Source organism: Sorex araneus, chromosome 2 (assembly GCF_027595985.1).
Source record: "Sorex araneus isolate mSorAra2 chromosome 2, mSorAra2.pri, whole genome shotgun sequence".
NCBI classification, from domain to species: domain Eukaryota; kingdom Metazoa; phylum Chordata; class Mammalia; order Eulipotyphla; family Soricidae; genus Sorex; species Sorex araneus.
Genome location: NC_073303.1, coordinates 232,451,330 through 232,503,569, shown reverse-complemented (window position 1 = coordinate 232,503,569; position 52,240 = coordinate 232,451,330). Strand labels below are relative to the sequence as shown.

The 52,240-nt window shown below is 62.5% G+C and overlaps 3 protein-coding genes across 9 annotated transcripts; 1 reads left to right on the top strand and 2 right to left on the bottom strand.

Moving 5' to 3' along the window:
• The first annotated feature begins 811 nt into the window (after positions 1-811).
• COMP (cartilage oligomeric matrix protein) lies at positions 812-7,819 on the top strand. 3 transcript variants are annotated; one of them, XM_004616836.2, is made up of 19 exons: positions 812-938; positions 1,115-1,200; positions 1,536-1,587; positions 1,755-1,924; positions 2,488-2,625; positions 2,714-2,788; positions 2,874-3,032; positions 3,125-3,229; positions 3,451-3,558; positions 3,749-3,908; positions 4,247-4,365; positions 4,517-4,569; positions 4,658-4,839; positions 5,274-5,452; positions 5,564-5,612; positions 5,848-6,044; positions 6,818-6,990; positions 7,258-7,397; positions 7,675-7,819. In XM_004616836.2, exons 1-19 carry the CDS (start codon positions 860-862, stop codon positions 7,722-7,724), a joined length of 2,274 nt encoding a protein of 757 aa, XP_004616893.2. In that variant the 5' UTR covers positions 812-859; the 3' UTR covers positions 7,725-7,819. The 3 variants fall into 3 exon arrangements, with proteins under 3 accessions (XP_004616893.2, XP_054982923.1, XP_054982924.1); XM_055126948.1 differs by lacking the exons at positions 812-938; positions 1,115-1,200 and adding an exon at positions 1,319-1,415; XM_055126949.1 differs by lacking the exons at positions 812-938; positions 1,115-1,200; positions 1,536-1,587 and having other exon boundaries at positions 1,784-1,924; positions 2,535-2,625.
• A 313-nt stretch (positions 7,820-8,132) lies between these two features.
• CRTC1 (CREB regulated transcription coactivator 1) lies at positions 8,133-27,758 on the bottom strand. Of its 5 annotated transcripts, XM_055129032.1 has the most exons (16): positions 27,575-27,757; positions 18,935-19,051; positions 18,467-18,514; positions 17,461-17,598; positions 16,988-17,049; positions 16,313-16,407; positions 15,616-15,701; positions 15,179-15,219; positions 14,856-15,073; positions 14,045-14,178; positions 13,377-13,529; positions 13,218-13,268; positions 12,403-12,507; positions 11,755-11,841; positions 11,500-11,680; positions 8,133-11,283 (listed from the first exon to the last, which is right to left on the bottom strand). In XM_055129032.1, exons 1-16 carry the CDS (start codon positions 27,698-27,700, stop codon positions 11,072-11,074), a joined length of 1,854 nt encoding a protein of 617 aa, XP_054985007.1. In that variant the 5' UTR covers positions 27,701-27,757; the 3' UTR covers positions 8,133-11,071. The 5 variants fall into 5 exon arrangements, with proteins under 5 accessions (XP_054985007.1, XP_054985008.1, XP_054985005.1 ...); XM_055129033.1 differs by lacking the exon at positions 13,377-13,529 and having other exon boundaries at positions 27,575-27,758; XM_055129030.1 differs by having other exon boundaries at positions 13,218-13,529.
• Positions 27,759-28,798: 1,040 nt separating this feature from the next.
• Positions 28,799-46,651, bottom strand: KLHL26 (kelch like family member 26). The gene is made up of 3 exons (XM_004616838.2): positions 46,534-46,651; positions 36,749-36,928; positions 28,799-35,898 (listed from the first exon to the last, which is right to left on the bottom strand). The coding sequence occupies exons 1-3, from the start codon at positions 46,617-46,619 to the stop codon at positions 34,275-34,277; spliced, it is 1,890 nt and encodes a 629-aa protein (XP_004616895.1). The 5' UTR covers positions 46,620-46,651; the 3' UTR covers positions 28,799-34,274.
• Positions 46,652-52,240: the final 5,589 nt, after the last annotated feature.

The following is a 52,240-nucleotide window of genomic DNA, read 5'->3' as shown; positions in this document are numbered from 1 at the left end:
GGAGGCAGCCATTGCTAGGCTGGGAAGATGGTGCTCTCTCCTGATCAGCTCATTTGTACTTTCATGATGGGTTGTTCCCACAGTAGCTGGAGCAGAGCCTGACAGTGCCTGCACCCCTCCCCCATCCTCCAAGGCATGTGGGGGTGCCTCTAACTTGTTCACTCTTGTCCCTTTTGGGGCAGCCAAGGAAAGCGAGTCAGCTGCCCGCTGTCCCCCCACCAGGCAGAAACAGGCAGAGAGAAAGCGCGCCCGCTTGCTGGCCCCTGGCTGATTCCTGGAGGCTCTCAGGAGACTGACACCCAGGGCCACACTAAGCCAGGAGAAGCCAGTGAAGGGGAGGGGAGCGGAGCGGCTGCCCCTAGGCCTGAGGGGGCAGCAGGAACTTGGCTCCAATTCCAGATCACCCGAGGGTCCGAGCGACCACACCACAGCTGGCATCCGAGGGCCTCTGAGCGGGCTTTGCATGCAGAAGGCTGGGATGGGCACCCAGGCCCACAAGGGTCCTGGAGCATTGCTGGCAGTGCTGGGAGCAAGAGGCTGGATGTGTCCCCCCACTCAGCACCACCAGGTGTGGCCCAAGGTGCAAAATAAAATATAATAAAATCCCCCCCCGGGGGTCTAGCCCCGCCCCCTGCCTAGGACTCTGTGACTCAGTTTCCCCTCTGTGTCCCTGGTGGCTGCAGGGTGGGGCCTCTACCTCCAGACCAGCTTAGTCTGTTTACCTTGTGGCAGGGCTGGGCAGGGCTGGGGTGGGCCGTCCCGGGGCCGGCGCGCCGCCCGCCGCGGGGATAAATAGGCCCCGCGGGCCTGGTGGGCGGCACACAGCGCCCGCCTGTGCAGCCACCCGCCCACCGCCGCCATGGGTCTCGCCGCCGCCTGCGTTCTCCTGCTCGCGCTGGCTGCTCGGGGCTCATTCGCCCAGGGCCAGATGCCGCTGGGTAAGGGGCGGCCATGCCGCGACCCCCAAAGGCAGGAGGCTCCGCAAGGGGGATGCGATCGCGCCCGGAAGGATGGCCCAGCCAGGACAGGGCGCAGACGATAGGACAGGGTGGGCGCCACAGAGGTTGTGGGGTCTCCCCAGCCAACTCCCCGCTAGCGCCCTCTGTCGACACAGGTTCCGACCTGGCCCCGCAGATGCTCCGACAACTGCAGGAGACCAACGCGGCGCTGCAGGACGTGCGGGAGCTGCTGCGGCAGCAGGTGCGTGCGTGGGACCTGGGGAGCACGGGAGTCCTGGAAGCGCGGGGCTCCGGGGAGTGCGCGGGAGGGAGGAGAGGCCCAGAGGCATAGGGAGTGAGGGAAAGGGTCTGCTCAGGGGTCTAGGAGGAGGCACAAGGGAAGCGGGGCGGGGGAAGGGTCCGTCCCAGAACCGGCTTGTGGGAAAGGAAAGAAAAGGAGAGTCCTGGAGAGAGAAGGTAGAAAGTTCCGCAGGAGGCGGTCGGAGTGGGAGGCAAGGGGGCCCTGAGGGGGTGATGGAGAGGGAAGAGAGCGATGGAATCGGCTGACCAGCTCCCCGGAACCCCCAATCCCCGTAGGTCAAGGAAATCACGTTCCTGAAAAACACGGTGATGGAGTGCGACGCGTGCGGTGAGCGCGGGCAATGCGGAGCGCGGCGGGGGGCGGACGGAGCGGAGGCTCCGGGCGCGGAGCCCGCGGGAGGCGCGAGGACACGCGGGGAGAAGCGGGCGGGTGGGGGAGAAGCGGGCCCCGCCCAGGCCGGGGCGTGGCTCTGACCGGCTCGGCCCGGCCCCCAGGGATGCAGCCCGCGCTGACGTCGGGGGTGAGCGTGCGCCCGCTGCCCGGCTGCGCGCCCGGCCACTGCTTCCCTGGCGTGGTCTGCACGCAGACGGCCAGCGGCGCGCGCTGCGGCCCCTGCCCCGAGGGCTTCACCGGCAACGGCTCCCACTGCGCTGATGTCAACGAGGTGCGCCCGCCTGTTCGCCCCCCAACGCCCACCCCCTCACTCCCCACCCTTCCTGCCACCTCCTCCTCCACTGGGGGGGGCTCTCCAGAAGCACCCCCTTACCGCCCCGGGAGCATGGCCACAGGGCCTTCCCAGGGTCCAGCACCACGTTCCCCGACCACTCCCCTTACCTCTCCCGGTGCCTCTCCCACCGACTCCCTCCATAACCTCTGACGCTATCACCCCCCACTCTGCCACGGCGCGGAGTGATCCCCCACAACGACCCCCTTCACCGCTAGCCGGGCCCCTCCTCAGTCACACTGCTATCCCCGCGGAGTGCCCGCCCCATGTACTTCCGCGGCTCCGCCGTCGCCCGGCACGCAAGCCCCGCCGTCCCCTGCCCCGGTCGGCTGGAGACGGCCGCCCTCTCACCCATGCTGCCCCGCCCACGAGCGGACAGTGCGCTGGAACCCGGGAATAGCCTCTCTCTCCTCCTGGACGCCGCCGAGTCAGGGTCCAGGCAGCGTCAGGTCTGACCCCTCCCCATAGCCAGCTCCACACCCTTTTGGCCCTTCCGCCCCCAGTGCAACGCTCACCCGTGCTTTCCCCGCGTGCGCTGCATCAATACCAGCCCGGGCTTCCGTTGCGAGCCTTGCCCACCGGGGTACAGCGGTGCCACCCACGAGGGCGTGGGACTGGCCTTCGCTAAGGCCAACAAACAGGTGAGGTCAGGAGGGGGGACACTCAGCAGCGGGCTGGTGGAGAGGGCTAGTGGGCTGCCTGCGATGACCTCCGTGCCTTCCCACCCAGGTCTGCACAGACATTAACGAGTGTGAGACGGGGCAGCACAACTGCGTCCCCAACTCCGTGTGCCTCAACACCCGAGTAAGGCTGCGTGGGAGGCAGGCGCGGGGTCTTAGGGAGCCCACGGGGCGCTGCCGGAACTGACCACCCCTCGCCCCGGGCGCAGGGCTCCTTCCAGTGCGGCCAGTGCCAGCCTGGCTTTGTGGGTGACCAGGAGTCGGGTTGCCATCGGCGTGGGCAGCGCTTCTGTCCCGACGGCATGCCCAGCCAGTGCCATGAGAAGGCCGACTGCATCCTGGAGCGTGACGGCTCCCGATCATGCGTGGTGAGTGTGGGAGGGAGAGGCCTGGCCAGATTGGGGACACGGGGTGCAGCCAAGCGGGAGCACCACTCATCCTCACCCTACCTCCTGGGCAGTGCGCTGTCGGCTGGGCAGGCAACGGGCTTCTCTGCGGCCGAGACACTGATCTGGACGGTTTCCCGGATGAGAAGCTACGCTGCTCTGAGCGGCAGTGCCGCAAGGTGGGTGGAGCTTGGGCCTGGAGGGCGGGGCTCAGTCCAGGTGGGCGGGGATAGAGCCTGGTGGGCGGAACTCAGGCTCCTAGGGCCTGGCTGGTAGGTTTCCAATGCCGGATGGGCGGGGTCATAGGCATAGTGGGTGGGGCCTGATCAGAGGTGGGCGGGACTCCCTGAGTGGGCGTGGTCACCGGCCCCAGCCCTTTGTGCCCACGTGTCGCCCCTAGGACAATTGCATGACGGTGCCCAACTCAGGTCAGGAGGACGTAGATCGAGATGGCATCGGAGACGCCTGCGACCCTGATGCCGACGGAGATGGGATCATCAACGAGGAGGTGAGAGCCAGGGCGCTTCTGCACGGGGTCGTGGTCTCCCAGTGCGTGGAGTGTGCGGAGGCGTGGCCTCAGAGAACCCTGTTTTCTGGATCTCAAAGGGGTAAGGGGTACTTTGGAAAGGGGTTCGTCTGTGGAGTGACCTTTGCTCTTCCTGGCCTGACCCTCTCCCTTCCTTTACCCTGTCTTCCAGGACAATTGCCCATTGGTGAGGAACCCAGACCAACGCAATTCTGATGGTGACAAATGGGGTGATGCATGTGACAACTGTCGGGCTCAGAAGAACGATGACCAGAAGGACACTGACAGCGACGGCCGAGGGGATGCCTGTGATGATGACATCGATGGCGATCGTGAGCGTGGGAGAGGGGCCAGGCTGTGCTCAGTCTGGGGTGAGGGTGGGGTAAGGAAAGTGCTGGGGGCCCCTTGGACACAAGGTGGGGCAAGGCAGTGGGTAGGAAAAACAGGGCTGGAGGCTGCACTGGGAGAATTGGATTTCGGGCTGGAGATGTCCTCGCTGCTTCTTGGTGTGGAGGCCCAGGGAGTGTGTGTCCCTGTGTGTCCCAGGGAAGGGAAGGGCAGGGGAGACCGTGCAGGATCCAGCCCCCTTGGTGTCCACTTATCCATCCATGAAGTCTCCAGACTGCTGACGTCAACCTGGACTCTTGTCCTGTGCTCTGGCATCCTGCAGGGATTCGAAACTTGGCAGACAACTGTCCCACGGTGCCCAACTCAGACCAGAAGGACAGCGACGGTGATGGTGTAGGGGATGCGTGTGACAACTGTCCCCAGAAGAGCAACTCAGACCAGGTCAGGGCAGGCAGAGCTATGCTGGGCGAGGGCCCTGGGGAAGTCCCAACACAGGGGAGGAAATGGCAGGCACCCCTGAGCTGGAATGGGAGGTCTCTGGGGCTCTTGGTCCTTCCTCTGCCTGAGGCTGGACCCTGCGTCTTTTCCACAGAGGGATGTGGACCACGACTTCGTGGGCGATGCATGTGACAGCGATCAGGACCAGTAAGGCCATGCTGGACGGATGAGGAGCCCTGGCTGAGCACCCCCGGCCAGACTCGTAAGTGACCTTGTGTTCTGTTCCCCCCACTAGAGATGGAGATGGGCACCAGGACTCAAGGGACAACTGCCCCACGGTGCCGAACAGCGCTCAGCAGGACTCGGACCACGATGGCCAGGGCGATGCCTGTGATGATGATGATGACAATGATGGGATCCCAGACATCAGCGACAATTGCCGCTTGGTGCCCAACCCCAACCAGGAGGACTCAAATAGTGAGAGGGGGCAGGGACTGTGCTGGCCCAGGTGGTGAGGTGTGGGAATAGCCAGTGGGGGATGGGCATGGATGGTTTGGGTGAAGCTTGGCCAATAAGGAAGTGGACTGATGGGTTCAGTGAGGGTTATGGTGTGCTTTTGGCTGACCTGGGGTGGAACTGGGCAGAGTGTGGGTGTGGTCTCTGTGTGGGCATGGTCCTAGTATGGGCATAATCTGGGTATGGCGGGGTCTGAGTCTGATACAGGGGACTTAACCAGTGATGGGGTTGGCTTGGTGCGGGGGGTTGCAGGGGAGGCTGGACTATGGGTCTAGGGTCTGAGTAGATGAGGTGTGGGCATAATGTGGGCGTGGCTGGCTTGGGATGTAGGGTGGGCTGTAGCCCACCTGGCCCTGATCTCATCACCCCTGGGTCTTTGGCATTATCCGTCTCAGGAGATGGTGTGGGAGACGCGTGTCACGGTGACTTCGATGCCGATAAGGTGGTTGACAAGATTGACGTGTGTCCTGAGAACGCAGAGGTCACCCTCACTGACTTCAGGGCCTTCCAGACAGTCGTGCTAGACCCTGAAGGCGATGCACAGATAGATCCCAACTGGGTGGTGTTGAACCAGGTCAGGGCGTGGCCCAGGGTGGAGGTGGAGGGAGCCTGGGTGAGCTGGCAGAGGGGAGCCAGGTTACCCATCTCCCCAGCTCTGAGGCCAAACTCCCTTTGATTCCTTCAGGGCATGGAGATTGTGCAGACAATGAATAGTGATCCAGGCCTGGCTGTGGGTGAGAGGCACACACATGAGAGGCCATGGAGGGGCGGGGCCACTGGAGGGGTGGGGCCAGCGGGCTTGGGGGTGCGCAGCTGCTGTCCAGGTTGGGTCTGGGTTCACTGACCTGATGGAGCCCCAAATTACTGGGGGTGGGGGTCTGGGCACATTGCTTGTGTCTGGATGGGGTGGCTCTATGCCCTTGGGGTTTGGACTGATGTGGGCTGTGGCTCACATCTTTCCCTTTGCAGGCTACACGGCCTTCAATGGCGTGGACTTTGAAGGCACGTTTCACGTGAACACAGCCACGGACGACGACTACGCAGGCTTTATCTTTGGCTACCAGGACAGCTCCAGCTTCTACGTGGTCATGTGGAAGCAGATGGAGCAGACCTACTGGCAGGCCAGCCCGTTTCGTGCTGTGGCCGAACCAGGCATCCAGCTCAAGGTGTCTCAGCTAAGCCCCCTCCTGGCCCCGTGTGCTCCTGAGGCCCAAACCTTTCCACCTTCCCAAAGCTCTTATAGTCCTGCCAGCATCACCCAGCAGCAGTCCCCTCGCAGCAGTCCCCTCCCTGCACCCCACCCTGGAGTGCTTTTTTTTTTTTTTGCCTTTTGGGTCACACCCAGCAATGCTCAGGGGTCACTCCTGGCTCTGCACTCAGGAATTACTCCTGGTGGTGCTCGGGGGACCATATGGGATGCTGGGAATCAAACCCAGGTCAGCCGCGTGCAAGGCAAACAAGGCAAACCCTACCCGCTGTGCTATCGCTCCAGCCTCCCCGGAGTGCTTTGTTTGGAAGCTTACAACTGGCCATGCTCAGGCATCATTCCTGGCATTGATGGAGAATCATGTAGTGCCCTGGATCGAACCTGAGGACCACGCGTGCAAAGCCTGAAGTACCTTGTGGACCCCTAGCTCTCCCCTCTACATCCCCATGCCTTTAAAATCACCCCCAGATTATCTCATTTTTCTTTCCCCAAACCTCAGAGCCCTAAACTGGCCCTGAGCTCTGCAACCTTCTGCAGCCCCCCGGGGTATGGGGTTGAAACCCTCGTGTCTCTAGATCTGTCCAGGGAACCTCAGGCTTTGATGAGCCTGCAGACCTCTACACTGCCCGCCCCTCCCCCACTCCACCCCCGCCTGTTCTGTTGCACAGGGCTCCCGGGGTCCCAGTGACCCATATGGTCTCTGACCGTTCCCCTTGTCCCTGGCTGAGGCAGGCTGTGAAGTCATCCACAGGCCCCGGGGAGCACCTCCGGAATGCGTTGTGGCATACGGGGGACACGGGGTCCCAGGTTCGGCTGCTGTGGAAGGATCCTCGCAATGTGGGCTGGAAGGATAAGACTTCCTACCGCTGGTTCCTGCAGCACCGGCCCCAAGTGGGCTACATCAGGTGGGCCTGTCTCTTTCCAGGGCATTGAGGGCATGGGGCAGTGCCTGCCTGGTCTCCTTACCTTAGAACGGGGCGGTGGGTGGGATGTGCTTTAGTATTAACCTCAGTCTGACCCTGGGGGCGTTGGGGATCCTATGTGGATGGGGAAATTTCCCCACTTGACGTTGGGCTCGGTCACTCTGCTTAGCACCTGCTGAGTGTGGGCCGGGCCGGGAGGGAAGGGGCCTTGTTCCAGGGCAGGTCTCAGGGAGAGCCCCTTCCTTGCAGGGTAAGGTTCTATGAGGGCCCAGAGCTGGTGGCAGACAGCAACGTGGTCCTGGACACGACCATGAGGGGCGGCCGCCTGGGGGTCTTCTGCTTCTCCCAAGAGAATATCATCTGGGCTAACCTGCGCTACCGCTGCAATGGTGAGGAAGGGGGCTCCTCCTGGCCCTTCTGCTCACCAGCCAGCCCTGCCCCCTTCCTGGGGGCTCCGCCCCTCGCCACTGCCCCTCCCACATACCCACTGGTCCCGCCCCTTCCATGTATCCACTGGCTCTGCCCCATCTTTGCCCCGCCCACTCCCCCTTGCTCCGCCCCCACCATGGCCCTGTCCACCCCCCACCACTGGCCCCTCCCATTCACCCTCCCCATTCCCTTCAACCCTGTCCCATTCCTGCTTGTCACCACCACCTCTCTCTGCAGACACCATCCCGGAGGATTATGAAAACCAGCAGCAGCGGCTGCGGGCCTAGGACCAGGACGGATGCCTCCTGAAGGCCGGGCACCCAGCCCAAGGAGTGGCCGGCTCAGGGGGCAGAAGGGGGCAAAATAAAGTTTTTCCAGCGGGGCTTTCACTGACTCCTTGCCTGCGGAGGCTGGGCCAATCTCTGTACTCCCTGTGGCCGATGGGCGGGCCTGCACGGCCCCCTCCTCACTGGCGCGGCCTCCAGCCTGAAGGAGATTCAGCTCTGCTGTTCCCTAAGGCTAGGGTTCCGGGCCTGGTCCTCACCGGCATCTCCAAGAGGGCTGAGAGGCACTCACCGGTCTGAGTGCACGTGTGCACTCCGGGAGGCCGCCACAGGGGTGCTCCTCTGGCATCCCCCTCACTGACCAGGTGCCACTCTGGGTCGGTGGCGGGTGGGAATAAAGGAGGAGGCGGAGACAAAAACATCGGGTTTTTATTACATTTCAATACAAAGGGTGCAAAGGTACAAAGAAAAAAGCGTCCAGGTCAGAGAGGACGGGCAGGGCCCGGCCAAAGGGGCCCTGAGCTGCCCACCCCGCCCGCCGCGGTGACCCGCACGCAAGGCCGCGGGCCATCCACAGCGCGTGTACATGCTGGGGCGGGGCGGGCTGGGCCGAGGCGCATTTGCATATGTCAGTGGCCCTTCTCGCTGCTGAGGCTTCTAACCCCGCAGCGTCGCGTGTTGGCGGAGGGAGGGGCACGGCCAGGACTCCCAGGGGAAAGAGGTCAGAAGTGACAGGCGGCGTTGGGCACCGATTGCCCCCAAATTCCAGGACCAGAATCCTGAGAACAAGGGGCAACTCCCAAGCCACGCCTTTCCCTGGCGTCTGGGGCTGGGCTGGGCTGCAGGTACCACCTCAGCCTCCAGGGGGCTCTCTCCCGCCTTCCTGGGGGAGTGCAGCTTGTGGCCCTGCTGTGGCCCAGGCTAGGAGCCCTGCAGATGGGGACAGCCAAAGCCAATAGTCAGCTCAGGCATGTGCCAGGAAACTCGTCACACAAGACACCCCAGGAAGATGGAGACAGAAACAGACCAGCTGCCCCCTCTCCCTAGGCCAGCCCCCACCAGCTCTGCTGGTCACCACCCTGGCCCAGGTCTCCACTGGCATTCCACGAGACCCAGCACAGATGGTGGTGGGGGCTGGGGGTCCCTGGCAAGGCCTCCAATACAGGTCCAGCCCGTCTCGGGGTGGGGGCATGGTGCTTCCTTTGGAAACGCCAAGTGCAGCTGGGAGCCGGGCTTGGAGGAAGGTTTGGCTTTGCAGCAGTCCACGGTGGGGGCTTCCGAGTCCCCACAGGCCCTGGACAAGGGGGCTACAACCAGCCTCCCTCAAGTCCATTTCCATCTTCCTGAGTGCAGGACAGGCCACTCTGTCCCAGACACAGCCCGGGTGGACATACGAACAGATGGACAGTGGCCCTGGCTGTGCTGCACCCCGGGGCGCCTTGGGCTGCCTCCAAGAATCAGGCATGACGAGGCAGCCCAGACCCGGAGACCCTCCAGCAAGTGCTGGCAGGGAGGAGCAGAGGGAAGTTTGAGGGGAGGCAGCAGGCAGGGGTGCTGTGGAGGGGTCATCTCAGGTAGCCCTGAGGGCCACGTCGAGGGGTGGGGCGGCATCACCCCCAGGAAAGGCCCCTCCTGGCACGCATGCATACCCAGAGGGGGTCCGGCCAGTTTCTGCATGCTGCCGGCTGGGGGACCCCAAATTCTGCAAAGGGGTCAACATGCCCCCTGAGCTTTCTGCAGGGAAACTGGGGTGTCTTGGGCAGGGTGTTCCGGAGAGCACATGGGAGAGAAGTTGGCCTGAGTGTCCCTCGGGGCCACTGCCCGGGTGAGATGGGATCCCCCTCTGCCCCTTCCCACGCCAGCCTGATCTTAGGGCACAGGCTGTGGCCCTGACTCCACCCTCGGGATGAAGAGCACAGAGGTAAACTGAGGCAAACAATGCCTCTGGGTGGTCCCTGCTCCCTGGCCAAGGTGTGGCAGGCTGTGGGACCCGGTGGGGATGGGATGGGCAGCACTGACTGAAGGGGGCACGGGGCCCCCAAGCGATCCAGCGAGGGAGGGAGTGGGATGCAGGTGGTGGCGCATCTATGTACATGGTGGGAGGCTCCAGCCCCCCTCACGGCACGGCTCACCCTGAAATCACAGTATTTCACAAGTCCTCCGGGTGCTCTGGTCAAAGAAAGTCTTGGAAATTCAAAAGTGTTTAGTGGAAAACATTGAAAAGTTGCACAGGCTGGCCCGGGAACGGGCTGCGGTGGCCTCTGGCTGTGTCCTGCCTGCCCCCCGCCTGGCAGCCTCCCCCCTGCGCAGCGGGGCTGGGGCGGGGGTCTGCAGCCAGGGCTCACTTAGCGCAGGAAGGTTGCTCGTCTTTTTATTAAGGCCATTTTTAAAAAAAGGTCTACATACAAGTCTAATGTAATCAAACTCTTCTATGTACATGTAGTTCTTTAAAAAACAAAATGGGGCTCCCCCAGCCCCCTGCTGGCCAGCTCAGCACCCCCACCCAGACGGTGGGGGGGTGGCTCAGCCAAGGAGGGGTGTCCTCATGCCGGGGGGCCAACAGCCTGGCCAAGTGCTGGGGTCCTCCCCAGGGGAGGTGTGGCAGGGACCCCCCCAGAAACAGCAATGGGGCTTCCTGTCCCGACACAGCAGGGGTCGGGGACAAGGAGAACTCCCTCACAGCCCCCACCCTGGTCTCCTCGGTCCGTGTGCCTGGGGAAGGGGCCTGGCGGGGCGGGGTCTTGGGAGACCCCCGCAAACAGTTGCAGTTTCATCCTGGCTGGCCTGACCTGGCCCCCACCCGTAGACCCGCGGGGTCCAGAAATTTCCAGTTTGCTTCAGAATGTGCGCGGGGGTGGGGGGGTTTGGGTCACAACATGCTGACAGGCAGGAGGACGGTTGGGGCGCAGCGCCCCTCCCCCTTTCGACCCCCCCACAGTGTAGTCACGAACCCGAGACAAACGGAACACCACGATGAGATGGCCCTGGCACACTTCCCCCATTCCTGAAATCATTCCTGGGCGCACAGAACAGAAACAAGGTGGGGGCAGCAAGTCGTCACCCCCACCCCCTCCCCCGCCAGGAACCTCCAACACACCCAGATGCTCCCCTGCACGGGCCTGGGCCCCACATGGCGTGGATGGGGCGCTGGGCGGGGACGGCAGTGACGGCTGGCAACAGTCGGTGGTTGTCCCCCCAGGCCTGCGGCCGTCGGGGCCTGGCGCGGGGAGGGTCCCGGGGAGGGTCCGCGGGGACGGCAAGGCAAGCGCGGGGGCACAGGCACAGCCTGTGCAGTGCGGTGTGGGGCGGAGCCGCCCGGCGGTGCGGGAGCGCAGGGCACGGGGCTGTGCTCACAGCCGGTCCATCCGGAAGGTGTCCTCGGTGGCCGGATCGGCCAGGACCATGTCGGGGTCATTGAGCATGTGCAGTCCATCCAGGGTCAGGGGGTCGATCTTGAGCTCGTCCAGTGGGAAGTGGCTATCGGCCTCAAAGCCCACGTCTCCCAGCCCTGCCAGCGAACTGCCCAGTTCTTTGGACGGGCTGGGCGGGGACTCGCCAGTCACTGGGCGGGTGGAGACACGGGATGCTGTTCAGGGGGGCGCCTACTCTGCTGCCCCGTTCTCAGCCCGGATTCCTGGGTGTGCCCCTGGCTTCTACCCGCACCCGGGGGTCCACCACACCCAGGACCCCAAGATGGGGAGATACAGTGGGGGGGCTGGGGAGCCGCTGCAGTCTCAGAACAGCCTCTGAGGCTGTGGGGGGGGCGTGGGGGGCTCACCTGTGAGGATGATGTTGGGAATTCCGCCGGGACCCGGGTAGCCGAGCTGCGGGGCATCGGGCAGGTTCCCGTGGCTGCCCGCCAGCCCCATCATTGCCGCCTGCGAGTAGCTGAGGGCCGGGCTGGCGCCGTACAGGCCGCTGGGGCCCATGGCGCTCTCCACCATGTTGAACTGCTCCAGCTGCGGAGCGCATGTGTCAGGGCCCGGTGGCCCTGGGGCAGGGAGGAGGGGGGTGGGGGAGGGGGCGTCCTCACCTGGTGGGACAGGGCGTTGGCTTGCCGGGCCGCCAGCTGCTGTTCGTAGTAGGCATCAGCGAACACGCCAGCCAGCGCCGAGGTGTGCTGCAGGCAGAGGTGGCCTGAAGGCATAGTGGGGACGCGTCCCCGGCCCCTTTCCACCGGCTGGGACCCCCTGACCCCCACTGGCCCCGTGGCCCAGACCTCAGCCTCTGGGGGAGAACTGGAGGCCCGCACCCTCACCCCAGGGTAGGGTGCAGGTGAGGGGCTGGCGCCCGAGGCCCTTTGGGAATGGGGACCCGTGTCTTTGTGGCCAGGATTAGGATTCCGGTCTGGGGGTGGAGGGTCCCAGGGATGGTGAGTGCCCCGGCGTCTGCGGCAGGTGCTGGTGGAAGGTTCTGGACTGGCTCCCCCCAGCCAGAGAGATTGTTAAGGAATAAGGCCGTATGTAGCTGTGAGGAGGTTCAGATACAGGTCTGGTGGCTGTGTCTGGTGCGGGGGACAGGTGCTTATCACCTCACCGCACCTGGGCAGGGGTTCCAGGCCAGAGGGGAAGGCACGGCCGGCCAGGATGGCTGTGCTGGTGAGAAGGCATGACACCAGGCACGTCCTTCGTGGGGTAGAGTGGGAAAATGGGGTCGGCGCGGGGGGGGGGCATGTCCTTACTTGCGGGGAGCTCCCGGGGGAGAAGCCTTGATTGGAGACGGGCGAGGTGGGGGACTGGTTGGCTGGGGAGCCGGCGTTCGTGCGGTACTGCTGCAGAGCGGGCGCCTGCGGAGACAAACGCTTAGGACTGGCTCACTGGTCCCCTGGCAGGCGATCCTGGGGGATCGAGCCCTAGGGGGAGTGGGGGTACTGGTGTCGCTCCATATCGTCTCAGAGTGCTAGCAGAGCAGAGGCACGTACCCACACACGCACTCACTGCATGGACACACGCGGGCACTGCACACATGCAGAGATGCAGCAGGCGCACGCACCGATGCACACGGGCATGGACTCACGCACCGACGCACAAGGGCACTGACTCACCACCACACACACAGGGAAAAGACAGTGACCCGCAGGCCGTGCCGCCTTCTGCTCTTCCCGATGCCCTGAAACTTGTTACTGTCATTGAAGGGCACCAACCCCTCAGGGTGCTGCGGCATCCTGGCCCTGACCAGAGGTGGAGGCGGTGGGGCACGGCAGGGGCTGGGTCCTGCGAGAGCGGTAATGCCCCCATAGGCGGGCCTGGTGCCATTTCTGACCCCTGGGAACCTGGAGTCCACCATCTGGTGGACACCGTGCCGGGATCAAACCCCAGGCAGAGTTTGGGGTCCAAAGCCCAGTTCGACACCCTGCCCGCCCACTCACTGCGTCTGCAGAGCCTCGCGTCCCCCACCCCTCCGGGGCCCTGGCAGCCCTTCAGGCAGGGTCTCCCGCAACGGTCTGCAAATCGCTGAGGATGAGACCCCCAACCCGCACCCACGGGCCGGGCTTACCGAGGCGAGGTCGATGCCCAGCGGCGGCTGGCCAGGGTTCTCTGGGGAGGACTGGGGGAGAGAGGGCGGGACTGTGACCACGAGTGGGGGCAGCGGCGGGCCCCGAGTCAGGCTGGCGCTGGGCATCAGGGGGCCACCCGGGGGTGCCGCGCCGGGCACCTGGGGTGGGGGCGGAGGGGGCGGCGGTGGGGGCGGTGGTGGCTGTGCTGTGGGTGGCGGTGGCTGCGGCTGCGGCGGTGGCGGGGAGCCCGCCTGGGCGAAGAAGGTGTAGGGCAGCCGCTGCTCCAGGCTCAGCGCGTCCCTGGCCACGGCCTGCGGGGCAGGGGTGGGCGGCAGGGAAAGGGCACCCGTGAGCGATGTCGGGGTAGGCGGGCAAACCCTGCCATTAGCTGCAGCTTCTGGACGCAGGGGCTGGGGAAGGCTGCGGCAGTGGGGGGGAGGGGGAGGGTGCACTGAGATGGTGGGAGAGGTGAAGGGGCTGGGGGCATCTCACGGGGCACTCCCCCTGGAAGCTCCCAGAAATGGGAGGTGGGGTTCAGAGCCTTGCCCCAGAAGAGGCAGTGGGACCCCAGTGCTGGACATGCACATCAAGAAGCTCGGTTGGTCAGTGTTACTAGGAGCTCCTGGGCATGGTGGGCAGGATGGACACCTCCTCACAAGGGGAGGGGGGCCCTGGTCACGCGAACCCCGCGGCAAGCAAAGACTTGTGCCATGTGCCAACCCCCCACCTCTGCAGACGAGGCAGCCTGTGGTGAAGCCCCCGCAAAAGACCTCTTAGGGAACACAGGAGCATGCGGGGGTGCTGCACTCCCCCCACCCCTGCGCACCTGTGTGATGGGCGACAGCGGGGATAGGCTGGGAGACACGGGCTGGGCTGGTGGCCGCCGAACCTCGGCACTCAGGGACAGCGGGGTGACCCCAGCTGGGCCGTGCTGCGGTGAGTTGCTGGGGGTGCCAAGCCCTGTGAGGGGGGCGCCTGTCATTCACACCTGTTCTACAGTGCCCCCCAAGTGTTCTGGGAGGCAGCCCCTGACCCAGACGCCCCAGGGAAGGAAGCAGGGCCGACTGGTTGAGGGCCAGATGGAGGGGGGCTCCTTCTCAGGCCACACAGACCCCCCGTCCCATCACCCCGTGTTGAGTGCACACAGCACTGCTCACAGCCGGGGGGGGGCAAAGGGGAGATGGCAGTCCCCAGGCCTGTGTTCCTAAGTCCAAAGCCCCCCACTCGGCCCAACATGCTCCCCTGTGTGGCAGGGCGTGCTGAGGGATTCTAAGGACTGGACTGGAGAGTGGGGGGGTGGTGCTGGCATCTGAGCCCAGGAAAGCCACACCTGTGGGGTGGGCGCTGGCTGGGCACGGTGTGTGTGGGGGCACAGTCTGCTCCTCAGCTGCCGCCGCTGGCTCTTTGCCAGGAGCTGAGCCAGGGGTGTGGGCAACAACCCCCCAAACTGCTCCCAGCCACACCCAGATGGCTGCACAGAACAAGGGCAGGGCAGCAGAATGCGGGGTCTGGCCCTGGGGGCCCAGTGAGGACAGTCCTGACTTGGGGGCCCTTCTAGGGGACAGCGCTGGTCCTGGAGGAACTGGGGTGATGGCGCCGGAGGCCACAGCATAGGGGGTACACGAGGCCTGCCCTACCCTGGGCGCCGCCGATGCCCAGGTGCGTCAGGGTGGCCGCCAGGTTGCCGGTGCTGCCGGAGCTGCTGAGCGCCGGGAAACTGGGCTCCTCGGGGTCCAGTGGGGTGGGCAGGGGCGAGGGGAAGTGGATGTTGGTCAGGTCGGGCAGGGAGCCCCCCGTGTTGTAGGGGGCAGGCGTCAGGGTGCCGGTGTTCTCCTGCTCAGCCGATGGGAAGATGCTGGTGGGAACAGAGGGCGCCGGTGAGCTGGGGGCAGCAGTCGGGGCGCCCGGGATGGGGAGGGTTGCCTGAGCCCCAACAAGCACACGGGGGCCGCCCACTTACTTGATTCCGGGGACCTCGCAGGACTTGGGCCGGGCCCCTGCCTGAGAGACAGGAGGAGGGGCTGGCGCACAGGTGGCACCGAGGCGCACGCGCTGCCGGGGTCGGGGTCCACCCTGAGTGTGTGTGTGGGGGTGGGGGTGGCCCTAGTGCCATCCACTGAGCTACCCGGCATCGGGCCTGCGCCCCTGGCCCCGCCTCTTACCGCTTCGGGGTGTCGGTGCTGTCGTGGCGCCCGCCAGCCCCCGGGGCAGCATGCAGCTGTGCACGCGGGGCACAGGGTCCCGGGCACGGTCCCGTCAGGCCAGTGCCAGGCTGGGCTGTGCCATGGCCTCCCTGCCCCATGTCCGACGCGTGCTCCCTTTGCTGGCGGGGTTTCCGGTGCGAGAGGCTCCCCGGGGGCGGAGGGGCGCGCGGCAGGCCAGCCCCGCAGCCCGTACCTTCTTGCCGTCCCACGCCTGTTTGGAAAGGCTCTTGTCCGAATCCGCCGCCGTCTCCTCCATCCCGGGGACGGTCAGCAGTAACACTGGGTGCCAGGCAGAGAAGGGATTCTAGAGCCGGGGGGCCCGCGGGGGGGCCCTGCAACCCTGCCCCTGCCCGCCCAGAGACGCTCAGGGCTTCCTCCTGGCTCTGCTCAGGGGACCCCGTGGGATGCCCAGGACGGAACCCAGTGAGCGGTGTGCGAGGCGAGCACCCTCCCTGCTGTCCCTTCACTGGCTTGCCCTGGCACTCTTTATGCCCTGGAATTAGTAGAGCCAGCTCAGGTAGGCACAGCACGACCTGCCGACCCGCGCTGGTCCCTGGGCACGAGGGGCGGGCCCACAGGTGGGCTCTGGGCAGCCGATGCTGGAAAAAGGCTGGGCCCTGCTGCGCTCAACAGCGGGCCCGCGGGGCTGAGGCTCAAGGGCTCACAAACCTGCACCCCTTCTGCTTGACCACTTACGGGCCGACCTGAGTCCATGACCAAAGTTGAGGGGCTTTGCCTCGGAAACACCCAGGCATCCCTCAAAACCCCACTAAGGAGTGCCACATCCAAAGGTCTCGCCCTCTCCTGGCCCCAACCACAGTCGTCCTTCCTGAGTCCAGGAGCTGGAAACTTGGACCCTCAGTGTGGTGGGCGGGGGGCGGGGGGCATACCTCTCTTCTGGTGTGCGTCCTGGGAGCCCCCGGTGAAGGGCTCTGGCTGCGTGGGCGTCATCGTGCTCTGGTGCAGGGCCGAGTCTGAATTGGTCCTGGGGGACAGGAGGGGCCCCGGGGTCAGCCCCTCCCCATGCCAGAAAGCCACCCCCAGGGTCTCTTGAGGCTCTGCTACAGGCTGGGGGTAGGTGTCGGGATACTCGCAGGGTAACAAGAAGGCTCCAGTCGCCCACGGGACAGCTGCAAGGTGTGGTGGAGCTAGAGGGCGACCTCCGCCTCCGGGGACATGGCAAGAGGCAGGGCGCCCACACAGGGTGAGCACCGGGGTCCTGCCCTCCGGAGGGTTCTTTTTTTTTTTCTTTGTGGGTCACACTCAGTGAAGCTCAGGGGTTACTCCTAGCTCTGCACTCGGGAATTACCCCTGGTGGTGCTCAGGAGACCCTATGGGATGCTGGGAATCAAACCTGGGTTGGCCGCGTGCAAAGCAAACGCCCTACCTGCTGTGCTATCACCCTGGCCTCTCTGCAGGGTCTTGATGTCCCCATCCCCAGGCATGGGCCGAATCCTCAGGAGTAAAAGGGCACCCACCCACCCCCACCCCCGCCCCCTGCTTCAAGCAGCCTGGTGAGGCTGGAATGCTGGCCCGAGTCCCGCAGGGGCTCACTGGGTGCTGACCTTCTCCAGCTGGTGTCGGCAGGAGGTGACAGGTACACAGTGCCATAGGGACAGCTGTCAGTGTGCGCCAGAGTCAAGGGCTGCAGGCAGGTGTGGGCTGTGCACACCCCTCGAAGGGTCCTCAGTCCTGACTTAACTGGGCAGGGTGGGCTCAAAGGTCAGGAAACCGTTTTCCAGCCTGGCCTACCCCCTCAAGCCCCCGTCCCCTACTCACATCTTCCCCGAGGGACCTCATTCAGATTCCAGGGGGAGGGGCCCCACATTCTGATCAAATTTTGCCTTCCCCCACCTTCACCACGGGCACCTGTTTCAGCAGCCCTCTCTACATCCTTTGCTTGGCCAAGTGTGGCGCCACTGCCTCCAGGAAGCCCTCCCAGCAGACCCTGATGCTATCCAAGGGCTGGAAGCCAGCACCCAGCCCGGGCAGAGACTCGGCCACAAACAGTGGCCAAGAGGGTCCCATGAAAGGATATTTGTCTTCCGTGCTTGTCCACGGACAGAGGCCTGCGGTGTGGGGAGCCGAGCCGGCCGCGCTCCCGGTATACTCTATCCACCAGCCCGTGGTGCCGGGTGGTACGGCTGGTGTCCAGGCCTGAGGACTGGAACGGGGTCTGGCGGGGGTAGGGCGGGAGAGACACCCGGATGGTGGTTATCCACGCCAGGCAGACACACCTTGTGTCTGTCCGGCTGCCCTGCATAGGCGCAGCAGTGGGGGGAGGGGCACCCAGGGGCTCCTAGGCGCCAGTGGGCGGCAGGCGTGCAGCACGGCGGGCATGCGCGGGCCAGGCAGAGCGGCGGAAGCTCGAGCCGGCGGGTAGGCCAGGGTGCCAGGGGTGCAGGCAGCTGGCCCCCCTCGCCCTCACTAGGTGCTGGTGGGCGTCCACCCTCCTGTCCCCACCTACGTCATCCCCAGTGGGGCTTCTGGCCTAGTCCCTTGGGGGTCGCGGCCCTTGCCCCCCTCCAGCTCCCCATCTACCAGAGCTACGCGCAGGCGGCTGGGGCGCCTGCACGCTAGACACGTGTCCTTCCAGCTCGCGCAGCGCGCTCGGTACTGAGCTCTGAGCCTGGCGCCAGCTCTGGACCCCGCCCCCCGCCGGCCATCTGGCCCTTGAAGGGCCCTTCTGTCCTCTCCGGGCAGCGGCCGCTTCCCTCCAGAAGGCGCCCCAGGGCGAGGCTGTCGCCGTCCCCGGGCAGGGTGCCAGCAGCCGGAGTCCTGCCCTGTCTCCGCACCCAGGGTGGGGGCAGCAGAACGGAGGCAGCTCCGCTGTGAGGAATAGGCGGCCAGGTGGGTGCGGGCTCGGTGAGCACACGCGCCACAGGCATGGGTCATGCAGTGTCGGGCGCATGCCCAGGGCCTGAGGCTGCCCCTCTGTCTCCGCAGAGGCGCCCATCCCTGCCTGTTGTCCCGGCGGCCGTGGGGGAGGCAGCCTGTGCCAAGCACATTACGGAGCCGCGGCAGCAGCCCGGGGGCTCGATTACCAGAGAAACTGGAGCCGCTGCCAGGGCGTCCCCCAGAAATCCGCCAGGCTGAAAATCAAAGACGGACACTGAGACGCCCCCTGCCTTGGGGGCCCAGGGGACTCGCGAGGGTCCGGCAGGGCGAAGCTGGAGGTGGGTGCATGGACGCTGTCCCGGAGGGGAGAGGGACTTGGGGGACCTTGAGAAAAGGGGGCTGGAGTGGGGAGCCCAGAGGTAGACGCCACCGGATTAGTGTCAGGGCTCCCTGGTCGTCAGTAGCAGAGACTGGCCATGTTGGGGGACCGTGAGCCAGGGCGGGGTGTTCAGGCCTGCCCCAGAGGGCGAGGCAAGGTGGGCGGGGCCTCCCCGGGCCTGCCTATCCGAGCAGGGCGGTCTGAGCTCGGTCTCCGCAGCTGAGGTGCCAGCTCTGCAGCCAGCACCCCGACCCCCGCCTGGGGGGTCTCTGTCCAGGAGGCGGCCCCAGCTCACCTGAAAGGGCAGGTCGGCGGCACCGCTTCCAATCTGGTTGACGTTGGGCAACGAGCCGCCGTAGTACTGGCCGCGGCTGGGACCCAGCTGCAGGTACTGGGTCTTCTGAAGCTGGAGCTGCAAGGAAGGGCACAGCGGCAGCTGAGGGGGCACTGTCTGCCTTGGGTGCCAGTGCACTCGGTGCTTGGATGAGGCCTCACCCCCCCGGCCACCCCAAAGCACCCCATGCCGTGAGGTGAACCCCCTGACCCAGGCTCGGTCAGCTTCCCCGAGAGCATGCCTGGAGCAGCATCCCACCCCAGACAGGAGTAAGAACCCATGGAAGGTTCTGGAAAAGGGACTTGGGGGGTGGGGAGACTCAAGGCAGGAGGGCCCAGCATGCACCCACAGGAAGTTGGGGTTTTGTGGGGAGACTGCCCAGACCCACTCCTGTCACACACACCCCTCTAGGGCTTCCATCTCCTCCCTTCTCCCTGTCTTGGCCGGGATCACCGGACCCTCCAGGGCGGAGCCTGGCAGTGGGCAAGGGAGCGAGGCTCCCATGAGCCAGCTGTGCTGAGACCCCGGGACCCTCCACACGCCCCCCCCACAGACATCTGTGCCGCCGCCACCCAGGAGTGGGCGCCCGGCGGCGAGCCGGCTGATTAAAGCATTCCGGGTCCTGTTTGTGTAGCTGGCTCTGTATTTACGCTCCGGACGAGCGGGGAGGCAGCTGGCGAGTGTCTGGGACACTAGGGGGCCTGCATTCATTCACTGGGGTCCCATCCAGACATATGCGAGCCCCCTTATGGGGCCTGCACAGCTGACCCTGACACAGCCGCCAGGCAGGGCTGAGATATTCTGGAACTGGGGGGCCACACAGGCGCTGCTGAGCACATTGGTGGGCTTCTCTTTGGAGCAAAGAAAAGGTGTGAAATAGCTCCAGGGTCTGGGGTCCCTGTCCCACACCTTGGGGAACTGTGCTGGGGCAGCTGGGGTGTCTCTGCCTCAGCCCTCGACTGTTTCAGTTTGTGGGTGCAGGAGAAATGAACACTCTGCTCTGAGTCTGGCACCCACCAGTACGGTTGGTGCCCTTTCCTGCTGTCTGGGACGACAGACATGGGCCCTGGGAGAGGAGAGTGTTGAGGGCTCCCATCTGGTGCCCCGAGGACATGGCTGCCCCTGTCACTCCATTCTGCCCATTTGCTGGGGTGCCTCAGGCCACCCTGGGTCCCCAGGACTGTGAGTTTATCTGGAAAGGGGGTGAAAGGCCTATAGGTGCCATCTTTCTGGGTTCCTGGGAGGAGTCTAGGCACCAACTATCACTTGCAGATGAAGATGGGTGGAGGAGCTAGAACCATAGTACAGCAGGGAGGGTGCTTGGCTTTGCATACGGGTGATCCGGATTCAATCCCTGGCATCCCATAGGGTCCCCCAAGCCCTGCCAGAAGTGGTTCCTGAGCCAGAAGTCAGCTCTGAGCACCACCAGGTGTGGCCCCAAAACAACTGTAGCACTGCTCATCAATTTACTCGAGCGGGCACCAGTAACGTCTCCATTGTCAGACTTGTTACTGCTTTTGGAATATTGAATACGCCACGGGGAGCTTGCCAGATTCTGCCATGAGGGCGGGATACTCTCGGAAGTTTGCTGGGCTCTCCAAAATGGACTGAGGAATCGAACCCAGGTCGGCCGCGTGCAAGGCGAATGTCCTACCAGCTGTTATTGCTCCAGTCCCAATAAAACAACAACAAAACCCAAAACAATAAAAACAAAAAAAGAACAGATGAAGATGGGGGAGACCCAGCCCCTCTTCCCAGTTCCCCCTGCATCTTTGTCACACACCACTTGGCCTCCTCTTCCCTGGGGCTCACCTTGCATCAGTGAGGCGCCAGCATCTACCAGTACCCCACTAGCAACTATGCTGCTGATTCTGGGTGGGCATGGGTCTGGGCCAAACCACCCACATGCTGCCCCACCCCAGCTGTGTCCCCAAGTCAGGGTACTCCTCATGTCAACACAGAAATCGGGGGCACATCCAGGTGACCCCATGTCAGCAGGTCCCAAGGGGAGCTGCACAGCCGGTGCTCCCTGACCCTCCAGCCCACATCCGGCAGCCTGACGGGCAAGAGTTGGGCCCGGCCAGCCCCGCCTGGGGACCAGGGCTCTGCAGGGGAGCTCCATACAGGCCCAAATGGGCCACGGTGTGGATCAGGCGCTCCATGCACCCTGCATCACAGTGACCTGCCCACAGTCCCCCCACAACAGCACAAGAAGGGGGTCCCTGAAATGACCAAGGTCCACATGGTGTTCAGCTTGGGGACCACTGTGAGTTCCCTGCCCTGAGCCCAATACGAGCCTGGCCTCAGCTGGGAATGGGTTTCCTTGGGGCCCACGGGACTGGGGGAGGCAGGGGCCCCAACCAGGACCCCAGGACCCCTGGGCCTCCAGAACCCATGACACAATGAGTTGACTTGGGGGGGCGCCCAAACGCTCCAACAGGCTCACAACAGCCTCCTTCTGCCTTGGCCTGCAGCGCATAGGTGCTGGCTGCTCTCTTCTGGAACACCCTGGCACATGCCCTGGGAGCTACCACCTTCAGCGCTCACCCAGCAGGGACAAGCAAGCCCCTAGGGGACCTCCTGATGAGGGTCCTGAGGCATCTGCAACCCTCCACTCTGGGTGCCCGGGCAGGTGCTGCAGGGTTCCTGGGCCGCGCCTGGGGCGCTGCACCTGGAGATAAGACAAAGGCCCGATGATAGGCTTGTTCAGGCCACAGCAGCGGCTAATGGAACTGGGCCGCTGTGGTCTGGGAGGTCTGGCCAGCGCACCCCATCATCGGGGGGAACCCTCCAGTCAGAGCACAAGGCGGCCCACGGACTCCATGGGCCCCTCCTCTCCCCGTCCCCAACCTGACACCCCTCTGCGCCTCCCATTCAGACATTCAGAGGGTGCAGCTGCGCCTGCTGTTCATGTCCCCAGAGGGCGCCATCCAGCTGGACACAAACTCCCCTGGGAGCCGCCCCACAGGCCCCATGCCGCCCCACCCCAGCATGTCAGCATGTATATCCACAGGGCGGAAAGTAGAGGTGGAACAGAGGATCCGAGGAGAGGGTGCCTGTGCCCCTCCTGCCAGGATTCCTCGTGGACCCCACATTCAGGCCATCACACGCACAGCTCTTAGGAGGAGGTGACATAGCAGCAACCTGTGCCCCCTTCACCCACCCAGCACCACTATTCCACACCCTTGCCCCGCCTCAACCCCGCCCATACCCAACCCCCACCCCGCTCCCCAACCCCACCCACATCCACCCCCTTGCCCCATCATGCCCACAGCCCTGTTTTCCCAACCACACCCACATCCCCGCCCCCCAAGCCTGCCCATACCCGCCCCATTCCAACCCCGCCCACATAACCACCCCCAACCATGCACACATCCCCACCCCCTCCCCAATCAGGCCCACTATCCCTGCTCAACCACGCCCACGCCCCTCCCCAGCCACGCCCACATTCCTGCTCATTACCACACAAAGCCCACACCCCACCCACTCCTGACCACGCCCACACCCCAACCAAGCCCACGCCCCGCCCCTGCTTCCCTACCATACCCATGCCATCTGTGATCTGGACCATGTCCAAGTCCCACTCCAGCTCTGTTCATGCCCCATCTTGCTTTACTGACCACTATGCCTCGCCCTCGGTTTCTGACCACTGTTCCCCGACCACACCCATGTCCAGGCCCACTGTTCTCTGACCACGCCCTGCCCCGCCCCCATGCCTGGTCTTCTCAGGTGCCTCCTAAAGCGACAGCTGGTCCCACTTCTGCGGGCCCACACCCCACTGGACTGCATCCACCCTCTGTTGTGGAGAGGGGGTGTCTGACAGACCCTCTCATCACCCCACCCTCAGTCACCTGGCACCAGTTTCCTGATCCCAAATTGACCCTCCAGCCTCTGTGCTCTAGTTGGCTATCACTGCAGTCCTAGGCAGGGGCTCCTCCTGCAGGCAGTGCTCCTGGCTTGCCCTACACACTTGTCTCTCTGCAGCCAGCACCCCGGGGGTGACCAGACTACAGGGCCACTGTGTGTGGATACTGCCAGACAGCACTTCTCACAGGTGGGCAATGGGCATGGTGCTGGATCCTTGGCCAGAGTCTTCTGCCCACCTAAGGAAGAATGGGAAGGACCCCCAGTTGACAACACAGCCCCTGCCACTGTCCATGAATGGAAATGCCAGTTTCCCAGAGTTGGAAAAATACAGCCTCAAGTGTCAGGAATCCACAGGGACAGAACCCCAAAGCACCAAGACCTCCCACCCCTGCCCTCAAACTTCCTTACACCACAAATAAATAGGATGAATATGGGGGTGACACAGCAGAGGGCCGCCAGGAGGGTGTGGGGTCCCTTTGATTGCACAATAGCATCCTAATCTGAAGACTCCACCCTGGGAAATGCCAGCCCCCCACTCGCAGGGCAGCAGGGGTAGAGTTTCATCTCTCAGACCCCAGGAGTACACAGAAGCGGGGCTGGGGGAATCTGCTCAGAAGCAGGTAGTGTACAGTGGGGAGGCACTGGTCTGGCACGCCGCCGACCTAGGCTCAGTCCCCAGATCCTGCCATGGTCCCCTGAGCGCAGTCAGGAGTCAGCCTGAGCATCATCAGGTGTGGCCCCAAGCCAACATTCAACAGCCCAGCATGGCAGGAAGGGGGGACCACCCTCAGCCCAGCCCTGGTGGTGGGGGCAAGCATGGGAAACAGCCATGGGTGGTCCTGGGAAAGATTCCAGTTAAGAGGGCCAAGATCTGGTGCCAGGCCCACGGCAAGGGGGAAATCCTGGCCCAGTGGGGGGATGGGCAGCCCCCCTATCTCCACCCAGATGGAAGCCACAGGAGCAGCTGGCTGTAGTGCAGGTGGGGGTGCCCCAGCCCCAAAGCTTCCCCAAGCACCCCCAGACCCCCCAGCTGGCGTAGCACCACGACTCCTCCCAAGAGCAAGCACCCCGCATAGCTCACGCCCAGGGCTGGCCCCTAGGTGCATGTGAGGACACGGAGCCCGAACTTTCTCCCACAGTCGTTTCCTGAGACGGCTCCCCACTGGGACAGGCATAAGGAGAGGGGCAGGTCTGCTCCCCCAGATGCACCCCTGCTGCCCTGTTGCTGTCCTTAGGGACCCCCAGGCCTGTGTCCACAGACGGAGAAGAGTCCAGGTGCCGGCCAGGTGGCACCCCAGGAGGAAGTGGGGGCCCCTGCCCCGTGCCCGGGCTGCTGTCAGAGGGTAAATATTGACACGCAGCATCCTGGGCCGCGCCCAGCGCTTCCTGGCAACTCCGCACGCTTGCCCACTCTGGAGCACACCTTTGTCCCCCCGACTGCCTACTCGGTGCTGCAGGACACCAGGGTGGCCAGTGACCCTGCCAGACCCTGGATAGGTGGCCCCGAGTAAAAGCACGTGTGGGGCCACCAAAGCAGCTCCACACCCAGCTCTGCAGCTGGGCGCCCGTGAGGGGTCGTGGCCTGCCCTCCCAGAACTGCACGTCCTTCTAGAACCTTCCAGACTTCCCACAGACGTCAAGCCAAGCACAGCTCCTCGAGTCTGAGGCAGACGCTCACTCCACAGCGGTGAGGAGGGAGCATCCGCTCCTGCCAGCAGGGCCCACAGGGAGCGCCCTGCCCCTTCCAGGGGCTCTGCGGAAGCCCTCCCAAAGCCAGCACACCCCTGAAGACCCCCAGATGGGTCCCGTCTGTGCCTCAGTGTCCCCATCTGCAGGGGCCCTGAGTTCCAGCGTGGTGACTCACCCTAGGGTCACACCCCAGGGCTCCAGGGGTGCCCCAACTCTTGTGTCTAGGGACACCTTGGCTTGTGGCTTCGTACCCCCCTCTGGACTCAGGGTCCCACCAATACCCCAACTGCAGTGGCAGAGATTCTTCCCAGCCCAGAGTATGGGAGGGACACCCAGGGCCTGGGACATGCACCCCACCTATCGGCACAGCAGCCTGGAGAGTCGGCACGAGGGGGGGGTGCTCAGGTAACCCCCATGCTGCCCTCACAGGCCCTAGCCTGTCACTCGCAAGGGTTCTGCAGACCCTGCCCACGGTGGCCAGCACTGGGCAGTGCCCGGCACCCGTGTCAGCATCCAAGGGGCAGTCTGCTGCCCCAAAGGGCCTCATATACACATGACACAGACATGTGCATGCACTACATGCATGAACATGTACACTGACACCTGTATACAACATACATGTGTACATGTATGCACACAGAAATACATGTATGTATGTGTAAATGAACACATATGCATGTACGTGCATATACAGCAGGGCAGACCAAGGGTAGCAGGCACACACGTGCAAACTCGAAACCCAGCCCTGGTTGGGGGACGCTCCCCAGCACCCTGAGGGTGACACCCAGACAATGGGACCCCTGGAATGTTCTGGAAGCAAGCCAGGGGGTTCTTTGAAGTGTGTTCCCAGAGGATGTCTGAGACCCCCGACTATGGAACCAGTTTTAGGGGACACACCTCTCTTGGTAAGAGGGGCTCAGGGACCAGCTCTGCAGCCCCGAGGTCCCTGCGTGCACACAGGTGATGGTGACAACAAGCCGGCCACGGGACCCCCAGCAGCAGGGCCACAGCACTGCCTGCTGCCCCCCATAGCACACACAGCCTGCCCATGGCACCCCCTAATCCCCTGATCTACACACACTCCAACTCTCCGTCTCTCACGCATGCAGTCAGTCACCATTCACCTGTCCATTAGCTCCAGTCCTTCACTCATTCACTCCTGCAATCATTCATTCATTCACTCAGTCCTTCACTCATTCATTCATTCATTCATTCATTCATTGTCATTCAGTCACTCGCTTACTCATTCACTCATTTGTTCACTGATTTACTCACTCACCATTCATTCACTCACTCTCGGTCCTTCATTTAATCACTTATTCATTCGTTCATTTGTTCACACCACTCGTGCACTCATTCAATGCTTCCCTCGTTCTTTCCCTCGTTCCTTTCTCCACATGCACTCAAGCCTCCTCCGATCATTCCTTTGCTCCCTGCTCATTCACGTAACAGCCACCTCTGCCACACCATGGGAACAGGCCAACAACACAGAGAAATGCGGATGCTGAGAGGGGTTTGGGGGCCCAGAGAAACACGCCCAACCCCTCTCTGCAGGGGTGCACTCTGGGTCGCCTGATGCCAGCATCCAGGCCCATCCCCAAGTCCTGGAGACGGGAGCCTGGGCAGCAAGAGGGCACATGGACAACCCAGCCCTGGGGAGGTGCCACCTGGTGCCACCCAACTGGCTGCTGTGCCCACAGCAAGGATGGTGACAATACAAGACCTGGGAACCTGCTAGGGACCAAGAGATCAGGAGGCCCAGATGTGGAGCTGGCATCAGAGCTGGGCCAGGAGGCAGCCAGGGCCAGCACGCCAAGGTAAGGGAGTGTGTGAGCACCCCGGCACCCCAGCACTGAGCCAGCAGCTGCCTGTCCAGGGTTGCAGGGGACGGGAGGCAGGCAGGGGTAGTGCTCCCGCATCCTGGCACACCCGACAGCTGGCACAGAGGGTCTGTGTGGGCATCGGGCAGCAATGTGGGCACCTCCGGACTCTGATGGGGGAAAAATGACACAGGTCTGTCATCCCTCACAGCACCAAAGACATAGAAACGGTCCCCTCTCCCTGTCCGTGATTCGGGCACCTGTCCCTCTCCCTGTCTGTGACACAGACACCTGTCCCCTCTTCCTATCCACGACACAGGCACCTGTCCCTCTCCCTGTCTGTGACACGGGTCCCTGTTCCTTCTCCCTGCCCATGACACGGGCACCTGTCCCTCTCCGTATGACACAGATACCTGTCCCCTCTCCCTGTCTGTGACATGAGCACCTGTCCCTCTCCCTGTTTGTGACATGGACACCTGTCCCCACTCCCTGTCCGTGACACGAGCACCTGTCACCCCTCCCTGTCCATGACACAGGCACCTGCCCCTCTCCCTGTCCGTGACACGGGTCCCTGTTCCCTCTCCCTGTCAATGACATGCGCACCTGTCCCTCTCCATGTGTGACACGGGTACCTGCCCCCTCTCCCTGTCTGTGACATGGGACACCTGTCCATGACACGGCCACCTCTCCCCTCGCTGCATGAACTGTTCTCCACCTCACTCACAGTGGCCTCCCTCCTACTGGCAACCCTTGAAGGGGCCTGTCCTTCCAGAGAGGATGCTCAGGGGCTCCTGTCCGGTAACAGGTGTCATGCACATCCCAGTGGCACCGCGGTATCCGGACCGGCTCACGGTGGCTGACAGGTAACCCGGTCTCCCCAGCGGTCCTGTCTCCTTTGGCTGCCGGGGAGCTGGCACCTGGCGCACTGCCCCGTCTCCTTCGGGTACAGGTGATGCGGGCACCTGTGCCCCCAGTCCCTTCCCGGTGCCCCTCTCCCGCACGCGCCCTGCATGCGGACACCTGCCAGCCGCCGCGGAGCACCTGTCTCACACTCGGCGAACGGACGACGCCGGCACCTGCCCCGCCAGGTACGGTCGAGGGGGGCCCCTGCGCGCGTGCAGGCGGTGGAGACACCTGTCCTGGCGCGCGCGCGCCCCGCCCCCGCCGCGCGCCCCCGCCGCGCGCGCTCGCCCCGTCCCGCCCCGGGGCCGCGCGCAGCCCGTACCCGCGCGGCCCGCGTCAGGCTCAGATCCTTCATGACCTCCTCGAAGGCCGCCGTCTCCTCCGCCTGCTTCTGGTTGTGCAGCGCGATCTTCTCGCTGAATTTCCGCGGATTGTTCGAAGTCGCCATCTTCTCGCCGCCGCCTCCTCCGCCTCCTCCACTCCGCGCCCCCCACCCCGCGCCACCGCGCAGGCGCTGGCCGGGCCCGCGGGCAGCGGCCAGTGCGCTTGCGCGCGCGCGGCGCAGGCGCACGGGGGCGACGCGGCGGCGCGCACGGCGCATGCGCGCGCCTTAGGGGCTCACGAGAGCCCACGAAGGGGGGAGCGGCGAGTGCGGTGCGCCCGCGCAGGCGCACTGCGTTACCTCCTGCCCCGCTGGACAGCGGCCGCCTGGCTGCTGGCCGCGGTCCGCAGACAGGCTGGGGTCCTGGAGCTCCAGGTAGGGAGGAGGTGGGAACACCTGTCCCCTCCGGGTGGGGGTGCTATGGGAGCATCTGTCCTCTGCAGATAGGGGTGATGTGAGGGGTCCTGCAAAGGGATGGGACTTGCGCTGCCCAGGGCAGCAGTCGTTCCTTCGCTTGCCGTTCATCACTCACCCAGTTCTCCTCATCCCTGTGCGCCGCGCTGGCCGCTCCCAGGCCCGGACAGGTGGGGGTCTCGGGCCCCGCCCACCTACCCCTACCCCCCCTCCGCAGGCCTCTGTGAGCACAGCCAGGGATAGCAGGCGGGCCTGCCCGCCCACGTGTGACCCAGAGGGTTCCCAAGGGCGAGACAGTGACGTGTACGCTAAATGAGGCTGATGGGTGACCAGCATGGGGGGAATCCCCCCAGCAATTATGATCAAGAAATTGGGGGAATATGGGGACTGAACCACAAGGGAGCTCGCAGCAGCCCCCAGCCCAGACAAGAGCACGGCCCTTAAGCCTGCCTCGAGGACCTGTCCTCTGACCCCTCACTTGGGCACCTGCATCCTGCCAGGGCTCCCAGCCAACCCTAGCCAACCTGGGGCGGAAGGGCCCCCACTCCCCAGGTTGGCTTCTGCTAAGCAGCTGACTCTCCCCAGACTGGGGGCCCTCACCAGGGTTCCTGGCCCATCTTGGGGCTCCTGGAATTTGGGAGCACAGTGAGTGGAAGCCGGGAGGGGCATGGAGTGGGTAAATGGGGGGGGGCTGAGTGCACCCCCTTTCTCACTGGGAGAGGGGTCCCTGGGGGCTGCAGGACACCCACATTTTTCTTTTTTTTTTTTTTTTAATTTTTTTTTTTCTTTTTGGGTCACACCCGGCGATGCACAGGGGTCACTCCTGGCTCATGTACTCAGGAATCACCCCTGGCGGTGCTCAGGGGACCATATGGGATGCTGGGATTCGAACCCGGGTCGGCCGCGTGCAAGGCAAACGCCCTACCCGCTGTGCTATCGCTCCAGCCCCCACCCACATTTTTCAAATAGGCTTTTCTTCACTCTGATTCACAATAACTGACTGGTTGCCACAGCTGATCTAACTGCAGAGAGGATCCTGGGTGCCCCTACAGGGTATCCCCACACTGCCTTTCTTGTTCACAAGTTTTGGGGGACCCTGTGCCTTTGTGCTTAGCAAACATCTCTCTGTCCACTCTTCTGAAGTTTGTAGCTGACCACCTCCCCTTTGGGATATTCACGTCCCTCCCTGACTTCCTTCTCCCCTGTCCCACATAGGAAGATGTCATGCCTGCCTGGCCCGTTGCTCAGACAGCCTATGGCCCATTCTGTCAAGGACATGCCGCTCTGCAATCTTTGGATGAGTCGTGGAGAAAAGCAAGTCTCTTTGCTTGGTTTGCTGGTTTGAGGGGATAACACCAGTCTCCAGTGTCAGGCAGAGTTCAGCAGGTCAAGACAGGGACTGAGAGTGAAAGCCAGAGAAAAACATGGTCTGGGCTCCTGGATCCAGTCATGCCTGGAGCTCATTCCTTATTACCTGAGCCAATGGTGGATTCCCTTTCTCTATGGAAGCCGACCAGAAGCCATGGTGCATGGCTCTCTGACGTGGACTGATACCGCATTTTGGGGGAGTCTTGTGTGGGAAGCCACCTTCTATGCAGTAGACCCCTCCTCATTTCTGCCTGTCTGGGAAGAGGAAATAGGCGAGGGAGGGGCCAGGGGCAGGAATGGAAGTCGTTGCTGTCTTGGTTGGAATGGTCCGGGTGTGATGAGCACCTAGCAGGGGTGTGGTGGCCAAGCAGAATGGTGGCACGGGGAGACATAGGGGCAACAGAAAGGGTGTGCATACAGGGTGCAGGGCTGGACCCCTGCTTCCCTCCATTGCATCCCCATCCGGTCGTAACTCGATCTGTCCTGAGCCCCAGGGATGACTCAGAGGAAGCCGCCAGCATGCCAATTGCGAAAGTGCACTTGGTGACCAGACTGTGCTCTCTGGCCATGGACCCCTGGGCTCAAGTAGGGGGTGGTGGGTGGCCTGGGTCTTGGTTAGTCCCCAGTCTGGCTCTGACCTAACCTCAGGCCCCCTGGACAGGGAATATCCCCTTCCTCTCCAGGCACGGCTCCTGCAGTCCTTCCCTCTGCGGCCTGGCAGCAGTGCTGAATGAGCTCACGTCTCGACACACAGGGCCTTTCCCTGCTCACCCAGCGCCCAGGACCTCTGCAGAGCTTTGTCTGTGCTCCTCTGGTGACCTGACAAGAGGCAAGGTACAGCCAGGGAGTTGGTAAATCAGTCTTTGGTTGAGTGAGTTTCCTTTTCTGCCTTGGAGACTCCTACTCATCCCTCAAAACCCACGGCAAATACTTCCTCCCCCAGAAAGCACCTCCTGACCCAAAAGGAGAGCTGCTATGCTCTTGCCTCACCTGTTGGGCTCACCCAACCCTGGGTCCTCCTGCCGCATATCCGGGTGAGCACTAAGAGCCACGTTCCATGGCATGCAGGCAGCACTTTTTTTCCCTTCTTTGTTCAGCTCATTATGCTTCAAGCCTGCTCTTTATCCCACTGGCCCTGCCCCAGGAACATTGCACATGCTCCTCCTATAAAAACCTCCAAATTCAGGAGCAACCCCAAACCCAGCTCCAACCCATGGTGACCAGAGGACAGAGCCCTGCCCTGCTCAATGGGGTAGAGGAGAGAGAAAGAGAGACAGAGAGAGACAAAGAGTCAAAGACGTGAGAGTGAGACAGACAGTGAAGGAGACACATAGACAGAGACAGAAAGACAGACAGAGAGAGAGAGAGAGAGAGAGAGAGAGAGAGAGAGAGAGAGAGAGAGAGCGAGAGAGAGCAGAGATAGGCCGGAAACTCTGAACTCTGTACCTTACAGGTGTATGGTCACTTGGCCTGGCATGTCTACATTAACTTATTTGGAACCCTGGGTATCCTAGGGGACACCCACACTATTGGGGGGTGAACAGGGTACCTGCATGGCCTGGGGGTGAGTAGGCAGGGGGAGCTGAGAGGGGAGTGAGGAACCCAGGGGGCTGACACCGGGCCTTGTCTGGGCTGGCTTCAGGCAGGGTGAGGCAAGGTCTTCGCCCACAGCTAGCACAAGGCATAGATGTCTGGGTGCCCCCATGGAGCTCCCAGGACTCGAGCTCAGGCCTTTGTGCCCATAAGGTGGTTACAGAGGTGGCCTCAGGGCCAAGCAACAGAGGTCAAAAAAACTCCGCAGCCCACCCCCCTAGACGCTCCATCCAGAAAATCTTGCTGTTTTGGGAAGACTGATTCTCCCACCTTCCACACCCTCCCCCAGCTCCTGGTCCGCTGACAAAAACCCCACACCCTCAGGAAGGGGAGGCGGGTCTGGGAGCAGGGCTGGGCCAGCACTGCCTTGACTTGCCCCTCATGGCCACAAGATGGCTGCAGAAGCTCCTGGCACAGCATCCACAATGGAAGCAGCAGCAAGGACAGTTTGAAAAGGCGACAGAGGATCTCTCCCCAAGTCCTCAAATCTGCATCCAGGAGCCCACCCCTACCCCAAGACACACACACACACACACACACACACACACACACACACAAAACCAAGCCTGCTTGAAAAGGGGACAGAGGATCTCTCCCCAAGTCCCCAAATCTGCATCCAGGAGCCCACCCCTACCCCAAGACAGACAGACACACACACACACACACACACGCACACAAACCAAGCCTGCTGGCCAGAGCTGGGAAAGGTGCCCAGACCCCAATAGCCCGCAGCGGGCCCAGCCAAGTTCCAGTTTAACTCCCAGCCCCAGGCTGGTGAGGCATAAAGCTGGGAGCCAGGAAGGCGAGCTGGCAGCAGGGCCAGCGGCAACCTGGACCTGGTGGGGTCGCCAGGAGGGCAGTCCCAGCCCCCAATCCCGAACCCCCGGCCGGGCGCCGCACGCACCAGCCCAGGTGCCCCTCAGAAGCCAGCGCCAGGGCCGCGGTGGGGAGCGGAGAGCGGGGCTGGGCCCGTGAGAACACAGCAAGTTCCCGAGGCGAAGCCAGGGGCGCGTGTCCAAGCTGGCCCGGCTGCTGCCGATTCCCCGCGCACGCGGTCCCTGGGGGGCCCCGGCCCTGCTCCGGGAACGACCCCATAAGTCACACTTGGCTGCCTCCTCCCGGGCCCGCGGCCCACCGGCCCCCCTGGGAGCGGTCTTTTCCCACAGCCAGGCCCAGGTGCGAGAGCTCTTGCCGCGACATCTGGCCGCGCGGCTTCCGCGCTCGGGCCACGGCGGCAGCCACGGCAGCCATGGGTGGGTGGGGGGCCGCGGCGGCGGCGAGTGGGGGTGAGGGGCACGCGCGTGCACACACACGCGGGGGTCCCAGGGCGCGAGGGTGCAGGGCTGGACGCATGCGCCGTCCGCCTTTCTCGGCAGGACGCGATTCTTCAGAGTGAAGATTCAAGCCAGTTTCCGCTAAATTAAAACCAGCTTTTTCGTGTTTAAAGTTTACAACACGAAAAATAATTTTCCTTTCGTGGGTGCGGGGGAAGGGGGGAGGTGGGCGGGCGACTGCTTTGGGGGGATGGTGGAGGAGCGGGAGGGGCAGGGGCCCTCAAGAACATTCCATGCGCCAGTCCAGACGGTTCTGCACAATCGCCCCGTTAGATACGCCCGAGCTCCCGCCCGTCGCACCCCTGCCAGCTCGCTGGGGACAAGATGTTCTGAGGTGTGAGCTGATGGGGGACTTGGAGCTGGCAAAGGGTTCTCCCTGTCCCCCTCCCCACCCCAGCCCCTGTGCAGGGAGAGGAATTAGGGTGGGAGGAGGGGAAGGGGCTGGAATGTTCTAGTAAGTCCCCATGGGCCACAGCTTTCCGATGCCCCTGGCATCATGGACTCCTTTCTGATTCCCAACCAAATTCCAAGGCTAGCACCCGTGCCCCCGCCCCCACCCCAGAGTAAGGGCGCCAGGCCCCAGGTAAGTTCGTTGTTTGGGGATGTTTTGGGTACCTGCCCAGTGGTGCTCAAGGGTGACTCTTGCTCTGCCCTTGGGGCTGCCCCAGCAGTGCTTTGGGGTGGGGGTAGGAGGTGCCCAGATCAAACCAAATCACCAGCTCCCAAGACCTGCGCCCAGCCCTTGCGCATACCCCCAGGAGCATTTGAGGGGGGCTTTGAGAGGGGGGCTGATCTCAGAACTCCAAGCCCTCCAGAAGGGATGCACCCTGGGACTGAGCAGACAGCCTGCCCCTGCCACTCTGCCCACTGACTACCCGCCCACCCCAGTCCTGAGCATGGGCAGCCCCTCCCCCAGAAATGCCACCAATAGGGAAAGCAGAGGGGTGAGGCGCCTAGCCAGACACCAGGGATATGATTGGGGGGCCCAGCGGCTCAGTGCTGGGCATGCTCCCCTTTCCACTAAACCCTTTTATTAAAGGGACTGGGGGGTCAGCATCAACCGAGGTGTGAAGTGAATCCTCTGCATGATCAGGGATGGGGGTAGCAGCAAAGGAACCCTCAGAGCTGCCCGAGGTCAATGCGGCCCATTGACCAGTCTGAGGGGCTGATCTCTAGGCCAACTGCACCCCTAAAGAAAGGGCTGGTGACTGGGAGCAGGCCCAGGGGCATCCTCCAGAGACAGGCACAGCCCCATGGCAGCTCCTGGGCCTCGGTCAGACTGGCCCTTGGCACCGAGGCAGCACAGGGACAGAGGTGTGACCCCCCCAACCTCCAAGCCCCTCACCCCCAGATCAAGGCTAAAGGGGGAGGGACAGAACCAGAGCAGGTGCCTGGGGGTTCAGCTTCTGCAGGCCAAAGGCGACAGGCCACTGAGAGAGGTAGCAGGAGCGCTCAGAGTCTGGAGGTCAGTGGCAGAGGGGGCCCAATAGGGGCAAGGGGTCCCAGGAGTTTGCTGTCCCTCAGCTTGGGCCCTTGCAGACCAGGAGGGTCTTGGGTGAGCAAGCCCTGCATACAGGGTGGGCGGAGCTCTGCTGCCCAGGTGTGTGCTGGGAAGGGCCTGGTGGGCAGAGCCCTGAAGGTTGGGTGGAGAGTCCTGGATGGGAGAGTCCTGAGGGCTGGGTGAGTGGGTCCGGGGTGAGCAGAGCACTGTGGACTGGGTAGGCTGGTCCTGGATGGGCGGAGCTCTGCAGGCTGGGTGGGTGGGTCCCGGGTAGGCGGAGCTCTGCTGGGTGGGTGGGTCCTGGCTGGGCAGAGTTCTGCTGGGTGGGCGGGTCCTGGGTGGAAGAGTCCTGAGGGCTGGGTGGGCAGGCCCTGGGTAGGCAGAGCTCTGCGGGCTGGGTGGGTGGGTCCTGGGTAGGAGAAGTGAGGGGCTACCTGTGTGCGGGGGCGGGGCTGGGCCCAGGCACAGGGCCAGATGCAGGTTCTACCACTCGAGGCAGGAGCACGGGTGCACAGGCAATGCCCGCGAAGGACTCGGGGAAGTGCAAATCGCGCTCCCACTCGTCAGTCTCAGTGTTGTACACCTGCACGAGGCCCGTGACATTGTTGAGGCGCCAGTTGTAGCCTCCCACAATATAGATCTTGGGGCCCAGCAGACAACAGCCGGCCTCCGACTGGCCAGCACGCATAGGGCTCACACTGGTCCACTGGTCAGTCTCCGGCACATAGTACTCCACGGCCAGCACATCAAAGCAGCGGTCCACGTGATCCATGCGGCCGCCCAGCGCGTAGAGGCGGCCGCCAGCACCCACCATGGCGTGCAGCACGCGTGGCTCACTCATGGGCGCCTTGAACTCCCATTGGTCAGCCGCAGGGTCGTAGCAATGCAGAGCCTTCTTGTCCTCCACCGAGATGCCGTAGCCCCCTGAGATGTAGAGGCGGCCCCCCGCAGCGGCACCCGCGTGGCCCCAGGTGCGGCGCCGCAGCGAGCAGGCATAGCCCCATTCGTTGCGGCTGGGGCAGTAGCGTTCCACCGAGGCCAGGCTGCCAGCACGGTTGCGGCCGCCTGTGGCATAGACTAGGCCGCCCAGCGCATTAAGCTGGAACTGGATGCGGCTCTCCTGCATGGCCTGCAGTCGTAGCCAGCGGTTCAGGTGCGGGTCATAGCGGTAACACACATCCACGGCACCCTCGCCACTGCGGTGCTGCAGGTGCTGGCCGCCAGCCACGTACACAAAGTTGTCAAGCACAGCCACGCAGGTATGGCTGCATCCCACCTCCATCTCTGTGAGCTCGCGGAAATGACGCGCACCAGGCTCGGGCAGCTGAAACACCTTGCTGCTCACAGCGCGGTCGCTGTCCGTGTATGGGGTGCCTCCAAAGGCCACCAGTGCCGGCACATCAGAGCGCACAACCGTGCGTGGCGACTGCATGTCATGCTGGCGGAAGGGCAGCACCTGGTAGTTGAAGGCCTCCAGCAGGAACTGGCGGCAGCGCACGTCCTCCACCATGAGGTCAAGCGTCTGCACACTGTCCACCAGCTCGCTCGAGCGCATGAGCGGGAAGCGCACGTGGCAGAGCACGTGGCTGGCACGTGGTCGCCGCGCCGGGTCGTGCTGCAGCCAGCGTACAGCGGCGTGAAACAGGTCAATCTCGGCGCAGCTCTGCAGCCGGTTGCTCTGCAGGTAGAACACCAGGCGCTCCAGCGGCAGCTGCAGGAAGTCATCCTCAGCCGCGATCTGCAGGAAGTGGCGGAAGGTGAAGGCGTCCACTGACTCTTTGAGTGAGGCCAGGCTGAAGGTGGCGGCCATGTGGCCGATGTGCAGGCACGTGTCCACGCTCATGGCGGCCTTGAGGAAGTCTTCGCACAGCGCCACCACGGGAGGCGTCTGCAGGAACACAGCGGCGCCCAGCACGTCCTCCACGCAGTCCAGGTCCAGAGTCACCTCAGCGCTGTAGGCGAAGTCCATAACGTGCCGCAGGCCTCGCGCAGACACACCCTTGAGCTCGATCACCTCCTGCTGCGCCTCCCGCATGCCGCCAGTGAACATGGCCCTGAGGGGCAGACGCAAGGGCAGGTCCCGCCAACACACAGTGCCTGCCCCCAGTGTGGCACCTGCCCCCTCAGCGGCCCCTCACCCATCCTCTCCTGGCCCCTGGTTGCCTGGAGACAAAGCCTCCGACAGCGCAGGGCCAGGGAAGACGCCCAAACACCTGCTAGACTTGGGAGGTTCTGGAAAAATGGCAGCATGGCCTGTGTCTGAGTCTAGACACTGGCAGAGTGTCCTGGGCACCCTGTCTGCCAGCCCCCCAACCCTGCCCCTCTGGTCCCCGGGAGCTTTGGCACCCCATGGAGGCAGAGCCTCCGCAGTTTTGCCTTTTAAGGGACCGCGGCTGCAGCACCAGCTCAGAGGCGCCTTTAAAGGACATTTCTGGCCGGGCCGCACTCGTCCCCAAACCCAGAGTAAAAATAGAAGCGGCGCCCCACTTGGCTGGCAGTGCTGGCGCCCCAAGCGGCCTCACGGGGCTTCAGGGGCGCATCTGGGGCCACTACAGGAGCACAAGCCTTGGCCGCACGGACCTTGGCCAGGAGTGGGTGGAGCCTCCCTCCAAGGAACACATAGACCAGGGAAAGCTTGACAGAGACACACAGACCTCACACCCTGGGACCACCCTGCCACTGAGTGGGCCTGGGGTGGGGGCCAGAGCTCAGGGCGACACCTCCATACATGGGGACGGACACCCCATCCCCACCCAGCTCTGCTGAAAGAAACAGTGACATCTGCCAATGCTGACACCAGGAGGGTAGGATGAGCAGAGGGTGAGGGAGCAGAGGTCAGATGGGCAGAAAGCCCCTGGCCCCAGGTCCAAGCCCGCTTCAGTGGGGACACCGGAGAAGGCTCACCTGAAGTAGTCGCTGCAGGCGGCCAGGACCACGCGGTGTGCACGGAAGATTTCCGAGCCCACGGTCAGGGTGACGTCCAGGAGGCGGCCCTGTGCACGAAGGGCAGCCAGGCCCTGCAGAAGGCTGGCACTATGGCCAGGTGCTGAGAAGGTGCACTTGGCCCCATTCTTGTCGGCCAGGCTGCGGGCAGAGGGGCGCACATTCAGGGCCTGGGCCACACCTGTTCTTCTAATGGGCTGACCGCCAGGCCCCGCCCGAGAACAGGTGTGCCAGGCCCAGGCTGGTTGCTGTCTCACCAACGAGCCAACTCACTCAGATGCCGTGGTGTCACCTATGGGTGATGCATGCCCGCCTCACACCTGCAGGTCCTGCACTCCAGCACACAGCCACCTCCCCAGCACCCCGTTTCAGGTCAGGAGATGGTTCAAAGAGCTGAAGCACGAGTTTTGCACATGGAAGCACATTCTGCATGGTCCCCCGAACATACCAGGCATCCACCTTCCAGGCCTGAGCTCAGAGACAGGCTCCCAAACTGCACTTGCGGGGACAGAAGAGGCACAGCAGGCCTGCCCATGGCAGCACCCAAGACTCTCCCGGACCACAGCTTGTCCCTGCACCCCAGCTCTCCAGAATTGCTTTCCCATTGCTGCAACTGACGCCTGCCTACAAACGAGGGCAAAGAATGTGGACGCTGGGCTTTCCAAGAACGCTGGGTGAGCAGCCTCCTTTGGCCCCTACCATAGCTCCCACATCCACGGGGGAAACCAGCAGCTTCCTGTACAGTGCTCAGGAGCTCTTAAAGATAGGGCACGGCACACAACAGCCTGCGCCTGATCGGCTCTAGCGTAAGGTATGGGAATCTGGCCTGATCCCAATCAGCACTGACACCAGGCATGCACACAGCTTCAGTCCAATCAGCATTGATACCATGCATGCACGCATGCACGCACTTGAGCACACACACAGAGCATTCGTCCAATCACCACTGACACGAAGCAACATCAGGCATCCAATCAGCACAGATGCCAGGCAATGGCACACAAGGATACACAGCCGGCCCCCAATCAGTGCTCACTGTCAGCACTCAAAATATGCTGGTACTCTGAGCCAGAGTGATAATACAGCAGGGAGGGTGCTTGCCTTGCACACAGTTGACCCAGGTTTGATCCCCAGCACTACATGGTGTCCCCAAGCCTCGCCAGAAGTGATCCCAGAGCACAGTCAGAAGAAATACTGACATCAGTCTTGAGAGTAGGCCACAGCCCGCGCTTAATCAGCTTATACAGGTACCCAAGGTCCCTAACTACATCATTCACCCACATAACAACATAATTTACTCCATTCACTTCCCTACCAGAGGCATGAGGGAAACTGGGTAAGACCAGCCAGCGGGAAGAGGGGCTACAGGCATGAGGTCCCAGAATGGGGGGTGGGGGGGCACTGGAATTGCACCATGGGGCACTGGCCACAGTGCCGGGGACCGGTGCAAAGGTGCCAGAGGTCAGAATGGCAGGTGCACTGGGGACCATGCTGGAACCCAATCAGCACTGATGCCAAGCATCATCAGCATGTGGGACCCACTCCCACACATTGCTGCAGTAGCTGTGGGGGCGGGGGGGGCTCCCCGATTCTCCCAGTCCCTCAGCGTGGGTGCCCACAAGAGCACATACTTCTCCCTGCAGCCCCGCTCATCACCACCTGGGGGTGCTCTGAGCAGTGTGCATCCCCCTGAGAGGCTGGGTCTCCCCTGTCCTCTGCCCCACTCAGGTGAGGAGGGGCCTGGGGACACCTGCCTGTCCAGGGAACCCTGAGTATTATATGCTGGCCAGTATGGGGTCTTTCCTAGGCCTCAGCCTCTCAGCATTTGGCAGGCACTTTATCCCCAGTTGTTTGCTTCTCCCTCAGTAACTCGGGGGCTCAGAACCTGCCTGGCCAGCCCACAGCCACAGGCTCCTAAACCCAACCTACATGTCAAGTGTGATCCTCATGCCGGCAGGCAGTCACTAAAGGGCACCGTCGTATGATCGTATGAGCTCCCCAGTCAGGCATGTGTGACCACGCCCCCAACTGCAGCAAAGGCTTCCAGGGGGCGGGTGGGCAGGAACAAGTCCTCTGTGCATGAGCAGATGTATGAAGGGGCCCCAAACACTGTTTCTGAGGTCAAAGGGGGAACTGCCAGTCAGGGGTTCATGGTGATGGGGTATCTCCCCCCCAAGGGGTGGCTGGGTTCACATACTCCTGCAGGGGATAAGGCAGCACCCCAGGCCCTCTGCCTCTTGCTCACAGCCACGGAGCACCCGGACAGCTGGGACTGTGGCACAATGACTAACCAGGACCCGTTACTCAGACTAGCCCAGACAGGGGGCGGCCGGCTTGGGGCCACAGGGTGCAGGATGGCGGCAGTCCTGGGCCCAGCCACATGAGCCACCGTTCACAAAACTGACTCATCGGAACTTGCATGTCAGCAGCCACTGGGGGTATCTCTGTGGCCACTCACTGCTGCCCCTTACCAGACTTCTTGCCTGGAGGACAGGGGTCATACCCCTCTCCTAACCCCATACATCCAGGGCATTGTCTTTTTGTTTTATTTTGCTTGGGGACCCATGGTGCTCAGGGATCACTCCTGATGGGGCTCAGGAGCTCCGATGTGGTGGGGGGTGAACCCCAGGTCAGTGGTGCTCGGACCGCATCTCTGTAGTAGGTTCTCTCTAGCCTCACGAGGTCTTTCTGCAGGCCAGGCCCTGAGCTGCCCCTGCGGGGGTGCGGGCAGTACCTTCTGTCCAGCCCATGAAAACACATGTTGCAGGATCCCCCAATCTCCCTGGGTCCCCGGTCAAGCCAGTCAGCTCCCAGCTGGTGGCCCCTCCCAGTCTTGACTCCTTTTGTGGGGTCACCCCAGCCATGCACCTCATATCAGGGGCTTCTTCAGAGGGATGCAGCCAATAATGAGCCTTGGTGAAGGTGCCAGCAGAAGTGTGGGTGCCTTCCTGAGTCCTGTGTGGCTCCTTGAGCTACAGGAGACCCAGAGCCCCAAAACTGTCTAAACACACACACACACACACACACACACACACACACACACACACACACACACACTACACAGGAAAAGGCCAGGAGAAGGAATTTCACGGAAACATTTCTGGGAAGTTGTGTCAAGTTCCACCCAGCTCTGGAGCTCCAGCTGCCGAGACCCCTCTCCAAGCCTTGCTCCCCTCTAAGCCCTGCACCTCCACCTTCAAAGCCCACTCAGAGAGCGAGCACAGCTGGGCCATGGAGCCTGCACCACCCAGCCCTGTGCACCCATCAGATTCTTTGGGAGCAGAGACTCAGAGATGGTGGGCCAAGAGCAGAGAAAAATCCAGACCCGGCAGTTTCAGAGGGGAAGAAGACAGGCTGCTGAGCACATCCTGCCAGGGCTCTTCCCAGGGTTGTGAGAGCCTGAGCCCACCTGGGGCACACGCTGCAGAGACTCTCCCTACCCACTGGCCACAGAGCCCTGCCATCTGTCCATATCTCAGCCAGGCGGGGATCTCCTGCCCCAGCCCCGGCCACCTCGAAGCCTCTGACCCATGCCCAGGCACCCGGGAGCTCTGGCCACTGCTAAGAGAACCCTCTGAGGTGCCCCTGGAACTCAGCACCAGCACGCACAGACCACAGCACAGCCCACAGACCCCATGGCTTAGCGCCCCCCCCCCAGACCACAGCACACTTGCCCCCACACAGTGCCTGGGGCCACCAGAGCACGTGGGGGCACATCCCCCCGCACCCCCACACATATCACCCCCGAACAGACCACAGCGCCTGCGCACTGCACCCCTGGCCCCCGGCCGCACCTACAGCAAACCTGCACTCTTCCCAGGCACAGCTGTGTGTCCCCTCTCCTGGCTGTGTCTACTCTACTCCAAGTAGCCTCCATGGGGGGGTTCCTGCTGTGCCCCAGCGCCTGTGCCTGACACCCAGGGACCACACAGCCCAACAAGTGGACAAATATGAAGGGTGGGTGGGTGTGCATGGGTAGGGCATGGCTGCTAAGTAGGACATCGCCCGCCCTTGTGGCTGCCCTCCCGCCCAGCAGCCCCTTCCAGACAAGAGTGTCCCAGGGGGCCCATGCTGTGGGCTATGTTCCCGCCTACCTGCAGGTGCGGGGGATCTCCTCCCCCAGCCCCCGCCTTATCCCCCCACTGCGCAGGGCTTAAGGACAGGGCGCTTGAATGAGCAAAACCTTCACTCTAAACACCAGGCAAGTAGGTGCATGACACGAGGCCCAAAGCCCTGCTCGGAACCAGGGAGACGCCAGCATGCCAAATTCCAGCATCGCGGGGCTCTGCCCGCAGCTGCCCTGCCAGCACAGCTGTGGGGGCCCCTCCAAGGACGTGGGCATGGGGACACCCGGCCCAGCCCACGACAGTAGCGCAGGTTTGAGCACCAGCAGGGCCTGTGGGACCCCTTCATTTCAGGGAGTACCCATTGGATAAGCAACCCTGTTCCCCCAAAGAGCTGCCTGTCTTCCCTCAGTCCCAGTGGCAAACCAGGAGACCCACAACACACCAGGCTTGGCCTCCCAGAGTGCGGAAGGGCTCTGGGATGATGGTGTGCAACCAGAACTAATCAGTCTCCCAGCCCTCCCCCTCACGGTGATGATAGGCTCCAGGATGAAGGCGTGACCCTTCTGCTCCAATCAGAGTCTTCTCTGGCTCTCTTGCTGGTGGTCACCTAATCCGAACCACCCTGCACCCCCCATCCTGCTGGGGCGTCTGGGGTTGCAGGAAGCAAGCTGGCGTCCTAGCCCAGGCAAAAGCAAAGCTGGAGCAGCTGCCACATTAACAAAGCCCAACACCCGCCAAGAGTTCTGATGTGAACACAGCTCTTTCCCTGGGTGCATGAGGACAGTGCCGTGCCAAGCACAGGCTGGGGCTCCCTCCACAGCATGCTGGACAAGGCTCTGGCCAACACCCATGGCGTGAGGGCTTCACCCCGCAGTGGCCTCACCCTGAGCCACCTCACAGCATCCCAGCCCCCGGGGACAGAGGAGAGTGCAGAGTCACAGAGGGCCATCAGAGGGTACTGAAGGGTGGGGGGTGGGGGCAGTGGCTGCCTTCAGGCCTGCACTCTTGCTCTGTGCCAGACATGACTCCGAGAAAGGTCAGCAAGCTCCCGGTGCCCCCCCCACCACTGTCAAAGTTCAGCAGCTCTAAAGGCGAAGAGGCTGGCAGCCTGCCTCAGGCTGCGGATGCCACGGGCCCCAGCAAGGCAAACACCACCCACCCTTTTCTGCCCGTGAGTCACGGGGAACGTAAACATTCGTGCACTCCCAGACGCCCTGCCCACAGGGCAGCAGGCGTCCCTCTCGTCCCCCCTCGCGTGACAGAGCCCCAGACGCCCTCCAGGGCTGACCAGACCACTCAGGAACAAGCATGCTGCCCATTCTCTCCAGACCTGGAGGCTGGCCAGGGAGGCAGGGGGGCGGGGGGAGCTCCAGCAGGCTCTGTGACATGTTGGCACCGGGGACTAGGGACTGGCTCCTCAGCTCTGACATCCTCAGCAGACCTTGTCCCCCTTTGACCTCATGCCCCATTGGCAGGGACCCCCTCTCTGAGAGGCCTCTGACAGCCCACCGTCCCCCACCCCGCCAAGGCTCTTCCCAGGCTCCTTAAGAGTGTTCAATTCCGGAAGCTGCCCCCTCAAAGGCGGGGTCCCAGAGCGCAGGCTGAGACTTCCTCTGGGCTGGAGCAGAGGGTGCGGGGGGGAGTGGGGGTTAACAAGTGTTAAGAGAGCTCATCCCTCCACACAGCTGTGGCTACCACAGCAGAGAAAGGGGGGGCAGAGGGGCCCTGCTCCATGCAGGCAGCTGGACAGCTTCTCTCCTGCAGCCACTGCCCACTGGGGATCAGCGTGCCCTGGGGAGCGGTGGGGAATGAGGGCGCCCCAAGTTGACTTTCACGGGAGGGGGCACTCCAGAGGCCTCCAGGCCATGTTGGGGTGAAAGAGCAGCCTCAGAGCTACCTTGGCAAAGTCCTAACCACATTCTGGGGGAAGGTCCTAACAAGCACGGGAGGAGGGCACAGGAGGTGGGGGGTGGCCACTAGGGGTCCCAGGGAGAAGCGGTTTGCTGAGAGTAGGGGATCCTGCAACGTGATGCTGCCTGGGGGGGGTCACACAGGGGAGCTGAGGATGGCCCCAGATGATCCTCCCCACTAAGACCAGGCAGGATGTGGTAGCAGGGGGTACGGCTGGGAGCCTAGAGGGAGCCCTGGAGCATGGGCGACCCCAGGGCAGAGCAAAGCACTGGAGTCTGAGTGGGGGTAGAGGGCCAATTGGGGGTGCCCCTTGCCCTAGCCCAGCTCTACCCCCCGGCTCCTAGCTGCTGCCTCCTTCCCCTTCCGGCACCTCTCTGGCTCCCTGCCGAACCTGGCCCTGGTGCCTGAGTGGGACAAGTGCCCTTGCAGAGGGCCCCACAGGAAGGACACCACACATACACCGTGTGCCCGCCACCCCAGCTTCTCCCTGGCTGCCTGGAGCACCAGCTGTGGGGTGTGGACTCAGCCTTTCCCTAGCCCACCCCATGGTCTCCTTCCCAGTCACCCCATCCGGGGGTCACTCTGTTTATGGGTCTCCGAGCACAGGTGGGCCTGGGGACCCCAGACTCCCGCCCCCAGATTCCAGAGAAGTGACCCAAGACCCTCTCCCTCCCGAGTCCCATCTCTGAGGCATCTGACACTGGCTCAGAAAGACTCGCCGTTTCCTTACAGAGGTGGGGAGTTGCGGTCCCTGGCGCCGTGGGGCTGAGACAACCTGGGGCCCAGCCAGAAGGCCTGGGGGAGCTGTTTCAACAGGCAGAGGCAACCAGTCAGCCTGGCCCCATGTCACCCAGAAACATCTGCTGGCCACGGCATTCCACACCCCCTCAGTCCCTGCAGCCAGAGACCCCCAGCCTGGGCCCCATGTCCCCGCACCCCCAGGATGGAAAGGCAAGGCGGGGGGCGTGGAAGGATGAAACTCCAGGGGTTGTGACTCCCAGGGAGTCCCTCAGGGAGCCTCAGCAGGGCTGGAGGACAGGCATCCAGCGGAAGGAGCCACAGCCAGGACCCTCCCTTCCCCACACTGGGGGCCAGCTGTGTCTTAACAAGCATCTTGACTGGGCAACGCGGTTTGTGGGTCCCTGGAGGGAGGATGCGAATGGGCTTCTTCCCCTCAGCCCCCATTCTCGGAGCAAACAAGTTCTACAAGTCTAGGGCCGGTGGAGTGGGGCGCCAGCAGGCCTGAGGAGGGGGCTGGAGAGGTGAGACCCCAGGCAGGGTCCCCACCCGCCTCGGTCAAGTGGCAGCCCCCTACACAGTTCTGAAGCTGCCAGTCCCCAGACCGCCCTGTGCCAGCTGCCGCGATGGCTTCCACGGGCCTGTCCTTGCCCATTGCAAGGACCGTGAGGTGGACCGCGGGTGGTACGGCAGCAGCCCCTGGCCTGCGGGTGCCCATGGAATAGCTCTGTCACTGGCTCGAGTGTGTGTAGCAGGATGTGGCCCGAAGCCTGCAGGGTGGAGACGCCAGTGCACAGGGGCCCGGTGTGTGGGAGCTTCCGATAAGAGGGCGGGCATGTCAAGGGCACTCTTCCTGGCTCTTCTCAGGGACGAAGCTGCACCCCAGCACAGCAACCCCCGGGCATGGTGCTGTGGCCAGGGAAGCTCCTGGGTCGCTGGGTAGAGCCCAAGAAGCCCCTCACAAGAGAAACCCATTAGGCAGTGGCAGAGAACCAACTGAGCTGTGAAGCCTGGCAAGCCCCGAAGACTGTGTGAGGGGGACAAGAGGCCAGAGGCCTGGCTGGCTGGCTAGTGGACCACACAGGGGCTAGAGATGGGGCTCATGTGGAAGCCAGAGGTATTCCAGTGTGCAGCCCTGGTCCCCTGAGTCCTGCTAGAGGGGAGTAACCAGAGGGGAGGGGAGAGGGAGTGGAAGAAAATGTGAGGGAAGGGCAGGGGAGCAGGGCCTGGTCAGGGCTGGCACAGCTGGCAGGAGACAGTCTGAATGTGCTCTGTGCCCACAGGAGCCCTGGGTTCCCTCTCTGGCCAGCACAGCAGGAACCCCTTGAACCCTGGGGTAGAAGAGGCAATGAGAAAGAAACATTCAGGTATCAAACAGCAGAAGCCTAGCATCCGAAACTCCGCCACTCACCAAAGTCACCAAATGAGATGACAGCGCAGTTTAAAGTGGGTGAAGAGGGGCGGAGCGACAATATAGCAGGTAAGGCATTTGCTTTGCACACAGCTGACCCAGATTCAATTCCCAGCATCCCATATGGTCCCCAGCACCGCCAAGAGTAATTCCTGAGTGCAAACCAGGAGGAATCCCTGAGCACCGCTGGGTGTGACCCAAAAATTTTTTTAAAAATTTTTTTAAAAAGGGAAAAGGACATGAAGAGCCAGCAGAGAAAGAGCAGGAGCAGGAGTCGGGGATTCAGGGGTACATGTAACCAGTCCGGAAGAGCAAGGCAGGCCACTGCAAGCAGAAGCGTGAGTGGCGGCTCTAGAAACCCCTCCCCCTGGCCTCATGCTGAGACACAGAGCCAGGGGGATCCTACTTAGTGCTGGAGATAGAACCCGGGTTGGCCACGTGGCAGGCCAGTGCCTTAAGCTCTATGCGCTCTCTCCCACCTCTGGGTAGTAATTTTTTTTTACAGCTTCTGGGACCAAGTTCCAGTGGTGCTCAGGGGACCTTGTGGTTCCAGGAGCAGAAACCAGGCTTCCTCCCATACACAAGCCCCTCAGATCGTCTCCCAGTCTATGAAAGTCCTAGAAAAGGCAAAAGTACCAAAGAGGGGGGAGGGCTCTGCAAAGGGCTCTTTGGGGGTACAGGAGTCTGATGTGGGGAGAGAGTAGAACTCCAGGAACCACCTAGGACAGAATCCCACCCTTTGGATGTCACTGACCACACCGCACCCTTGTGCCAGGCAAAGACCCTGACTCCACAGCTTCTCACAGGCAGGCTCACACCCGCTCCAAGCTCTGCCCCCTGAGGGGTTCCCCAAATTTGTCAATATTGCCTTGCTCCCTGCTGAAGGCCCCACTCAGGCCAGCCCAGGCCCCTCTGCACACCTGATGGCCCAGTGACCACACAGCTAAACACCCGGATGCTCAGCCAGCCTGCTCCTGGCCCCTCCCCTGTGGGGAAGCCCTGGCGGTCGTCTTAGGTGAAGAGACTCCCGCTGCGCCCCAGGAGTCAGGGCACGGAGAATCCACCGCGGTTACTTCGGGGTTCTAACAAGCAGCCTGGAAATGGGGCGCCTCCCCATAAGCTCAGGGGATGCGTGTCCACTCCATCTCTGCTGCTTCAAGGGCGTGACGGAGGAGGAGCCGCGGCAGGCCCCGCCCCGGGCTTCCCAGGCTCGCGGGCCCTCCTCCTGCCCCTCCCCGGGACCCTGAGCCCGGGACCCTCAGGCTTCGTCCAGACTTCAGCACCCCTGCCACACAGTCCCGGCCTCGACAGCCCGAAGCATCTCTGCCCCAGCTCCCCGTTACGGACGGAGCCCCGGGTTTCCCTGCGGACCTGCACGTCCCTCCGCACACCGGGGGCCGGGCTTCGCCCGTCTCCCGGCCGGCCCCTCGGCGGCCCCTCGGCAGCCCTGGGCGCTAGGGCACTCCGGGCCCCTCCAGCAACCCCTGCGGTCTCCCGGGAAAATCCTCGAGTCGCCCTGGGCGACCTCCGCGGCCCAGCAGGTCCCGGGTGCTCCCACACGTCGCCCCGCAGTGCAGTCCCCGGGCAGGTGCGCGCCCACCCTCCCCGCCGGCTCCCACCTGCTCGGGCGCTCGGGACCCGGGCTCGTGCCGAAACCGCCGGCGCCCGCGCCGCCGCCGCCGCCGCCGCGGCCGGACTCCGCCATCTTCCCGCCTCGCCGCGCGTTCGAGTGACGGAGCCGCGCGCGACTGCTGGGGAGACGCAGACGCGGGGGGCTGGGGTGGGGCCTGTGCCTCGGAGGCGGGTCAGGGGGCGGGGTCAGAGAGCACGGATAATCAGTTTGAAGGAAAAAGGGGCGGAGCCGTATCCCAAGGGAGGGGGTGAGGCCTGAAGGGGGCGTGTCCTGGAGGGTACAGGACCGCTCACCTCAGTGCGAAGTGTAGGGGCGGGGTCTGATGCTATGGGGCGGAGCCTAGGGGGCGTGGCTACCGAGACGTTATAAGCTCTGAGGGGGCGGGACTGGGTCCAGGGAGGGTACTGGTGCCGATGCCGGGTTGTCTATCGTGAGGGGCGGGGCCTGAGCGCTGGGCGGAGTCTGTTTGAAGAGGACCGGGATTGGATGGATTGTTCAACCTAGGGGGTGTGGAGCTGGGTGGGCGGGGCTTGCATGAGGGGCGGGCATAGCTAGATACCTGTAGGGGCGTGTTCTATTCCTGTACGTGGTGAGATGTTAATGTCTAGAGCAGGGAACCCTGTTCCCCGGAACATCCATTTCTAACCCCACTTACCTGCCTCATCGCGACCCAAAATTCTGCCCTCTGCCCTCAGAGGATCTCCCTCATTCTCCATTAAATACCAACTCAAGTGAATACTCTTCAGATCCAAACCACCAGACTCAGCTCTTAAGGACAGCAAAGTCAGCCCCATCCCAAACAGCCACATCTTCAGCCACAACTCAGAGCCCCATCTGCGTCCCTCCCTTTCCGTCCTTGTTCATATCTTCTTTCCCCATGGAATCTCCATGAGGCCTCCACAAAGTTCACAGAGACTTTTAGAGGATCCTCCTCCCCCACTGCCAAAAATCTATCTTCGGGGGCCCGGCATCCTCTCTCCAACCTTTTTGTTTGTTTTGGGGGCACAGCCTGTAATGCTCAGGGGTTACTCCTGGCAGGCGTGAGGAATCATATGGGGTGCTGGGGATCAAACCCAGGTCACTATATGCAAGGCAAGCACCTCTCACTGTCCTATCGCTCTGGCCCATCTCTCTTCAATCTGAAGCTTGATTTATTTTCACCCTCTGAGTTGGAAAACCTGAAGGTAAGGTGAAGGTCAGGTGGGGTGTTGTGTAAAGGAGTCAAGTGGGGGCCAAGTGGGGGAGATTAGGTGGGGGTCAGGTGGAGGATTCAGGTGGGGGTTCAGCTGGGAAGTCAGATGTGAAGTCAGGTAGGGGTTCAGGTGGGGGGTTCAGTTGGGGGAGATCAGGTGGAGAAATCAGGTGGGGGGTCAGGTGGGTATCAGATGGGGAATGGTAAGGATCCAGTTGGCGGTTCGATGTGGGTCAAGTGGGGAGTCAGGTGGGGTGCAAACATAACTTCCTTCCCTAGTCCCTAGAGACAGGTTAGACTAGGGGGTGGGGTGGGGGGGCGCTGGTGGCAGGTGCCTTCATGTGGAAGCAGATGCCCACCCATCCCAGCAGGGGCCAGGCCACAGCCAGGACTCTGGGTTCAGAAGATGCTCAGGCACCTCCACAGACCACAAGCCCAGGGACCCCTTGACCTGTTGACCTCTCTGGTACCAAGTAGCTCTGTAAATGCTGGATGTGCTCGTGCACATACATACACATCAGCACACATAAATATGCACACACATACATGTGCATACACATGTATGGTCATATATGTACACATACATGGTTGTGTATGCACACATACACATGCATACACATACACAAGCACACACATGCATGGTAACACGCACACATATAGGGTCATATTATGCACACATACACATGCACACACATACACACATATTCACATACACGGTCGCACACATGCACACATACATGTGCATACACATATACGCTCACATCCTTTGCTCCCTCCAGGCCCAGCCAGTGCTGGATTGCTGGGTCGCCCCAGCCTTTGTTCCAGAAGAACATGTGCAGAAGCATCCTTACTCCTCAGCCCACACGCCCGCCACACAGCTGAGAGTCAGCGGCTGCCATATGCGAGTACCCTTCACAAACACCCAGACCCGCCTGGAGAAGGTATGAGTCGTGGGCGGCGGGTGCAGGGGGAGCTGGCTGGGAGCCTCTGGTCCCGGCCTGCCATGCAGAGTCCCCAGGCGTAGAGAAGCAGGAGGGCGGAAGACATGGGGTCTCCGCATGGATCATTCTGTAGCCATGGGTGCAACTGAGCAGTTGGAGCAGACATAGTGGCTAGACGTTACCGAGGGGGCAACCACCGCTGGACACAGGGCTTGCTCCTTGACTGGTAGCCAGGAGCAGGACACAGGAAGGCATGTGTGCAAGGGCCCTTGGTTCAGGGTCCTTTTCTGAGTGACTGCCCTCAGTGCCTGGCGGCATGGGGTGGTGGGGGTTCTTGAGAATGCCTGTACCCCGTCATCACATGGTCCAGGGGAACCCACAGGAATGGCCACCATCTGGCCCACAGCTGGTACAGCTCTCCCAAAGCTGGGGGCCTCACTACCTGTTCCCCACTCTGGCCCAGCTGCGGCCTGTGCCCTGGAGCATGCCTCCACCCAGGCCCAGGTATCATCATCCAGAGGGTTGGGGTCCCCAGGAGAGACTGTCTCGTTCCCATCCAGCTGGCCCTTCCGGTACCCCCGGGAGGCGGGAGGCTGGGACTCCCTTTCGTGCCCTCTTCTTGTCACCCCTTGCCCCTCCTGCATCTCCTTCTCTCATTCATTGCGGGTTGTGAATGTGGTATTCCGGGCCACCAGCACCACCCCAGGGGCCAAGAGCTGAGATGCTGGGCCTCATACATGGGGTGCTTCCAGCCCTTCAATGGGCTGGGGGAACCTCCGCTCAAAGTCCCAGGGTCTCCCCGCCTTGGTTGTGGTTTGTTTCTGGGTTTGAATCACATAAGGTATCAGGAATCAAACTGGAGTTGTCCACATGCAACACGGGCATCTTAACCCCCCTGGCCCTAAAAGTCATTCATCTGAAAAATAAAAATGGACGGAGGTTAACACCAAGTGATAGGACATTGGGGAGAGCCTTTGCCATGTACACAACAGACCCAGATTCAATCCCTGGCATCCTACAGGGTCCCTTGAACTCAACCACCAGGGGTGATCTCTGAGTACAAAGCCAGAAGTCAGCCCTGAACACCTATGGGGGTGTGGCCCCCAAACAACAGCACAACCCAAGGGACCAGAAAGATAGTCCAGGGGTTAAGGCTCTTGCCTTGCATGTGGCCAACCCCAGTTCCATCATGGCAATGCATATGGTCCCCATTCTCTGCCGGGATTGATTCCTGAGCACAGCCTAGGGGTAAGTGCTGAGCCCAGCCATTTGTGGCTCAAGAACAAGCAAAAAATGAAACTAAACTCTCAGTGGTGAGGCGGGCAGGGGACAGACATGGACGGGGCAGTCCCAAGGGAGGTGGTGATGGGATTTCACAGCAAGCACACATGACAAGACACCTGCTCCTTAGTTATAGAATATCCTGGAAGTTTTGTTCTATCAAGAAAGACCAGCCTGAGACATACTAGCCCATCTAGGATAAGGCTTTTTTACAAGGGAAGATAATCACCTCACCAAGGCCATGTGAGGGTGACCCTGGGGTAGGAGGCCAGGAAGACATGAGAACTCCTAGGAGGGATGGCCTAGCTTTCCTCAAAGCCGGGGACAAAATGTTCTAAGGTGTTTCAGGACATTCTAGAATGCGTGGAAGTGTTCAGAATGTTGCAGAATCTTCCAGGTGGAAGTCCTGTATAGGATCCAAGCCTGGAGCCAGAGGGAGCCTGAGGGATGAGGAGAAGAGGCGGCCTTGGAGCACTGTGGGCAAAGCTTGGCTTGTGCAGAGAGGTGTCGACAAAGATGCATTTGAGCAGACTCCGCAGTGTGTGGGACACAGCTGTGACCCAGGCTGCCGGCATCCCATGTGGCAGAGGGAACATTTATTAAACCAATCATCACACAAGCCAAGAAGCAATAACTTAATTGTCAACATGATAGAGGCTTGAGTTAGGGCGCAGTGCCTGGGACCTGGGAGGTGTGGGCTGGGTCAGAGTGTCTGGGAGGGATGCTCAGGCTGAGTGTCTGTGAGGGAAGAGGGAGTAGCCTGTGGCGACCCTGGGGATTCGGGGAAAAGGGTTGGGGTGAGCGCTGAGGGCAGCACAGCCTGAACAGGAACCCCTAAAGCCTTAGCTCCTGCCTGTACCGAATCTCCCCTCAGCCCCAGAGGAAGGTCTTGGGTCTCTGTCTCTAGGGAGACGCAGCCTGTGGGTGAGGGCACCTGGGCAGGAACTCAGGCCTGTTGCCACAGAAGCAGGATGGCTGGTTGCCATGGCAACCTGGTGATGGGGAACCCCTCCTGCCACCTGCCTCCACCAGGTCGTCCATGGGACACCCTAAGAGAGAGAGGAGGAGCCTCAGCAATTTGCCACATGCTGGACAGAGCCAGAGGTGGGGGAAGAAAGGCAAACTGAGGCCCAGACAGCGGCAAAGTCAGGGCTCAGCCAGGTCTCCTGGGCAGAAAAGACTGCACAGGCTTCATGCAGGGGTGGCCAGTTCCATCCAGGTGCACATGATCTACCAGACAGACCCACAAGTACAGAGCTCAGAGAGTCACCCCAAAGCAAAACAAAACAAATTCCCAGGTCTTTTCTCCTCTGACCCCATGGAAGGGAATTCTCTCTCCCAAGACTCCAGGAGGAGCAGAAATTTGCAAGACTCCCCATATCCTACCAACCCACCAAAAACCACTGCACCTCCTCCAGGCAGCCACTCCTCCCTGTCCTGCAAGGGAGGACACCTGCCCATTCTCCTCACTCACTTTTCTGCCCATGCCCACTGCATGTCCGCAAGGTAGACCAGGCCTGTTCTTCCCCGACATGGCCTGAGGATTCAGAAGGAAAGCATGAGGGTGACGTGGTTTTGTGTTTTAGGTTTGTTTTGGGTTTTTTGTTTTGTTTTGTTTTGATTTTTGGGTTACACCTGGCAATGCTCAGAGGTTACTCCTGATTCTGCACTCAGAAATTACTTCTGGTGATGTCCAGGGGACTATATGGGATTCCAGGGATCATACCTGGGTCGGCCACGTGCAAGACAAATGCCCTCCCTGCTGTCCTATAGCTCCAGTCCCTGGTTTGTTTTTTGACCCTGGGTCAAATTCCTGGCACTGCATATTGTTCCCTGCACCCCACCAGGAGTAAGCCCTGGGTGGCCTCCAGATGTGGCCCCCAAACAAAAGTAGCCAAAGATCAAAAGGAAAGGCATGGGGGACATGGAGCTCCTCTACAGGCAGCTCTGGTGAAGCAGCCGGGATCCCCACATGTTCAGAGTAGCTGAACTGGACCCTCCAGGTTGGCAGACAGTGGTCATAGGCCAGGAGCAGCCCTGAGCCAGGCCCAGGACCACCAGAGGTAACAGGGCTTCTGCGGGGCTGCAGGAAATGGAGTCTGTAGCTGTGAGGGCAAGCTCAGGAATAACACAGTGTGGGGTGCAGTGTGGCTCCAGGACCAAAGCAGCTGCCATGCAATGGCCTCGCGGGGGAGGATGCTGCACCCCATTGCTGCGCCCCTGCTGATTATCAGGAAGTCACACCTGGTCCTGAGAGGCAGGGCAGGGTGGAGTGCAGG

Excerpts from the sequence above, each read along its gene's own strand:
- COMP (XM_004616836.2), top strand. The coding sequence starts at position 860 with ATGGGTCTCGCCGCCGCCTGCGTTCTCCTGCTCGCGCTGGCTGCTCGG. Across the intron at positions 1,588-1,754 it reads GATGGAGTGCGACGCGTGCG|GGATGCAGCCCGCGCTGACG; the intron begins GTGAGCGCGGGC and ends CCCGGCCCCCAG. Across the intron at positions 5,613-5,847 it reads TGATCCAGGCCTGGCTGTGG|GCTACACGGCCTTCAATGGC; the intron begins GTGAGAGGCACA and ends TTCCCTTTGCAG.
- CRTC1 (XM_055129030.1), bottom strand. The coding sequence starts at position 27,700 with ATGGCGACTTCGAACAATCCGCGGAAATTCAGCGAGAAGATCGCGCTG. Across the intron at positions 19,052-27,574 it reads GCCTGACGCGGGCCGCGCGG|CTCCAGCTTCAGAAGACCCA; the intron begins GTACGGGCTGCG and ends CCTTCCTTGCAG. Across the intron at positions 11,681-11,754 it reads CCAACGCCCTGTCCCACCAG|CTGGAGCAGTTCAACATGGT; the intron begins GTGAGGACGCCC and ends TGCGCTCCGCAG.
- KLHL26 (XM_004616838.2), bottom strand. The coding sequence starts at position 46,619 with ATGGCGGAGTCCGGCCGCGGCGGCGGCGGCGGCGGCGCGGGCGCCGGC. Across the intron at positions 36,929-46,533 it reads GGTCCCGAGCGCCCGAGCAG|CCTGGCCGACAAGAATGGGG; the intron begins GTGGGAGCCGGC and ends CTCTGCCCGCAG. Across the intron at positions 35,899-36,748 it reads GCCTGCAGCGACTACTTCAG|GGCCATGTTCACTGGCGGCA; the intron begins GTGAGCCTTCTC and ends TCTGCCCCTCAG.